Source organism: Aethalodelphis obliquidens, unplaced genomic scaffold, assembly GCF_003676395.1.
Source record: "Aethalodelphis obliquidens isolate GAN/ISIS:26980383/991018 unplaced genomic scaffold, ASM367639v1 scaffold55, whole genome shotgun sequence".
Lineage (NCBI taxonomy): Eukaryota > Metazoa > Chordata > Mammalia > Artiodactyla > Delphinidae > Aethalodelphis > Aethalodelphis obliquidens.
Genome location: NW_020837999.1, coordinates 5,895,025 through 5,966,590, shown reverse-complemented (window position 1 = coordinate 5,966,590; position 71,566 = coordinate 5,895,025). Strand labels below are relative to the sequence as shown.

At 46.3% G+C, this 71,566-nt stretch overlaps 1 protein-coding gene across 1 annotated transcript; it reads left to right on the top strand.

The window, feature by feature from the left end:
* The first annotated feature begins 11,786 nt into the window (after positions 1 to 11,786).
* TNN (tenascin N) lies at positions 11,787 to 64,182 on the top strand. Its single transcript, XM_027086254.1, has 18 exons — positions 11,787 to 12,216; positions 13,854 to 14,228; positions 15,351 to 15,614; positions 19,305 to 19,490; positions 20,809 to 20,898; positions 29,534 to 29,797; positions 33,149 to 33,412; positions 41,013 to 41,276; positions 44,654 to 44,917; positions 46,658 to 46,921; positions 48,139 to 48,402; positions 50,789 to 50,919; positions 52,298 to 52,430; positions 52,885 to 53,036; positions 58,147 to 58,243; positions 59,128 to 59,295; positions 61,310 to 61,473; positions 63,781 to 64,182. Exons 1-18 carry the CDS (start codon positions 11,811 to 11,813, stop codon positions 63,919 to 63,921), a joined length of 3,891 nt encoding a protein of 1,296 aa, XP_026942055.1. The 5' UTR covers positions 11,787 to 11,810; the 3' UTR covers positions 63,922 to 64,182.
* Positions 64,183 to 71,566: the final 7,384 nt, after the last annotated feature.

Below are 71,566 nucleotides of genomic sequence, written 5' to 3'. Positions count from 1 at the left end.
TTTTGAGTGAAGACCTTTCCTTGAAGCCCCGCCAGCAGCCTCTCCCCACAACTTGCTGATCCCAAATGCATTGTATGTTCCTGTCTGAATCAGTCAGTGGCAAAGACCATGGGATTACTGGTTGGTTTAGGTCAGTCAGAAGTCACCTCCTGGAGCCCAGACTCCCCTGAAGCCCAAGATCAGGAAGAGGTGAGTGGATATCTAAATAAAATTGGGGTTCTCTTGGGAAAGAGGAAGGGCAAGGCTCTTCAACAGGCAGACAAACCAATGCCTTCCACCGCGGATTAGGCCTGATATGTTTGGGGAATTTGCTTTGTCCTTAGGCATCTTGAGGCATAAATGATGGAATTTAAGGGAACATATTATGTACTTTGCAATACCATAGACAGTGAGGGGAAAAGAGGAAAACTAAGTCCTTATTCTCCAGGAGCTCATATTGAAGTTACGGAGCCTCTGCATAAACACATGGAAAAGCCAACCAGCACTACGGGTCTCGATATGAAGACTACTGAGAAGAAATCCTGTAACTCAGGTTCCAGCTGAAGTCACCCTTCTTAGAGAGTTAACTAAAATCAGCTCCAGCGTCCCCCTAACAACCTGTGGCAAATCCAAAGCACCCTCTGCCCCTGTTCCCATCACCAATCTCTGTGAATTCTGTCTTGGACAGGGCAAAGGGGCTTATGGCCTGTGGTCACATCTAGCTCTGGATTCTTGCTTCCTCTGAACTCTATTGCACTGTGTCTTACATCTTATGGCTGTTTCCTTCTCTTTGTGCAATGCTGACCTGATGAAGGACCCCACTCCTCTCCTTTGATTTTTTTCTTCCTTTCAGGCCAGTGGGGGGAAAAAAAGTCCTTTTCAGGTTCTTTTCCATTGTAGGTTATTACAAGATATTGGGTTTTGTTTTGTTTTTGTTTTTTGGTCATACCGCGTGGCACACAGGATCTTAGTTCCCCAACCAGGGATTGAACCGGCACCCCCTGCATTGGAGCAGCAGAGTCTTAAACAACGGACCACCAGGAAAGTCCCTATTACAAGATATTGAATAAAGTTCCCTGTGCTGTACAGTAGGTCCTTGTTATTTATTCTATATATAGTAGTATGTATCTGTTAATCCCAAATTCTTAATTTATCCCTCCCCCACCCCGAAACTAACGTTTATTGAACCATCATTGTGTCCCTGGGACTAGTCCAAATTCTTTACACGTATCAACTCATTTAATCCTCACCATAATCATATTATTCCTCTTTTAGAGAGATGTAAAAGGAGGCAGGAAGGCGTTAAGTCAAAAGTCATTTGCAAGTAGCAGACACAAGCTTCAGACACAAGCAATCTAGTTCTGGGCACACCCTCACACTTCTGGGGGCAACTCCTTGATCCCCCATCTCTCCTGTCCTCTTCCTTCTCCTTCTCTCCCTCCGACAACATTTGATTTCTATGGAGGTGAATGGAGAACACGTGGGCTCCTTCCATCACGTTGTAGATCTGCGCTCCAGAATCTGCCTCAGGCAGGGCAGGAGAGGGGTGGAGGGTAGGGCTGTGACTTATTGGAATAGCTCTGGTTTGTAGAAAGCGTAAAGGCCTGGCCATCTGATGGCAAAAGGGGAAGGGTGCTGTGAAAGGGTACCTCTATGCTTTCCTGGTGATGGGGGTCTTCTGTAGGTGGTGTGTGGGAGGCCTCTGGGAAGGGGTAGGGGCCAGAATGGGCTCTGGAATGGACTCCCTGGGTCTGCTATTGCTCTCAGGTGTCCTCAGAACCCCGCCACTCCCAGCTGTGAGCTGATGGAGGGAGGAGGTGGGGGAATCACAGGAGCTTCTGTCTCTGAGGGTCTCTGATCATTTCTTTCTGTGATGAAGGTCTCTTCCTATTTTAAAAATGGTAGACAATAAATCCCAGAGTGGCTGAAACAGAAAAAGAGAGAAAGAGACTTTATGAACGCACTTGCAAACCAAGCTCTTGGCCAGGAGACATGCAAACTCTTTCAATAACCTTATTCTGGACCTACTTAAATGGAAACAGCCTCCTGTATTTTTAGCTGCTGTGTAATTGAAGTAATAATGAAGAGGGAAATGTGTATTTTTTTTTTCCTTTCCTTGTTAGAGTAAGAAAGAGTTGCTCTTTATCTCTTAATAGAATTTTTGCCTGGAAGAGAAAGGAAGACCCCAGAGTCCTTGTTGGCTCCTCCCCTCGTCTGGATGGGATTTAAACCCAGAGAGGGAAGCCGAGGAGAGGAGAGAACGAGGGACAGACAAGCACCAAGGTCTGCAGCCCCAGGGGCCTGGCTCCCAGGTGGCAGAATTGTTGGAAGTGGTGCCCAGCAGCCTCTGAGGTAAGAGCACCAATCTCTGAATGTTTTACCTGTGCGAGGGAGGATGGTGGCCAGGTGGGATGAAATTCACGTGCCTCAGTTCCTGAGCCTGAATATCCAGGCAGTGTAACTGGTCTCCTATCACCTCCATGAGGAGTGAAAACCCAATTACGAAATATTTCCCAGGACCTGAGTAACATGTCCTTAGATAGTAGTATACTTGGTTCCGCGACTGGGCCAAGTACAATATTCTTCTTACTTGGCCAGATGCAGTCTGTGTTGTAGGGAAATTTCTACCTGGAGTAATAGATTTTTATGTTAAATGTTTCTTTTAAGTCTAGCGTGTTCTCATCTCTATTTTGTTGTTGCTGTTGTTCGCTTCTTTACAATGTCAAAGATCTCTCTTTTTGTAATTTATCTGTTATAGCTCACTTTTTTAATCCTAAAATGACACTTTTATTTCGGTTGTGATCAGGAAACTATTATAACTTTTTCTTTTTCTGGATTTTGTATATACCAATTAAGATGATGTTTGTGAATGTACTTGAAGAGCTTCAAAGTTTATTCAAATGTTAAGTTTCATCAGTTTTGATTCTTATTTGTAAGAGGACAACTTCTCAACATTCTCATGCTATTACCCTCACAATGCTGCAAAGAAAACATTTTGAAACATTTCAAGAAATGATATGGTGGGCTAATTTTTGGAGGTCTTTTTATTTATCTATTTATTTTTATGTTTGAGAGAGAGCTGGGGGAAGGAGAGAGAAAGAATGAGTCAGAACAATCACTTAAAAGCACAGAACTGAGTTGCTTATATAAGCATTAAAAAAAGAACAAGTCCTAATATAAAAACGGGAAACTGCCCACATCTGGACATAGGTTAACCACAGTGCCCAAAGTCCATTGGTTCTTGGAGAAGCCAAAGTATCAGGTGACACCTGATCAGCCAGGACTATAGATTGGTAGCTGGCAGAACACAGGATCTTCATGGAAAAAAATCAGTGATTTTTGGCCTTTGGGCACTTGTTGGAGACTCAGAGTTAAGGTGTTGGGAGAAGGGACTCAGGAAGGAATAAAGAGTACCAACATCAGTATCATTTCCCCAGGGAGGAGGGAAAAAAAACCACCTGACATTCTTTTATGCAATTCTGAATCCTGCTATGTCCCCAAGTATGTGGGCTGCAACTGACTCCTAGAAGAGGGAAAATAGGACAGCATGACTTCAAATCATCTTGTGGCTTCTGTTTCCATTCTAGCCCTGTTCTGTGGTTTGAAATGAAGGGTAGACTGAGGTCTGTTCCTGAGAAGTTGCCTGAGGAAATTGTGCCCAGACCCAGTGGAAACTCTTGTCCACGCAGTGCTCATTCCAGAGCCTTTGTTCCTATAGGGTCTGGATACAGACATGAGATCATGGTTTAGGTTCTGCAGCAGCATCTGGAGCTGCCAATCTGTGAGCTGATGATGCTAAGATGTCAGACCTGATCCCTGGCTGGGCAGGGGCTTTGCCGTATTTCACCGCAGTAGACTCACTGCTAATGCCAACCAGAGAGGCCCAGGGAGAGTGGGTGGAGCAGTGCAAGTCCTCGGAAATTAACAAGGAAAAGCCTCTCCTCTTTGATAGAAGGCTGGAACTTTGAAGTTATTTCAATATGTGGAAAACCACACACTAAACTAAAGAAAGGAATTGCAACTTTTTCATCAGGTGCCTCTCTTCATTATCAATCAGTTGAAGTAGAGTTTGTCATCAGATGCCCTAAGGACCACGGGGAATAAGGCTAATTGTATATAAGGTAATACTTAGTCATTTTGGATACTGGGTATTTGGTTTGATGGGATTTGAGGTCCCTGAATTCTTGCCCTTGTGTCCATTTTATCTCCTCCTTGTAGAAAATGGTAGCCACCATTCTCATCACCCATTTGAGCCTTTGCAAGGTGGATCAAGATTCAGTTGATGGAACAAAACAATCACACAAGCCTGTGGCCACCCGTGAAAATGTGATTGAGTGCTGAGGCTGAGTCAGCAAATGCCACCCTTTATCTTTTCAAGCCTATGGCATATGGCAGACTTGATGGAAAGAGTTCTTTTGGGAAAAGGGGTATTGCATGGCAGTGTGAGGTCTCTACAAAGATTTATTGGGCATTCATTGGGTGTATTCCACTGAACTAGAAGAGTGGCCAGGGTGGGGGTGGGGGGAGAAATGATGCCTGCAATATGACCATATTAAGCCTTATCACATGAAATCAATTTTTCATTCTCACCCACACCCAGCTGCCTCGTGTCCTATAGGGCAGGGGTCCCCAGCCCCCAGGCCGTGGACCGGTTGAGCCATCCCCCTCATTGCTCGCATTACTGCCTGAACCCTCCTCCCCCCGCCACCCTCCCTGTCCGTGGGAAAACTGTCTTCCACGAAACTGGTCCCTGGTGCCAAAAAGGTTGGAGACTGCTGCTATAGGGAATGCCTGTGTAGAGAGTTCAATGTTGCAGAGATTAGAAATAAAAGTGTTGTATATAATTGGTCTGTCTGGAGTTGGATCCAACAGAAACAGTATGGCCTTGTGCATCATATGTGCTTGCAAACTGAAGGAGAAAGAGACACAGAGGTGAAACCCGTTACCTAAGGTCTCCAGTCCAGGATGAGTTGAGCCAGGGCAAGTCCTCAGTTGCACGAGAACTTGCTCTCCTAGACTGAGTATTTGGGTCAAAAGACCCTAGATTCACTCAGTGTCCAGGCTGTAGATCACTGGTAGAATACGCCCAAGGGAGTTTGGGGAAGGAGTAAATTTTCCAGGGGACTTTTGTGACATCAGTGTATCCCTAGCTACCCACCTCCCTCACTTTTCCTTCATAGTTCAATGATGTCCACCCTGTCATTTGGGGATAGAATATCTTCTTTTTAAGTGATTCCACTAGAAACCCAAGATAATACAGTTTTTCTAAAACCCAAAGTAGTGCTCTTATTTGCTTGTGGTTAACTGTAAGGGCAAGATGAAGTCATAAGGGAACCCGAGAAAACCCCAAATTTAAGTAGAAAGATCTGTAACGGTGGCTAAGGAATTGGCTGCCACTCTCTTTGGTGTAAGTAGTATATTTTATTCCTGCCCTTCTTTGGAGAAAATGAGGTGACACGAAGATCATCAGCTCTCAGATTGGAGAGGACCATCTGGGATCAGAGTCCATCCTTCTCCTCTGGCCAAAGGCTTGGTTGGTAACTGACCCTACAGACAAAAGTCTTCGTCTGCTTTGTGTTTCCTAGGAAGGGAATTTTCCAGCCTCTCATGAGAAGTGACTAGAATTTAACCTCTCTATGGGACAAACACTAATTTATCTTTCCAGGGAATCATCCTTGGTACTGCGCAGAGAAAAGTACAGGCATAGGATTTAGTTACTGAGCAACTAATGTTTAACTGAGCGCTCAGTACGCCTTGGGTTTCCTTTATTTCCAGGAGAACCCCTCTCTTAAATATCCAGGAAGGAGGACATTTGGTCTCTTTTTCACATGTAGTAAGCTTCTCATTGGATTTTTTTCATTTGAGGCAGTACATATAGCAAAGAGATAAAGAACACAGATATGCGGAATGGGCTGACCTGGTGCTGGTCCCAGCTTTGCTGCTTATTAGCTGTGTGTCCTTAGGCAACTTAACCTCTCTGAGCACGTGTAACAAAGAATGACATCAATTGACTCTCAGGATTTTGAGGATTAAATGAGAATAATGTCTATAAACTGTCCAGCACAGTACCTGCCACCTAATAGAGACACACGCAGAAAACCCAGTGGCTATTATTATTTACACAAAATATTACTTTGGCCGGGACTGTGCTGTGAGGCTGTGAATATGGAGGGAATCAACACAGTCATGGCCACTGTCATCCCTGAGCTTATTGGGATGTCTGGGCTAGGAACTCACACACAGATTTGGGAGCTGTCAGTGTTTGGCTGGAAGTTAAAGCCACAGGGGTAGATGTGGCTGCCGAGAGAGAATGAATAGGGCATAGATGTAGAGGCCAGTGACATCAGTGTGCCTCCAGGGCTGAACCAGGAGGACCGTCCACCCTTTTCATGGTGCTTCCAGTTCATCGTCACCAGGAGACACCTCAAAGAGCCTTTCTCGAAATAGCAACAGCAGGCAGCATTTGTCCTGAGTCTTAATGTGCCCCGGCTCCCATTTCCCACATCACCTACCACCCGTCCTGCAGTCAGAATTAAAGACATGTTCAGTCAATGAGACTGATTCTTGTGGACGTCTGGTTTCCTGCGTGCACATTCCCAGCATGCAAACGCCCTTCGGTACATTCCTTTAGCAGTTACCTCTCTTTCGGTGGGAAACTATTCCTCAACAGAATAATCATCCCCATTCAGAAACTTATTATCCCGCATTTGTCTGAGTGACATTAGCTGCCCTCACCACCCCTCCCCATCCTTGTAGAGCTCGGTCTGTGGTCGCTGTGCACAGAAGAGGCGGGGAAGTCCTCCCTTCCTTATGCTGATTTTCCTGCCACGTGTCGAAGGGAGAGAGCCAGAAGGCTTCTCCTGCTGCTCATTAACCTTGACAGAAGCGCTAGGCTGAGGACTTCCCTGCTCTCATCTTCTTTCAAGCAATCACCCTGCCCAGGAAAATCTGAGCTCAATGTGTGGCATCCGAGAGGCTGTAATTAACGAGAATGTCTTGCTATAACTCAGAAGGACGGGTGACAGCGAACGTTCCTACAAGGGCTTCTGGGGTTACTCCTATTCCAGGCTTCAAACACAAACACTGTGAGACGGCTATGCGCAGCCCTGCTGCGGCTTGTGGCAAGAGTCCATGGCTTTTTTGCATTCGTTCAGAACTGCTGAAAACCATCTGCACTCCATTTATATCTTGGAGAATAGTGAGCTGCAGGCTGGGGTTGGGGGGTTGGATGCCAACAGTGGACAGAGAGGTCTGAAGCCTACCTTTTCAGCTCTATTTTTGCCTGGGAAGGAGAGTTTTGTTTTTTTTTTTAAGATGTTGGGGGTAGGAGTTTATTAATTAATTTATTTTTGCAGTGTTGGGTCTTCGTTTCTGTGCGAGGGCTTTCTCTAGTTGTGGCAAGCGGGGGCCACTCTTCATCGCGGTGCGCGGGCCTCATCGCGGCTCTCTTGTTGCAGAGCACAGGCTCCAGATGCGCAGGCTCAGTAGTTGTGGCGCACGGGCTCACTTGCTCTGCGGCATGTGGGATCTTCCCAGACCAGGGCTCGAACCCCTGTCCCCTGCATTAGCAGGCAGATTCTCAACCACTGCACCACCAGGGAAGCCCGGAAGGAGAGTTTTGACAGTGCAAACTCGCGTGCAGCCCATCCAGAGTAGGTGCTTTTCAGATCCATCGGTGTGGTTATTGGTGATGGCAGAGCGCTCAGGTGTTAACAGCTCAGTTAGTGGACACCATGTGTCTGGGTTCCAATCTGCGATCTTGCAGTCTCATTGCATAATCAGGGGCACATTGCTTGTTGCCTCTGAGCCTCAGTTTCCATCCTAGGGAGTAAGCAGAGAATGAGTGTGTGTGACTGATTTATCATTGGGCTGAACTTTTGAAGATAGCAATGGTGAAATATCATAATTTTTATCCTATACCTGCCTTCCAATCACTCTACTGGTGTTCTTCACCTCCCCCATCCTCTGACAAAAGTTTCAAGCAGATTCCAGGGCTTTTCTGGTCATTTTGGGGGTTGGAAGAGAGCGCTTTTGTGAAAGCCAGGTCCATTCCCCATATCAGAGCCTCAGTGTCCTATCCAGACCGTGTCTTTTCTTTTCACCCAGTTTAGGCTGATGCTGGAATCCACAGATGAGCGGGAGGGCAGGGGACCGTGGTTGGCCCGGTGCTTTCTTTCCTGCATCCCCCCAGTCCAACCGGCACATTGCTGACTGAGGCAGGGACGGATGTCAGAAGAGAAGGGAAAAGGTGTCTTTATTTAGCGGGAGCTGGTGCAGTTCCCTCCGGTTGTCAGAAGCCCTTGTTATGGCAGCTGCTCCCAATGCTGGCTCCACCTGCCCCCTCTTTTATTCAGACAGTCCGCATTCTACGTTCTGTCACCTCCTCTGGTAGTTTGCCCACTGGGGTGAGCTGTGGGGCTGCACCGTAACTCTGGCCCCAGCGGCATTGTTTCTGTGACACGGACTTGACCTATGGCAGGACTTAGGTATCCTTGTCTCCCCACACTCTGGGGTGCAAGCCCCTCCCTCTGTGGCCTCCCTCCATTGTCTGCTATGTAGCCTATTTCAGGCAAAATCCCATCTCTGAATTCCTCCAGGCACGGGGCAGGCACTGGTCTCTTACCCTCCACCTCCTCTGTACCTCAACCTCCCAGCCCCAGAAAAACCTTCGGTAGAGCAGCTTTCTTTAAACTGTGTGGACACTTATTACCCACTGTCCAAATCACCTGACAACAAGAAATGTCTCACTGACCATTCCATTACCTCTGCAAGGTGTTGCATCCAGGTTCTGGGATGTAGTAGGTGCTCAGAAAAGGTGAGCTATTACTATTATCAATAATACATGCTTCAGATAATAGAAAGAGCCAAGAAGGAGCGTGGGGCAAAGGGGTAACATGAAGAAGAACTTTCCTTTGGAGTCATTCTGTTGAGTTCGCAGTGGTGGTATGACCTTTGGGTACAACATACAGGACATTTTTCCAAAGGAAGGGATTGCATAGAAACGGTATACACTGAACTCATTTGCTCTTTGTATCAGAATGTCAGTCGTATCGATGCAGAACAAGCACAGGCTTGCAATCAAATGCACTTAAATTAGAATCCTGACTCTGCTGCTTACTAGTTGAGCAACTCCTGGTAAGTGAGTTTACTTTCAACACCTGGTTCTTCACCCAGGGTAAGGAGAGTAGCACCAATCTTACATGAGGATTAAGTATGAGGAGTAATGCACGTAGCCAGTGCCTAGCACGTAGCGGCAACCTGACAAATAACATTTAATATTATTGTAATGTTATTATTATTTTTTTAACATAACAATTCTGCCAGGGTCCTTCAGCCTCTATTTCCTCCACTTTCTGCTACTGAATAAATGATGACTATTAAGAATTAAAGATTTTACACAGTATTAGAATTTGGTTTCATGACTAGGAAGTTGTCTTCCTTTTCTGAAGTTATCTGCCCAGGTCAATTCTTTTGATGGTGCTTTGCTGACTTCAGCTATGTATTTGGAGAAGAGGCAGCATCACATGAGGGCACATGGGGGACTTCTAGGAGCTAGCAATATTCTAGTTCTTTTTAAAAAATTTTTAACTGAAGTGTAGTTGACTCACTACATTATATTAGTTTCAGGTATACAATGTAGTAATTTGATATTTTCATAAGTTATAAGCCATACAAAGTTATAAAATATTGACTATATTCCCTCTGCTGTACGTTATATCCTAGTAACTTATTTATTTTATACCTAGTAGTGTGTACCTCTTAATCCACTTCACCTCTTTTGTCCCCCCCAACCCCACACCCTCTGGTAACCACTAGTTTGTTCTCTGTATCTGTTTCTGTTTTGTTATATTTATTCATTTGTTTTGTTTTTTAGATTCCACATATAAGTGAAAACATACAGTATTTGTTTTTCTCTGTCTGACTTATTTCACTAAGTATGATACCTTTCAGGTCCACATTATTCTAGTTCTTAACTTGGGTGGTGGTTCCATGGCTGTTGCCTTTATAACAATCCATTAAAACTATACAATTTATGTTGTATGTTCTTTTCAATATTGATATCACCCTTCCCAATAAAAAAGAGATAACAGAGAAAAGGAAGTCATACTCAGTAGTTGATTAAAAACCAAACAAACCTCAGAACATTTATTGGGCCCTTACTATGTGCTTGGCATGGCGCTAAGTGCTTTCCACATACAACACAGTCAAGCAGGCACTGTCATTCCCACTTTAGGGCCGAGGAGACTAAAGCTTAGGATAAGGTAGTCTTCGCAAGGCTAGACACCTAGGACCTGTCCGATTCGCCCTTTCAGTACGTCGCAGTTGCCTTGCACAATGGGGCAGGAGAGCCCGGGCTTGCATGGGACACCAGGAAAGGACTAGGCTTCCTGACTTCTTCAATCTCTGGTCCAAATGCTTACGAGTCTCGAGTTGGTCACAGAAGTCCATTGTCAAGAGGCAGCTCTGCAGATTGGTTTCTGGATGACAGCCTGACTGAGAGATGTCCTGGTGACTGAGTGCCTGTAAGTCAGTGGCAGGCACAAACCCAGTCCCTGTGGTCTGCCCTGACTCGGCTTGTTAGTATGGGGCACTATACTGAGGGGGGTCGGGGGCACCAGGGGAGAGGGGTCCTCTCACACACTGATGGTGCAGGAGGCCCTCACCTCCTGCTGGCGGTAGAGGTGGCAGAACCTAACAGCCAGCTCCGGTCCGGGTGGTCTGACTTACCAACCACCTGAGCGCTGGAGGAGTGGAGGCTGACTGAACCCCTCAGCACATGGGCCTCTGTGCTCCTGCCTTGGGAGGTCCCCAAGAGGAATTGGCCTTGGGTCCTATCCTTATGAGGCTTACAGCCTCGCGTGGACACGAGCTGCATACAAGAGTGATTACAACACAAGAATAACCGCCAAGAGATGCACAGAGGGACCAATACATTTTTCTGAATGCTTAGCAGAAGGAGAGCAATTTCCAGCCGGGGTGAGGCAGGGGGTGTGAGAGAAGACCTCGTGCAGAAGGTATTTTTTATTAGAAATTCTCTTCTTTTGCTGGCTTGTGGGCAGAGGTGGTGAGCAGGACACTGGCCCGGGGACTGAGTACAGGCTCTGCCCTTTCCTACTGTGGTACCCAGGTCAACATGCTCTATCCCTCGAGCCTTTGCCTCCTCATCTGAGTGAGGCAGTATGATGTTATCGTGACCAGAACAGACTCTGGAGCCAGATTTCCTGGGTTCAAATTCTGCCACTCTCGGCCGTGTGCCTGCGGGCAAGTCATTTGAGGTAGCTGTGCCTCAGTTTCCCTATTTCTAAAATGGGGGTAACAGTATATTCCATGAAGGGTTGTTGTGACGATTGAATGAACTTATAAATGTAGAACATTAGAATAGTGCCTGGCACACAGCTTGTGCTCTATGTGGAGCTATGATTGTTGGTGTTGTTAGTGTGGGGGTGGTATTAGGGTCAATGTATAGATCAGGGATTAGGGCGAGCAAAGCCTGGTACACAGTATGCCCTGACTACAAGACGTTGTTCTTGTTATTACTGAAGTGCAGGTGAAATACAGAATTAGAAATGAAAAGGAGGGCCTCAAGGGAGTAGGAACAGTGTCAGCAAAGACAGGAGGCAAGAATGAGCAATGTGTGAAGAAGGAACAAAAAATAATCTAGTTCAGGTCCTCCATACAGGAGGCAATCTCTCTTCTGGTTTCTCAGCTTCCTGTGGACTCTTAGAATCCGTTAAAAAGGCCAATTTCCATCAGCTAATCTCCATGGCTTGCTTTTGCATGTTTTTCTGGATGCAGGCCTCCTGGAGCATCTGCTCCCCGTCACTCCAAGGATGGGTCTCCAGGGGATGTTCTGCTTCCCCCTGGGGCTCCTGTTTGGCTCTGTGCTCTTGGTGGCCTCAGCCCCGGCCACTCTCGAGTCTTCTGGCTGCAGCGAGAAGGAGCAACAGGTCACCGTCAGCCACACCTACAAGATTGATGTGCCCAAGTCCGCTCTGGTCCAGGTGGAGGCTGACCCCCAGCCCCTCCGTGATGATGGAGCCTCACTCCTGGCCCCAGGAGAGGCTGAGGAACAGAACATCATCTTCAGGCACAACATCCACCTGCAGACGCCCCAGAAGGACTGTGAGTTAGCAGGCAGCATCCAGGACCTCCTGGCTCGGGTGAAGAAGCTGGAGGAAGAGATGGCGGAAGTGAAGGAGCAGTGTAGTGCCCAGCGCTGCTGCCCGGGAGCTGCTGGTGAGCTCACCACCTGGTATCCATTCAACAAACACTGAATGAGCACCTTCATGTGTTCTGCCAGCCTCATGAGCACCCCGCCTCTCACTCCGGGTTTTCTCTAGGGGGTGCCACCATTGGCGCTTAGCTTCCAGGGGTTACCTTCAAGCCTGAGTAGGGAGGGACCAGCAACCCTTAAAGTGAGTCTGGACTCTTGGGTCAGTGCTTCCGGATGAGAACGCTTTTGGGTGCAGTTTTACCTGGGGATCCAGTCTCTATTGTAAGGGAAAGCAACGGGTTAGAGAGGAAAGCTCAATGGCCTTGGAGCTAGACAGGATTGGGTACAAATCCCAGTTCTGCCATTCTTTAGCTGTGTGACTTTGGGCAAATTCCTTAAGTTTCCTCAACTGTCCATTAAGGAGAATTCTATCAGCTAGTCTAGTTCTGAGAACTACGGATGATGTACAGAAGATTCCCGGCCATTAGGCAGAAAAGCGTGAACTCTTTTATCAGTAATAAAGCACTACAATTTTTTTTTTTTTTGCGGTACGCGGGCCTCTCACTGTTGTGGCCTCTCCCGTTGTGGAGCACAGGCTCCGGATGCGCAGGCTCAGCGGCCATGGCTCACGGGCCCAGCAGCTCTGCAGCATGTGGGATCCTCCCGGACCGGGGCACGAACCCGTGTCCCCTGAATCGGCAGGCGGACTCTCAACCACTGCGCCATCAGGGAAGCCCCTAGTACTACAATTTGATTTTACAAATAGTGAGTCCTTCCATCACCACATCTTTTTTGCAGCATAAACTACCAGGCTGATGCAGATGATACTAACCAGTGATACTTTGGCATATATTTTAATGCCTGAAGAAATCGCTACCGTTAAGAGTGCCTCTCATAAGCCAGACACAGAACTAGGCACGGAGGATGCTGTCATGAATAAAACAGCATGGAACTGCCCCTGAGGGACCTCGATGTCTAAAGTTTTTAGGAAGGAAAGAGGGTGTTCTGAGACAGGAGCTGGGGCTGGTGAAGAGACAGGGCTGACTGGCCCGCCCTCCAATTGCCTCTTGCTGTCTGGGGTTAGAGAGGGGAGCCTGGTTAATCCTTCTCCCGTCTGCCACCCCCATAATGAGATTGGGCTATTTGATAGCTTCTGCAGATCCACTTTTCCAGGCTTCACTTTGGGATCATTTCCCAAGGACCCAGCCTTGCTAGGTCCAGCCCCCTCCAACCAAGCTCTCACCCAGCCTGGAGCTCTCCTGCCTGGCCCCGGAGCCCTGTCCCTTAGTGTAAGCTGGCCCGCTGACATCCAGGTTGGAGCATTTAAGGCGGCTTCATAGAAAAGTACTAAACAATTAGCACCATTCACAGGGGAAGGAACCAAGAGAAGTCAAAGGAGCGCTCGGGATGAAAAGGGAAAGGCAAATGTGGTCCCTGTGGCTATTCAGACATAAAATATATCAACAGATTGCGCAGGTCCTCCTCTGGCCTAGGTTGGAAAAGGCAGACTCCCTGTGTTCCCCATAGGCCCTACCCCCCTCCACAGAAAGAGCTATGCAGGATCCTGAAATCACCAGCCTGCTCTTAGGGGCCCCAGGGAAGGAGATTCCCCGCTCACAAGCCCTCAAGTCCCAGCTGACTGTTTTCCTCTCTCGGGCAGGTCTGAGTCACCACTGCAGCGGCCACGGGACCTTCTCCCCGGACACCTGCAGCTGCCACTGCGAGCAGGGCTGGGAGGGCGCCGCCTGCGAGCGGCCCGCCTGCCCCGGCGCATGCAGCGGCCACGGGCGCTGCGTGGACAGCCGCTGCCTGTGCGAGCAGCCCTACGTGGGGGCCGACTGCGCCTACCCCGCCTGCGCGGAGAACTGCAGCGGGCACGGCGTGTGCGTGCGCGGCGTCTGTCAGTGCCACGAGGACTTCACGTCTGAGGACTGCAGCGAGCGGCGCTGCCCCGGCGACTGCAGCGGCCAAGGCTTCTGCGACGCGGGCGAGTGCTACTGCGAGGAGGGCTTCACAGGCCTCGACTGCGCCCAGGGTGAGAGCAGAGATACGCCTTGGCCCGCCTCTCTTCTTAACTTGCCCCGGCGGTCCCCACGGCACCGTTTAACCATTAATTACATTTTGTCCTAAGAAGGGCACCCCCCCACCTTTCGCCTACATCAGAATCCCCTGGAGGGCCTGTTAAAACACAGATTTCTGGGCCCCTCCCGCAGGTTCTGGTTCAGCAGGTCTGAGGGACGGCCTGAGAACTTGCATTTCTAACAAGTTCCATGCTGATACTGCTGGTTTGAGGACCATAGTCTTACCTGATGGTGTGTGCCTGTGTTAGGTGTTACTGAATGAAGTCTTATGGCCCCAGGTGTTACTGAATGAAGTCTTATGGCCCCTGCTCGGGCCCTAGCCCTGCTGAGGCTCTCTGCCTGGTTAGGGGAGGGTTCTGGCTCTAGCAGCCAGTAACAAAACTTGAGCTGAAATCCACAAAGCACAAGCTTTACTCAGTGGCCAAAGAATGGAGAAATGGTAACTAAGTTCACAGATCAACTTCTCCCACACCTGGCATGAGAGATTTAATCCTAATGAGTAAAGACAAAGGCAGTAGGAGTGAGGCTAATGGCGGGGAAGCGTATGCTTTAGTCTACCTGAGAAGGAGCAGTGCTTTTTCGAGGGGGTGGGGAGCCACTCTCTTTTCATCCTTTTTTGGTCCTTAAAGTCCCAGTCCTGGCTGCCGGTAGGTGTGTCATTTAATATGCTAATGTAGTAAAATGAGCATAGAGTGAAACTCAGGGTCTGTCAGAGGTCAGATTCACCATCTTGGTCCCAGCTGCTTCCGTCTTTTTTGTTTGTTTGTTGGTAGCTTCCTTTCTCATCCCTGGACCATTTAATTTAAAGATTTATGTTAACTCCTGCTAAACGTGGAGGCTGGAGGGTTTTGAACAAAGACTTGGAGCAGCTCTGGCAACATAGGGGGTCAATATTAACTCCTAACCAGATAATAACTTTTGGGGGTCCACACTGGTGCCTTACACAGGCTCTGTATCCTCCACACCCACTGTCATAGTGTTAAGTATAAAGTAGGTGCTCAATGAATACATATTGGCTCTGGATTCCCACCCTTCTTTCCTCACCGTCTGCATGCTTGTTCCTGTTCTGTGTGCAGTGGTCGCCCCCCAGGGTCTGCAGCTGCTCAAAAGCACAGAGGATTCCCTGCTGGTGAGCTGGGAGCCCTCCAGCCAGGTGGACCACTACCTCCTCAGCTACTACCCCCTGGGGAAGGAGCTCTCTGTCAAGCAGATCCAAGTGCCCAAGGAGCAGCACAGCTATGAGATCCTTGGCTTGCTGCCTGGAACCAAGTACATAGTCACCCTGCGCAACGTGAAGAAAGAGATTTCCAGCAGCCCACAGCATCTACTTGCCACCACAGGTGAGGAAGCAGCCAGATGCCCCAGGTTTCCCAGTAGAGGCTCTGTTTTAAGCATTTTCTTCCATTGTCCCCACAAGTACCCTTCTACTACCCCAGGCCATCGCCCTGATTTGGGGTTTGGAAAACATAGCTGCTGCAATCCTAGGTTCTGAAGAAAAGTCTCCATTCTTGTTCCTCTCTCTTTCCTCCATGATTATTGGGTCCTCCAAGCCAGTGATGGAGCCTGCTGGTTTGGGGCTCACAGCATCTTCTCTATCCCTGAGATTAGTGAGGTCTGATTGCCCTGCACCCACATACAAGCAGCCTTGGAGTACACCTGCGTCCGCCACTGTGAGCCACTGTGACCATTCAGCAAGATCAAGCTGGTATGGATGGGGGTCTGCTGAAGTCACCTGTATCAATTAGATTCATCTCAGCAGAAAAGAGAGGGTACAAACAGGGTAGCTGAAGGAAGTTTAATGAAGAGGTTATTTATAGAGGTATAGGTAGGGTTTGGAGAATGAAACACTCTAGGACTAGCATCAGTGGGGATCCACCCCAGTCTGAAGGGGCAGGGGATGGAAGTTGGTACTGAGACCCAGAAAGGACTTTAGGAGATGGCTGCCTGATGGTAGAAGGATGCAGGCAGTCTACTGTGTCCCCACCAGGAGGGAGTGAGGAGATCAGTTGCCCTCTTCTGGTGACTCTCAATGGCTGAACATGACCAGAAACCAGAGGTCCAGGGAACCAGGCTAATGCATTTCATAGAGGTCATAATCTGGGATACGGAGCAGGAAGGAGGATGGATCTGGAGGGATGGAGTCTCCAGGGCACCACTAAAGGCTATCAAAATGCTTGGAAGGACAAGCATCATTGCTTATTCTTTAGAAATTCTTATTTTCTCATGGAAGTACTTGAGGCAGCCTAGATCTTCAAGGGTTTGGAGAAACCTAGTTGTTTGAGTGATTCGGATTCATTCCTTTTCTCAGCATACTTTATTGAACATTTACTATGTGCCAGGCACTGTCCTAGATGCTAATAAAAATGAGCTGCCTCCATCTTGCCCTAAACTCTTGAGGAAAATCCAGGGACATCCAGGTGGATGGGCCTTTGACATACAGTGTCTTTGGAGAATCATCAGACTGCCTGTCCTTTTTGTGGTAAGGATAGAATAGCGTAGGGATAGCTCAGTGTTGGAAAGAGCCACGAAGGACTTGTCATGCTTGGGAGGGCAATTTGTGATTGCCTTTGTCAACGCCCTACAGCCAAAGACCCCTCAGGGCACCCCTGTAGTTGAACAAGTTGGGTTCATTGATGGTTGCAGCATCGGAGCACACACACCATGGGGGACCATGGGTGCCTCAGTAAGACAGTGTAAGAGGGGACTGGTGTAGAAGTTGGGCTTGTATTAGGTGATTTGGGGGAAGAGTTAAGGAAGCAGGGATTTGCTTTGGATTGCATGCTGTCAGGAACTGGGGGTAATCCTTTGATTGGTATCTTAGTGACTCTTATGTAGAAAGAGGGCAGACTAGATGGAGGCTAAAGCTGTCATTGGTAAAAAAGGAACAGTCACTCATACCAGTCAGGAGGGAGGATGTTTAGTCACTTTTGTGAGTTGGACAATGTTTCGTTCATGTTTTGCCTGGGTGCAGATGTGATCTTGGAATCGTCTCGTTTGGTCTTAATTTGGCATGGCCACAGAGCACCTTGTCTGCTGTTGATGTCCTGTGGAATGGTTTATGTTCAACAGGAGAGCACCAAGGCCCACCTGTGAGAGCCAGGCCAGCTCCCAGCTGTCGGGCTCCTTTTCTCTTTCCCCCTTTTTTTTTTTTTTTTTGCAGTACGCGGGCCTCTCACTGTTGTGGCCTCTCCCGTTGTGGAGCACAGGCTCCGGACGCGCAGGCTCAGCAGCCACGGCTCACGGGCCCAGCCGCTCCGCGGCATGTGGGATCTTCCCGGACCGGGGCAGTAACCCGTGTCCCCCACATCGGCAGGCGGACTCTCAACCACTGCGCCACCCCATTTTTGTCTGTGGCTGCATCTGCGTTTAGACAGGATGGTGCTCACAGCCTCTCAATGAAGAGCCGAGACACCTGTTGTGAAAGTCTTAGCAACCCCTCTAGACTTCTTGCTCTAGGGACTTGTAAAATCCTGTGACTGTGAAGTCGTCTTTCTAATCGGATTCTAGTGAAACCCATTCTGGTTTGCTCCTCCGGGGAGCCTCAGCCGGAGAGACACTTATCCCCATAATCATCTTGAACCTTTTCATTAAGATCCTGCTTTTTCACTTGTGAGCCATGTAGGGCCCCTTCTGTAATCCTTGAGTCACTTTCATTACTCGCCTCTTGACCTGTTCCCTCAAGGAATTCCCATCTTTGAGGGAAGAACCTGGAGGCGGGCAGGTAGAAGGCAGAGCTTGGGCAGGAGTGCTTCAGGGGAAACGCTCCTTGAGCTTCTTTATCCATAACAGAGGGAATCAGAAACATTCAGAGCCATGGGACCTTGAGAGCGTAGAGTTCACCCCTTGACTGGTGCACAAATTCTCTGTCCTACGTCCTTGACAAGGGGTCAGTCAGTCTGGTGGGAACACCTTCAGAACCAAGGCACTGGAGGTGAGGAAGGGGCGAGGCTGAAAGTCTGGGGGCTTGTCTTTCCTGTTACAAACTTCAGGCCAGGTGACATCGGCCTGGGATATGGACATTGGAACTCAAAGTGTTCCCAGAGACCCCAGACCCCTCTTCAACACCACCCAACGGTTCTTCCCACAGAGCCACATCAGCGATCCATTCCTTTGTAATAAGCATTATATTTTCATCTTTTTCTGAGTGGAGGGGTGAACATTTAGCCATGACTACTTTACTGTGGGAGTTCCCTGGTGGTCTAGTGGTTGGGATTGCAGAGGCCTGGGTTTGATCCCTGGGTTTGGCTCAGCGTGGCCAAAGTACAAATCAAATAAAATAAAACACTGCACTCTCTTAAAAAAAATACTTTGCTGTGAATAAATGTGCACAGTAACTCTCTTCCTTCACAGGATGTACCGGTGGGGCAGCTGAGGACACCAGGTACCTGGTGGAGGTACTAAAATTTGGTAGAAGGTGCAGGAAGGATACTCAGAAGGACCAACTTAAAATTCTTCTACTTCATAGCTTTGCCTGTGTTTAATCCTTGTAGGAGAATTTGAGAGAAGGGGAAGGAGCTGTGATTTGGGAGACTGAGGAAAGAGCTGGTTGTATTACCAGTGTTATACTCCAGAAAATTGGAAATACATTTCCCAAACTCTACCTGGAGGGGCCTTGAGCTTCTCATCCTGAGGTTGAGTCTCTGTGGGCAGGGCCTCTGCAGCTAAAGGGTGAGTGTTTAGTTCAGAGCTGTGTGAACCCTGGCCGAGTGGGTTGGCTGGTTGGCCTAGGAGGCGAGGTTCAGGGCTTGGCCACAGCGGCGTGGACAGGGCGGACTGCATGGCATCTGATGGGGTGGGATGGGGGAGAGGCTTCCCGAAGGACAGTCTATCCTCCATGCACAATGTGAAAACCAACCATTATTTGCTACTTTGGTAGTTCTAGGACACCTCCTAAGGACTGCGTCCTGGGGCTGAAGCCTGCTTTCAGTGTGTCAAGGAAGGGAGCTGACCTGGGAGCCAGTGTCTTGTTACAGACCTGCAGGCCCCTGATGTTCACTGCTTTCTCTTGCCCTCCCTGACCCCTGCCCTAGATCTTGCTGTGTTTGGCACTGCCTGGGTGACGGATGAGACTGAGAACTCCCTCCATGTGGAGTGGGAGAACCCCCCGACCAAGATGGACTACTACAAGCTGCAGTATGGCCCCCTGACAGGGCAAGAGGTGGCCGAGGTCACCGTGCCCAAGAGTAGTGACCCCAAGAGCCGGTATGACATCACAGGTAAGAGCCAACACTGGGGATGTGAGATGTTTGCTAGTGGATGCTGAAGCGGGGACAGTGCGTGCAGAGGGGACCAGCATCTGTAGCACTCAGGTGTGCACAGAGGGTCCTGGGGCCTTGGGAATCACCTGAACCCTGACCCAGGAACTCCCAGAGGTGAGCCCACTCTGGGGGCCCGAGGTCTCTGCTCCAGCATTCCAGCACTGCCTCTGGAAGCTTGGAGCACCTGGGTAACAGATTACACATCCGAAATCTTCTCCCAAGTCAGCTAACCCTCTGGAAGCCCCTGTCTGTGTCTTGGGGTGGCTTTGATGGGACACAGACATTCCTTTTGGAAGAACTGGTGTGTGTGTGTGTGTGTGTGTGTGTGTGTGTGAGAGAGAGAGAGAGAGAGACATTGGTTGACTGAGGTTGGTTCGTTCAGTGCCATATGTGGAAGGAGCTGAGCTAGGCGGGCCTGGTGTAGGGCGCTCCTATCCCAGGTGACAGAGCTAACTCTGGGAGAGCTGGAAATCAGACGGCTGCAAACAGAACGGGGCCACGTAGGGCTGGGTAATGTTTTGTGACACCTGAAGTTTGTACAATTTTCAGTGTCCTCTTTAAGAAAAGTAATACACAAGCACGAATACTCAATTCAGCGCATGGCCTTGGAAGGGGCCCTGAGGCTTTTTAGCTCCACGGTGAGTCCTCCTCTGGGGCCTTGTCCTGCCATCTACTCCCTGCATTCTGTCTTGAGAGGTCATCTTGCGGTTCTCAATGTTTTGTGCGGTGGCAAATCGCGTGTGTGCCTCATACATGCTGCTGTTTGCCTGCAGTTCACCACCAGAGTCTGAATATTTGTGTCATGAGAAACAGTCATTCAAGTTGCCGCTACAGAGAAACAACAAACAAAGATAAAGAAAAAAGAAAAAGAAAGGGCAAATTAAAGCAAAGAAAATAAAGAGGGAAAAATTAAGCTAATTATTACAATGGGGAGGAAAGAAACTTTTGAGGGAAAAGGATTGTTGGGAGCAGAAAAACATTTGGGCTGTAAATACAATTGGGAAATAAGGTCTCAGTGGTCCAAGAAAGGAGCTGGAACTCCATTAACTTCATCTCATCCGCTCTGGCCCGCGCTTCATGACGGATAAGCTCCGCAGTGATGCCTCGTATTCCACTGGTCCTGCAGCTCTTTAGCTGCCTTAGGTAGATTATAGTCTTGAGGAGAGAAGCTTAGCCCTCTCCACACCCTCACAGGAGAAATCCTGGGGAAGAGCAGTGCTGGGGCTTGAGGGTCTGGAGCCTGTACTCACACCCAGCACTGGCTGCTTGTTTCTAGGTCTGCAGCCCGGGACAGAATATAAGATCACAGTCGTCCCCATGAGGGGAGACCTCGAGGGCAAGCCGATTCTCCTGAATGGCAGGACAGGTAAGAACAACGGGGAGGCACTATGAATGCATCTCATGTTTGTATTCTGATATTTTCTTGGCTGACTCCTCTTTGGATAAAAACTCTGGGATCTGTGTGTAGAGACAGCCTGTCTCTTTGTGTACTGACATCTTTTGGGGGACAGGAGAGGGGAAGCAAACTTCTTCTATTTCAAATATGTTTTGCTGTTGAAAATCTCTTCCAGGATCCTGGAGTCAAGGGGAAAGGCCATTTCCAGCTCCTTTCTGCTTATTTTAATAGCTTCAATCACTGGGGTTTTTTTAAGGCATTTATTATCTTGGACCTAGGCACACAGCTCCACATTACTTAAGACAGGTGATTTATAAATTTTTTCTTGTCATTCCTGTGGTGTTTTCATGACAAACACACTCAGGGAGTTTGCTTTAAAATGTCAAAAGATATTAAAGACTTTCACATGGGAGTAGCAATAGATTTAGCATCTGCAGATTGAGAAAATGTACAATGACAAACATTGCTATAAATCAGTAACATGTGACAGTCAGTTTGTAATTTATTAATCAGAAAAGAATTTGAAATCCTTGTAGTTACATATGCAAGATATCCTATGTAAGTTTTAGTTTTTAGGCAGTGCTTGAGCCTGTATTGAATTGTGAGCCTCCTGCGGTCACCCTGTGCTCCTGCCAAGTCGAGTCGGGAGGTGGTGATCTAGAGCCTACAGCCACCCGCTAGAGGCTAATCCTTGGAGCCGGCAAAGAAGGGATCTTTGAATTTTGAGACTTCCTTGAAAAGTTTCGTAGCTCTTTTCAGTTCAGTCCTGGCAGTAGCTGGTTAGGGTGGTGAGAATAAGGGTGAGATGGTGCAAGAATTGAGTTCACTATTTCAGCTGCCATATAGGTTGCATATCCGGAGTGTGAAAGAGTTGTAGAGTCGGGCAATTATAAAAGATACTTTAATTTTCAACCATACAGTATAGACTGTGCAGCCTGCATGAATGGTGAACTAGTGAAACACGTTGGTGAATTCGAAAATGGCAAGTCCTTCCTTGCTTCTAGTGCCTTTCTCTTCAGCTGTGAATTAATTGAGAGCCTACCATGCACAAGGCATTATACCACTAAGCACTTCTCATAAATTATCTCATTTAGTTCTCATCATAATCCTGTGTGGTAGGTCCTATTATTATTTCCAAGTCACATATAAGACAACTGAGGCTTGGAGAAATTAAGCTCAAGGTCGCCCAGCCGGGAAATGATAGGGCTGGGATTTGAACCCAGGATGTCCACTTCGGTGGACCCCAAACTAAAATGCCACCTACTTTTACTTCTCTGTCCATTATTTCTGGTTAATTTTCATACTGTTTACTCCCTAACTAAAAAAAAAAAATTCTGTGAGTCCTCATTGTCTTTGGATAACATAGACTTCTTTTATCTTGGCCTCTGTGGGCCCCTCCAACCTGGGCCATTGTTCTCAAAACTTCCCAACAGGAAGCCTTCCTGCAGCTGGACTGTTCTGGGGGCTCCCTAACACAGAAGGCTTATCTCTACCTCGTGGGTTTGGTCGTGTTGTTACCCCTGCCTAGGAAATTCTCCACTGTTATCTCTAGCTATCAATTAATTCAGTTCAACAAACATTAATTGCAGAGTACCATTGGGTCCTAGAGACACAAGCCCTTTAGATACTTCCAAAGATGATGAGCTCTGGTCCCTGCCCTTCAGGGGCTCACAGCAGTAATATCGCTCATCCTTCTGGGTCATCTCCAGCGTTAGCTGCTCCACTGAGGCCTTCTCGGACAATTTTAAATGGCAGCCATCTTTGCCTTTGAATTTCTAGAGCATTTAATTACATATGGCCTTGAATTGCTAGTTAACCTTTCAAGCATATTATCCCAACTAGAAGTTGAGCATTCAAGAAATGTTTTTTTATTGTCAATACTATTCTAAAAGCAGGATGGGATATTTTATTGGATTGCAAATAAATTTGTGTTATATGTCTTACCAACATGAAAATAAAAGACACAATAATTTCTAAGGTCAGGAAGCACTCTCAAACCTGGCTAGACAATTAATGTAAGGGGGAAAAAAAAAGAATCTCTCTTTTCTCCAGGTGTTTTGCATTCCATGAGATGGAAAAACACTGGCATATAAGAATGGCATAAGCATGTGCAGGGAGGAAATGGCACCGTTCAGGTATTTTCCATTTAACGAGTCACTCAGTGGAACTAATACCGTGAAAGTGAAAGGGTCGATTGGAAATGCTCTCCCTGTTAACATACTCAAAGTGCGCTGAAAGGCACTTCTAGAAAGGCAAGCCTTTAGAAACAGATCAGTTTCTGGAGAAGCAAGCACCAGCCAGGCCAGTGTCTCCAGGGAGAAATGTCCCTGAACTCCTCCATCAGACTGTCACAGCCACTTCACATCAAATGACAAGAGAGGCAGGCCCCTAACTAAGAGGTGATGCTATCCCTTTTTTCTTCATTTCTCCATCTGTAAAATGAAAGGTTGGACTAAATGCGTTTCAAGTCCCTTCTCTTATTTTTTTTATGATTATGATTTTTTAATCATGTCTGTAAGTCATGCCTTTCCATGGTGAGTCTAAAACAAAGGACCGCTTGCTTTGCTATAATCTCCCACGGTCCCACGCACAGCAGAGCATAGAGCCTAGCGTATTCACTTGTTAACAATTTTCTCAGAACTTTTCCCCTTAGACTATGTTATGAAATGGAAGTTTTGGCAACTCTTATTATCCTTTTTGCTTTTTATTGCTTCCCAAACACAATGCTTCATTTTGAAATGGCCCAGCCCCCAAAACTTTCCTTCTCAAACGCCTTCATGTTTCAAGATGAGCTCCTGTCAACACTCAGAACTCCTGTCTCTCACAGCCTCCCCACACATACACCCAATAGCTGAAAAACGATGAGGATCTCTAGCATTTGTGTGTTCTAGGTACCGTGGGGCTTCATAAACATTATATTCGGTCCTTCTAAAAGCATTGTAAGCATTATTATTCCCGTTTCACAGGTGAGAAAATTGAAGCCTACAAAGTTTAGGAGATTCAGAGTGAACTAGTGAATGGCATTTGAATTTAGGTTCGCTTTCCAGAAGCAAAGCTAGAGGATAGCAGGAAGGTGGGTTGATCTCTTTGCGTACATTCTCTACAAATGGTGCCTTTTGAATAATTTTATTGCCACAATGAAAAGCAGTAGAGGAGACCTGAGAAAGCATAGCTACTATAGTCCAGAGGCACCTCTTCCGTGAACTCACCTTCAAACCAGTAGCATAGGCCCTGTCCCCCATCTCTGCCTCCAAACCCATAATATCCTCATGGATTTCAGACCTTGGTTGTTCCATTTTCCACTACGCCACCTGGGTGACTCACAAGTGGCCGTTGTGAATGGAGAAGGCTGTCCCTAATGCCTGTGGCCATGGGTTGGAGTGTGGACCCGTGCTGTTGGGTTTGCCAGCATAGACTGAGGACAGCCGTGCCCTACCCAATCCTGTGGTGAATCTTGTTATAAAGTGGAATAATCTTTCCTGATGTGTCTAGAGCTCTTAATTAGCCTTTTCTGTATCCTCAGTTTTGTAAATTAAATCTCTGACACGGGACTTACCTTTATTCCAATACATGCACTCAAAAGTGAATCCTACCTATCAAGCCTCTTAAATCTTGTTTTAAATCTCCCTAACCTCACTGGCCCTGAGAAAGGTCCCACCAGGGCCGCTGGTATCCAGCAGGTGGGAAGTTGCAGCCTGAGGAGGAAGTTGGGGCTGGGGTGGCAGGGCCTGTCTCCCAGTTGAGGCTGCTGCTGGGACTCCTGTAGGATTTGGCCAGCTGCTGCAGCTACCAGAAGGCTTTGTTCCACGGCAAAGACTATTTATGATCCTCACATTCCTTCTTGGCAGAGAGGGGGGTTTTGGTCCTGCTAAGCTGGCTTCTTCCAATGATGTGGCGTATTGAGCGGGGTCACGATATCACTGAGGCTTTCCTTCTACATCTGTATCTTGGCATCTGATTCCCATCCTGAAATTTATCCAAAAAAGAGCAGCTCTTTGAAGAGCCTCCTACTGACTTAAGTTGTTGTTGTTGTTAGGGAGTTGAGAGAAAAGGGGCAGGGAGTCCTGAGTTCCAGGCTGGCCCAGCCTCTCACTGGCTTTCTGGGTTTGGAGAAGTCCCATCTCCTCTCTGGGCTTGGTCTCTGTAACCCTGACATGGTGTGATTCTATTTTTCCTTCCTACCTTCTCACTCTTCATAGCCAAGATGTCTTTTCCTGGTTCTCCTCCATTCCTGGGGATTCTGGGACTGTTGGCGGGGGAAGGAGCTTCAGGGCTGTGTGTCAGAAATCAGGCCTTGTGTCAGAAATCTATACTCTCCTGAATTGGTTCCCATAATCACTGGTGGCAGCTTATCCCTGTTCAGCCAAGTGGGATGGACTGGCCTCAATCCATAGAAAGTGATGGAAAGACAACATTCAGTTTCTTCTTTGAGGGTCATTCTCTCATCTTTCTGATCTCTGCTTTCCTAGATGTTAGAGTATTATAGTGGCTGCCACAGAGCTAAATTGTGTAATCCCCAGAGGTAGCCCCTCATCTCACGTTCATTCCTATGTGCTTTTTATCTCTAAGAAAAGGTGTGTTACATAAGCTTACTTTTTGCAAATAACCTACAAAGCTCTAATGTGTCTAAAAAACCAACTGCCATTGATTGACCACATACTATGTGCCAGGAGCTTTTCATACATTACTCTATCTAACCTCATAATAATAACATAATATTTCCTCCATCCACCCAGCTGGATGTGATGGATCTTGAGAGGGCTGCACACACAGGCAACCCTGACCCTTCAAAGCCATGGACCTGTGCTGAGGGTCCTGGCAGCCGTGGTGGCACGCACTGATCTGGGGCAGGGAGTGGTGGTGGGAGGCACTTCTGGGGCTGTGGGTTGTACAGATGTGGGAGAGGATGAGGGCCAGGGACTTCAAGAGGCAGGACTCTCTGGGTGTTCCCCATCTTCACTTTTCCAGTCCAAATGTCCCCACTCCCGATTTGGTACCAATTTCCCCCTATTGACATATCACCATTGGAGGCTCTCTTCATTGCCTCCCTGTCATGTGCAGAATCATGCTATGCACAGAAAGGGGCAATGGGATGAGGTGGGAGTCCTCTCCCCTGCTGTGTACACTTTTTCCTGAGCATCCTCTTAGAGCCTACTCGAGCCCCCAGAGGCCCAGGACATGTCCCTGTTGGTGTCTGTGTTCTGACTGCACTGCCCTTTCATCCCAAGAGGCCCACTCTACCAAATGGGTATGAGGTATGCCCAGACCCTGTCTCCCAGAGGCAACAGTCTGGGACCATTTCCTCTTTCTAGTTGCCACTCCAAGTTCCAATCCACTAGTGCTTCTGGGTTTCAGGTTGCAAGAAATTTTCAGGTCATACTTTATCTATTTTATTTGTAGTTTAGTATTATCATTCTTAGTAGTAGTCGTAGTTCCATAAGAAGAGGCCGATGGTAGTGCCACTTAGCCTATGGTGGTATAAGGTGGAAATGTGTAGTCTTTGGTAGATAGACTGGGTTCAAATCTTGGCTCTACCAGTTAATATGTCCAAAAGTAAACCCTTGGTCCCATTCCTCTCCCTAGCTTCTACTGAAAACCCTGCCCTCCCTCAGACCTCCCCATCTCTGTAAATGGTCACTCCTTTCTGCAAATTGCTAAAGACCCAAACCAACAAGTCATTACAGCCCACATCAAATTCATGAGCAGATTCTGGCAGCTCTGTCTTTGAAATCTCCCCAACCCACTTTCATCTGTCACAGTTGTCCATGTTCCTGTCATCTCATACATAAACTGTTGTAGCAGCTTCCTAGGTGACCTCCACTATTGACCTGCAATAGTCTGTACTCTCTGCAGCAGCCAGAGGGGTCCTTTTATAAAACAAGTCAGATCATGTCATTCTCCTGTGAAAACCCCCCAGAAGCTTCTCATCTCATTCAGTGCAAAAGCCAAGTTGTTACAATGACTTTCAAAGGCATCTATTTGCCTCTTCACCTCATTGGCCTCACCTCCAGCCACTCGACCTCCTCACTTACTCTGTCCGGATGCACTGGCCTCCTGCTGTTCCCCAAATACGTGGAGCAGGGTCTTTGAACTTGCTGCTCCCTCTGCCGGGAATGAGGTTGCCCAGATTGCATGTGGCCCAATGCCTCATTTCATTTCAGTCTTTGCTCAGCTGTTACCTTCTCACTGACCTTCCTTCTAAAATCACAAATACCTTTTGTTCCTCACTTTCTAATTCCTTTACCTTGCCCTATTGGGCTTCCCAATACTATCCCCACTTGTTTATTGTCTGGCTCTTCCAGGAGAACGTAAGCTCCCTGGTAGAGAGTCTTTATTCTCTTCATTGCTTATATTAGTTTCCTAGGGCTGCTATAACCAAGTACCAAAAACTGGGTGGCTTAAAACAGAAATTGAGTGTCTCACAGTTATAGAGGCTAGAAGTCTGAAATCAAGGTGTCAGCAGGGCCATGCTCTCTCTGACAGCTCAAGGTGTTCCTTCTTTGTCTCTTCCAGCCTCTGGTGTTCGTTGGCAATCCTTGCATTCTTTGACTTGTAGATGAAGCGCTACAATCACAGGCTGTCTTCTTCCTGCGTGTCTTCGTCTTGTCTTTCCTTGTATGTGTCTGTCTCTGTGTCCAAATTTCCCCCTTTTATAAGCACAGTAGTCATATTGGATCAGGCCCACCCTAATGACCTCATTTTAACTTGATTATCTCTAGAAAGACCCTATTTCTAAATGAGGTCACATGTTGATGTACTTCGGTTTAGCACTTAGATATACCTCTGCAAAGGGCGGAGGACACAACTCATAACACTGCTGAGTCCCCAGCTCCAAGTAGGCACTCAGTGATTGTTTAAAGAATGAGTCAGGGACTACCATTTACTATTTGTGTGACCTTGGGCAAATTATCTAATCTCTCTGAGTCTTGCATATAATTAGTGATCTAAAAATGGTAACCGTTATTAATTTCCCCAATTAGTACATGGAGAATCTGATAAATGCCTTATGTTGTTGCTATGAAGTCTGCTAAAGTAACGTATGAAAAGCACCTGGCACTTAATATGTGGTCAGTAAATGGCAGTTGCTTTGTTAAATAAAATATGCACTGTCTCTGGTGATGGAATGTATTTCATTTCCTTGCACACAAATAAAACATGGCCACTGTGCTTAAGAAAGGTGCATTGTAGCTGATGTTAAAGAATGTAGCTATGTAAAGTTGTAACATCTCTGCTGGAAAACTCTTGGCCAAGAGAACTACAACAGATGGGGAAGAAGAAAAATGCTTAGGTTTCTGAGAGTAAGAGACTTTTTTGTGTGTCTTTAACCAAAAGGATCCCGATCTATTTGTAAGTAGGGTTCTCAGGGCAAGCATCTTTATTAGTGACCTTGATGGATGCACTCAGATGGTTTGCAAATGATAAGAAGCTGGAAAGGAAAGTGGCCATGTTGGATGAAAGACTAAATTATAAATGGAATCCATAAGGTAAAATATAACAAGGATAATTGGTGGATCCAGGACATGTATTATATGCAAAAAATGGGGGAGATGTAGCTTAATGTGAAGGTTCTCAACATCTGAGGTACATCAGAATAACCTGTAGAGTTTTGCATACTTGTTTTTAAAATAGAGATGTCAGGGCGTATTTCAGACGTGCTGAAGTAGACCCTCTGGTGGTGGTACTTAGTAGGTGTCCAATGTTGGCAAAGGTTGAGAGCCCCTGGGGTAACCGGGACAAGTATGAAAAACTTAGGGATTTTTCTGAGACTGTGGGATGAGGCTATGTTATTGGGGGGTAAAGTGTCTGGGATATGGAGGGCATTTTGTTCTGGGTTGGTGCTTCTAGAATATAAAGTCTGCATGAGCAGGGATTTCTGACTATTTTGTTAATTGGTGATTCCTGAGTGCCATTACATGGCCATGGCATGGGATAGATGCTCAGTGAATTGTTGAATGAATGAGCTAAGTTTTGGGAATTTTTCTCGAAAAGGGAAAGACAAGAGCATGTTTAGATGTAAGTGCCAGGTCTAGAAACTCTAAGTTGGAAGTTGGGAAGTTGATAATATAAATTTATAATATAATATAGTATGATATGATATAATATAATTGTTTTTATAAGTTGGAAGTTGGGAAGTTGATAATATAAGTTTATAATATAATATAATTAATATAATATAATACTTTTTAACTTATAAATGCATAAATTAGCGAGGTGAAGCTTTTGATTAAAGGAGAATTAGGAAGGAGAATGAGAATTATTCTTGAATACTTGCTGGATGGTCTCCAGGAAGAGGAATTAGGTGTATTCTATATGCCCACCAAGGGTAGACATAGTCAAAGGAGTAATACTTTAAGTGGCCACACTTGGAGGAGTTTTCTCTAATGTGCTCCTTGATTATAAAATGGAAGTCCATCAGTAAGACCTTTCTCAGCTTAGAGTTCAAGCAGAGGCCAGTTGTCTACCTGTCACAGACGATGGAGAGGGCCTCTTGCATTGCATAGACTATGGAACCAGGTCACCCAGATGCACTCAATCTTGAAACATTTGTGATCTTGACCAGCCAGATGCCTTCTCTACTTTTTCTTTCTCATATATTTTTATGAAGAGATTGATAGTCCAACCAATTTGGTCACTGATCGAGTGACAGAAGACACAGCGATGGTCTCCTGGAACCCAGTCCGGGCTGTCATTGATAAGTATGTGGTGCGCTACATCTCCACTGACGGGGAGACGAAGGACACAGCTGTGTACAGGGAGCAGAGCAGCACCGTCCTGACGGGCCTGAAGCCGGGAGAGGTGTACAAAGTCTACGTGTGGGCTGAGAGGGGCAACCAGGAGAGCAAGAAGGCCGACACCAAGGCCCTCACAGGTAACAGAAGGATGGGAGTCTTCACTCATTCTTACTGTCTCTAAAGAAACAGGTTTTCTCATGGCAAGGAGAAGATTGATTTTTGAATCAGGAGGCTGATGCCCACCTAGCATCAACTTTTTCGTTTGCAGGTGTGTGGGTGGGGGGTTGCAAAGGCAATTTCAAATTTCATAATTATGAATTTTTTCCTTTTTAACCTCAAGCAAAAGAGACCATCCTTTTTATTTGATACAGAAGGTCATACTTATTTGGGTTGGAATTCCATATGCAACTCCCTTGGAGTAGAGGAACACTTTCTAATTTTCATTTTTTGGACATTAAAACTCAAAACATTGGGCTGACAGTGAATTTGAATGCTCATCTCAGTTTGCAGTGACTGTACAGGCATGTTGCATGTAATCTGGAGCTCTCTTTCAGATCATGGAAATGGTTTGCCTCCTGAGTCAACATTTACCAAATGTACCAATTCTGACTTGAAGCTTTCAGAAAGTGTGAGGGCTCCCTTACTCCATCCAGTTGTTCTGCTCAGCTGGGGCCTGCAGGTGTCCTGAGGCTGCATGGGGGTGTATCCCAGATACTCCTTCTGCTTAAAACCTCCTCTGGCGCTGTCCCTGAGTTCAGAGAAGCCTAATCCTGGAGTCCACTTGAAGTTCCAAACACTTGACAGGAATCATAGAAAACAATTCACTTATTGATTGGCCTTTTTTGTGGACACTTAGTGTAGAGACTCTCAGAGAAGCTGATAATTGGTTAGGAATATGGTTTCAGAAGCTTGACTGTCCAAGTTTTAATCTCAGCTCTACCATTTACTAGCTGAGTGATTTGGGGCAAGTTGCTTTGCCTCTGTTCCTTAGATTCTTGTCTGTAAAATGGGGCATATGAATGTCTACATCACTGGGTTAGTGTGAGGGTTACATGAGTTACTTCATATAAGTGCCTGACATAGAGAGTGCTACATAAATGATAGTCATGCTTATTTCTTAAAATGTGTCTTAGTCTGTTCAGGCTGCTATAGCAAAATACCATAGACTGGGTGGTTTAAATAACAGAAATTTATTTCCAGCAGTTCTGGAGCCTGGAAAGTCCCATGATCTGGGTGCCAGTTGGTTCATTTATTGGTGAGAGCTCTCTTCTTGGCTTACAGATGGCCACCTTCTTCCTTACCTGGTGGAGAGAGGAAGTTCTGGTCTCCTCTTCTTCTTAGGAAGGCACTAATCCCATCATGGGGGCCCCCATCCCCATGACCTCTTCTAAACCTAATTACCTCCCAAAGGTTCCACCTCCAAATACCATCAAATTGGAGGTTAGGGCTTCAACATATAAACTTTTGTGGGGGGGACACAAACCTTCAGTGCACAGAAGTGTTAATCTGCATTTGGCCTTGAAGCACTTTGTGTTGCATAGCCTCCTGGGGCCAGATGGGCCTGGTCTCCTCCAGGGGAAGGAGAAGTTGACAGTAAGGATGGTGAGACCTAGTTTGTTTAAAGTCGAGGTCAGGAAACCTTCTGTAAAAGGCCAGATAGTAAATATTTTCAGCTTTGGGGACCATAAAGTCTCTGTTGCAACCGCTCAACTCTGCCATTGAAATGAGAAAACAGCCATAGACAGTATGGAAATGAACTAGCATGAGTGTGTTCCAATAAAACTTGATTTATAAAAATAGGCAGTGGGTCAGATTTGGCCCATGAGCTCTAGATTACCAGCTCCTGGTTTATATTACACACGGCCCTCCATTCACTAGGATTTTGAGTGCTATGAAAAGAAAGAGCATGTGGGTCAACCTTTTTAAGACAGTGGAAGTTGGAATGGAGAAGAGGCTTCCCCTTTCTCAGGTGGGCATGGTGCAAGTAAAGCACCCCAGATCACGGGGAGCCACTGGGGTGTGGTATTGCTGGGGGTGTCAGGCACAGAGCTAGGCTCTGGGGGTACAAAGGCAAAAGCACAGTTTGTGCTCCTATGGCATTCACAATCCGGTGGGTAGAGGAGACAAAGTGCAGTGAGTTATGTTCCAGAGCAAACAAATAACCCTGGAATATGGGAACCTGAAAAAAAGTGGGGGTTAGAGGGGTCATGGCAGCCTATAGGAATAGGTGACCCCTGAACGGAATCTAGAAGGATGTGTGGCTGTTAGCAGTGGGAGCAGCATATGCAGAGACCTAAAGGTGTGGGAATATGACAGGTTGGTTTTCTGTCATGTCTTAATATACACTTATGTTAATAATGTCATCTTTAGTGGTGTTTATGGTGGGTAGGTCTGTGAGGGCGTGCAGTAGGGAAAGATGAGGCTGGGGCGTTGAAGCCAGCATAGAATCCCAGGGTAAATTGTTTGTCCTTTCATGTCAGCTGTCTGTGTGTCTTTCATGTCAGGTGTCCTGTGCTCCTTCTAGCAAGGCCTCCCTTGGCTGTGTATCCCACTGAGCTGGCCTGGCCGAGCTGGCAAGTGATGGTGCACAGGTTTGAAATGCAGCTGCTACCACAGAAAGCTCAGTTTTTCAAGGAGGTGGTTTTTGAAACACGATCATAAGGGCATGCTAATCATTGCACCCAATTCCTTGTTTTTTTGACTTTTTAAGAGTTTATATTTTTGAGGAGAAAGTGATGTTTCATACCTCAAGTGACATTAGTAATAAAAAAGAGCTCATATTTCAGCACTTACTGTGCAATATCTCATGTACTATTCACCATAACCCAGAAGTAAGTACTGATAATTCCTTCTTTGTAGAGATGAGGAGACAAAGACTTAAGCTATACAGTTTGTCAAAAGTTAGCAACCAGGAAATAGTGTAGCCCACGTTTCAACCCAGTTTAACTGCCTAGAAACCCAGACAGAAAATCCCTACAAGTAGGATTATTTTTATCAGCCTAGACCTCAAATGCCTTCACTTTAAAAGTCTCCCATTTCTCTGGCCTCAGACATAATGTTTTATATGGAAAGAACTGACAGGTCCTACTTCTGGGATATTTTTCTTCCAAAAGAAAATATTAGAGAGGATGCACAGATTTATTGAAATATAATTGCTTTCAGGTACAAGGAGCCAGGAACTAAAAGAGTATATTCTGTAAACCCAGGGTAAAGGAGAAATTTGTATATGAAGATGAATTCTTTTTATCCAAAGGTAACTTGTGGAAAAAGTTTATAGAGTTGAGAATGAATATTGGCTTTGTCTGCATGCAAATAGCTCATTCTTGGAAATTTCAGACCACTTGCTTAATTAAACCCTTAAGTTATCCAAACCATTGGCATATAACAGACTCTGAAATTTGTTGACGTCATCATTTTGGTTGTTTGTCTGCTGGCCTTTCACGAATTACAGAGTTGGCAAATGACACACTCCTTCATCTCTCTTAAAGAAATTGATAGCCCGCAAAACCTGGTGACCGACGGGGTGACAGAGAACACGGCCACTGTCTCCTGGGACCCAGTGCAGGCCGTGATTGACAGGTACCTCGTGCGCTACACGTCTGCTGATGGAGACTCCGGGGAGGTTCCGGTGGGGAAGGAGAAGAGCAGCACCGTCCTGACTGGCCTGAGGCCGGGCGTGGAGTACACAATACACGTGTGGGCCCAGAAGGGGGACCAGGAGAGCAGGGAGGCTGACACCAAGGCCTCGACAGGTAATGGAACATGCATCATCACTGTGTCACTGCTAAGCTGATGTCCGTCTAGGTTGGTTTTCCTTCTCTGACCTTGGCTGAAAGGGAGGCTCAAGGATGAGCAGGCTGGTATCCTTGCATAGTAAATTGTGTACCCCTTTCTTAAATAGAATGGCTTCTCTTAGAATGCATAGCTTGTTCCGTTTGGTTAAAGACCAAAGCTTGGTCTTTAAACATTGACATTATTGCTCATTGTCATTTGTTCTCTGCCTGTGCACCTGCTTTGTTTTTAATGCCTAAAGGCTTCCCCTTCATAAAGAATAAATATGAAGAACGCACAAGTAACTATCATGCTGAGGGATGGTTGATCCAAAACCAAATTTTCTTCACTCCTCACTGGTTTAAAACCTTTCTATGAAAGACCTACAATAACAAAACCCAAACAATTAAGAAAATGGTAATAGGAACATACATATCAATAACTACCTTAAATGTAAATGGATTAAATGCAACAACCAAAAGACACAGTTGGGCTGAATGGATATAAAAACAAGATCCGTATATATGCTGTCTACAAGAGACCCACTTCAGACCTAGGGACACATACAGACTGAAAGTGAGGGGATGGAAAAAATATTCCATGTAAATGGAAATCAAGAGAAAGCTGGAGTAGCAATTCTCATATCAGACAAAATAGACTTTAAAATAAAGACTATTCCAAGAGACAAAGAAGGACACTACATAATGATCAAGGGATCAATCCAAGAAAATGATATAACAATTGTAAATATTTATGCACCCAACATAGGACACCTCAACACATAAGGCAAATGCTAACAGCCATAAAAGGGGAAATCGACAGTAACACAATCAGTAGGGGACTTTAACATCCCACTTTCACCAATAAACAGATCATCCAAAATGAAAATAAATAAGGAAACACAAGCTTTAAATGATACATTAAACAAGATGGATTTAATTGATATTTACAGGACATTCCATCCAAAAACAACAGAATACACTTTCTTCTCAAGTACTCATGGAACATTCTCCAGGATAGATCATATCTTGGGTCACAAATCAAGCCTTGGTAAATTTAAGAAAATTGAAATTGTATCAAGTATCTTTTCCAACCACAACACTATGAGACTAGATATCAATTACAGGAAAAAATCTGTAAAAAATACAAACACATGGAGGCTACACAATACACTACTTAATAACCAAGAGATCACTGAAGAAATCAAAGAGGAAATCAAAAAATACCTAGAAACAAATGACAATGAAAACACGACAACCCAAAACCTATAGGATGCAGCAAAAGCAATTCTAAGAGGGAAGTTTATAGCAATACAGTCCTACCTCAAGAAAAAAGAAACATCTCAAATAAGCAATCTAACCTTACACCTAAAGCAATTAGAAAAAGAAGAAGAAAAAACCCCAAAGTTAGTAGAAGGAAAGAAATCATAAAGATCAGATTGGAAAAAAAAGAAATGAAGGAAACAATAGCAAAGATCAATAAAACTAAAAGCTGGTTCTTTGAGAAGATAAACAAAATTGATAAATCATTAGCCAGACTTGTCAAGAAAAAAAGGGAGAAGACTCAAATCAATAAAATTAGAAATGAAAAAGGAGAAGTAACAACTGACACTGCAGAAATACAAAGGATCATGAAAGCTTACTACAAGCACCTAAGGCTTGCTAAAATGGACAACCTGGAAGAAATGGACAAATTCTTAGAAAAGCACAACCTTCCAGACTGAACCAGGAAGAAATAGAAAATATAAACAGACCAATCACAAGCACTGAAATTGAGACTGTGATTAAAAATCTTCCAACAAACAAAAGCCCAGGACCAGATGGCTTCACAGGTAAATTCTATCAAATATTTAGACAAGAGCTAACACTTATCCTTCTCAAACTGTTCCAAGATATAGCAGAGGGAGAAACACTCCCAAACTCATTCTATGAGGCCACCACCACCCTGATACCAAAACCAGAAAAAGATGTCACAAAGAAAGAAAACTACAGGCCAATGTCACTGATGAACATAGATGCAAAAATCCTCAATGGAATACTAGCAACAGAATCCAACAGCACATTAAAAGGATCATACACCATGATCAAGTGGGGTTTATCCCAGGAATGCAAGGTTTCTTCAATATACACAAATCAATCAACGTGATAAACCATATTAGCAAATTGAAGGAGAAAAACCATATGATCATCTCAATAGATGCGGAAAAAGCTTTTGACAAAATTCAACACCCATTTATGATAAAAACCTCCAGAAAGTAGGCATAGAGGGAACTTACCTCAACATAATAAAGGTCATATATGACAAACCCACAGCCAACATCATTTCAATGGTGAAAAACTGAAACCATTTCCTCTAAGATCATGAACAAGACAAGGTTGTGCACTCTCACCACTAGTATTCAACATAGTTTTGGAAGTTTTAGCCACAGCAATCATAGAAGTAAAAGAAATAAATGGAATCCAAATCAGAAAAGAAGAAGTAAAGCTGTCACTGTTTGAAGATGACATGATACTATATATAGAGAATCCTAAAGAGGCTACCAGAAAACTACTGGAGCTAATCAATGAGTTTGGTAAAGTAGCAGGATACAAAATTAATGCACAGAAATCTCTTGCAGTCCTATACACATTCATCATTTTTCAATGATGAAAAATCTGAAAGAGAAATTAAGGAAACACTCCCATTTACCATTGCAACAAGAATAATAAAATACCTAGGAATAAACCTACCTAAGGAGACAAAAGAGCTGTATGCAGAAAACTGTAAGACACTGATGAAAGAAATTAAAGATGGTACAGACAGGTGGAGAGATATACCATGTTCTTGGATTGGAAGAATAAACAATGTGAAAATGATTATACTACCCAAAGCAGTCTACAGATTCAGTGCAATCCCTATCAAACTACCAATGACATTTTTCACAGAACTAGAACAAAAAATTTCAAAATATGTATGGAAATACTAAAGACTCTGAATAGCCAAAGCAATCTTGAGAAAGAAAAACGGAGCTGGAGGAATCAGGCTCCCTGACTTCAGAGTATACTACAAAGCTATAGTAATCAAGACAGTATGCTACTGGCACAAAAACAGAAATATATATCAATGGAACAGGATAGAAAGCCCAGAGAAAAACCCATGCACATATGGTCACCTTATCTTTGATAAAGGAGGCAAGAATATACAATGGAGAAAAGACAGCCTCTTCAATAAGTGGTGCTGGGAAAACTGGACAGCTACATGGAAAAGAATGAAATTAGAACATTCCCCAACACCATACACACACAAAAAAAACTCAAAATGGATTAAAGACCTAATTGTAAGGGCAGACACTGTAAAACTCTAGAGGAAAACATAGGCAGAACACTCTATGACATAAATCACAGCAAGATCCTTTTTGACCCACCTCCTAGAGAAATGGAAATAAAAACAAAAACAAATGGGACCTAATGAAACTTAAAAGCTTTTGCACAGCAAAGGACACCATAAGACGAAAAGACAACCCTCAGAATGGAAGAAAATATTTGCAAACGAAGCAATGGACAAAGGATTAATATCCAAAATATACAAGCAGCTCATGCAGCTCAAATCAAAAAAGCAAACAACCCAATCCAAAAGTGGGCAGAAGACCTAAATAGACATTTCTCCAGAGAAGATATACAGACTGCCAATAAACAGATGAAAAGATGCTGAACATCACTAATCATTAAAGAAATGCAAATTAACACTACAATGAGGTATCATCTCACACTGGTCAGAATGGCCATCATCAAAAATATACAAACAATAAATGCTGGTGAGGGTGTGGAGAAAAGGGAACCTTCTTGCACAGTTTGTGGGAATGTAAATTGATACAGCCACTATGGAGAACAGTATAGAGATTCCTTAAAAAACTAAAAATAGAACTACCATATGACCCAGCAATCCCACTACTAGGCATATACCCTGAGAAAACCATGATTCAAAAAGAATCATGTACCATAGTGTTCATTGCAGCTCTATTTACAATAGCCAAGACATGGAAGCAACCTAAGTGTCCATTGACAGATGAATGGATAAAGAAGATGTGGCACATATATACAATGGAATATTACTCAGCCATAAAAAGAAATGAAATTGAGTTATTTGTAGTGAGGTGGATGGACCTAGAGACTGTCATACAGAATGAGGTAAGTCAGAAAGAGAAAAACAAATACCATATGCTAACACATATATATGGAATCTACAAAAAAAAAAAAAAAAAAAAGGTTCTGAAGAACCTTGGGCCAGGACAGGAATAAAGGTGCAGATGTAGAGAATGGACTTGAGGGCACGGGGAGAAGGAAGGGTAAACTGGGACAAAGTGAGAGAGTAGCATTGACATATATACACTACCAAATGTAAAATAGATAGCTAGTGGGAAGCAGCCGCATAGCACAGGGAGATCAGCTCGGTGCTTTGTGTCCACCTAGAGGGATGGGAAAGGGAGGGTGGGAGGGAGACGCAAGAGGGAGGGGATATGGGGATATATGTATATGTATGGCTGATTCACTTTGTTATACAGCAGAAACTAACACACCATTGTAAAGCAATTGTACTCCAATAAAGATGTTAAATAAATAAATAAAGCCTTTCTGTGGTGCTTATTTTTGTTTCTGCTCTTTGGATGAGCGTTTTATGCAGAAATTATAACGTTTTATTAGCTCAAACTAAGCAAATGTCTAGTCACTTTTAGCATCCAATATGTATCATTTTAGTAATTAAGATGTCTACATCCATGTACTTGTACATACTTTATGTAACTTTAAACCTGCTCCTCTCCATCAGCTTGGGCCATTTGTGGGCTAACTGCCTGCCGTTGAAGGGGGCGTGCTCGGCTTCTCTTGTATTTCCAGTCCATTCGTTAAGCACTGTCCTTCCAGGGTGCTAACTCGAGTTCCTGACCCATTTATGTTTGGTACGTGGGAGGTAAGGGGTGTCGGGAGGAGGAGAGGTGAGGGATCTTGCTTGACAGTAATAGTCACAGCTGGCTTGGGTCTGTCATGGGGCCTAACAAGGGTTAAAACTAACTTTTCCTTCATGGAACACTTCCTTGTGTTCTTCAGAGACACCTCATCTGTCCTCTTTCACTGTAGTGATTCTGTAGATACATGCATGTCTTCTACTGGTCTCCTACTCCCCTCTGCCCATACAGCTGGGGGTGCCCTCCAGTGCTCTTCTCTGGTGAGGCGTGAGGTGAGCCCACCTCACCCCTCTGGGTGATCCTCTTGGATAGCTTCTAAAACAGTCCCAGGTGGGCTTTCCTTTCTTCGGCCCACATCTGGTCCATGGGGAACACACATGCATCCTTTGTCCATGCAACCAGATGTATGGGTCTGTTGCAATGCTGCAACCTCTTGTTGCTCTGCAGCAGCACAACCAGCTGTTTTCTCACCTCTCAGATATTTTAGGCACATGTCAGACACCAGCCCACGGTGTCCCCCAAGCTTTGGGCAGGGTTTCTCAACCTTGGCACTGTTGATAATTCTCCGTTGCAGGGGTCTGTCTTGTGCATTGTAGGATGTTTAGCTGCATCCCTGACCTCTACCCATTTGATGCCATGAGCCTCCCCATTCCACACTGAACTGAGAGAACCAAAAATATCTTCAGACATTGCTGATCACCCCTGGTTGAGAACTTTTGCTCTGGAGTATATATAAGCAGCTCTGTAAGGGGTCCCATTGCAACTGCTTATTCGAGGCTTGGCTCTCACCCATGGGACTCATGGTATAACTCTCTCCAAAGAAATCCACTCTTTTAAGTCCCACCTGTTTGTGCTCTCCAGCCTCTTTCATAGTCTGGAGTTGGTTGGTCAATCAAAGGCCACAAAACTGTTGGTCCTGCCTTGGCTGTGGGCCTTCAGGTTGGAAAGTAAATACCAATTTTCTTGGGGGTCACAGCCTAAACCAAGATAAGAATAGTCCCACTTGAACATACTGTTGCATATATGTGATAGGACCTTAGGGTAATGGCTTTTGCAGTGAACTATAGGCATACCTCAGAGATGTCGTGAGTTCGCTTCCAGACGAACACAATAAAGTGAACATCACAGTACAAAAAGTCACATGAATTTTTTGTTTCCCAGTACATATAAAAGTTGCGTTTACATTGCACTGTATCTATTAAGTGTGCCATAGTGTTATGTCTAAAAAAGCTTAATTTAAAAATATTTTATTGCTAAGAAATGTTAATCATCATGTAAGCCTTCAGCAAATTGTAGTAACATCAAAGATCACTGGTCACAGATTACCATAACAAATAAAATAATAATGAAAAAGTTTGAAATATTATGGGAATTACCAAAATGTGACACAGAGACACAAAGTGAGCAAATGCTATTGGCACATGCAGAATGGTGCCAGTAGACTTGCTGGATACAGGGTTGCCACAAACTCTCAATTTGTAAAAAGTGCAATGTCTTTGATGCATAATAAAGAGAAGCACAGTAAAATGAGGTATGCCTGTATGTGGAACAAAGAAACGCTATTATTTTCTTGGTGAATACATATTCAAACACCTTCCCTGTGTGTAGTATGGAGGAACATAATCCTGTACATTCATAAAATATCAACAAACTGATATCTAAAATAGCTTATGGTCTTTGGGCATCCACTCTGTGCCAGGAGCTGTCATAAGGGGCATGTTATTAACTCACATAATACCCATCTCTACAGGGTACACACTAATATTATTTCGCCTGCCTTTTTTTTCCTATAAGCACTGTGATACTTTTAATATTTTCAAGGCCCCTTTCTTCTTATTTATTTGTTTATTTATTTATCTTTGGCTGCATTGGGCCTTCATTGCTGTGCACGGGCTTTCTCTAGTTGCAGCGAGTGGGGGCTACCCTTCGTTGCGGTGCGCAGGCTTCTCATTGCGGTGGCTTCTCTTGTAGCAGAGCACAGGCTCTAGGCACACAGGCTTCAGTAGTTGTGGCATGCGGGCTCAGTAGTTGTGGTGCCCAGGCTTACTTGCTCCGCGGCATGTGGGATCTTCCCGGACCAGGGCTCGAACCCGTGTTCCCTGCATTGGCAGGCGGATTCTTAACCACTGCACCACCAGGGAAGCCCTCAAGGCCCCTTTCTACATGACATTTTTTGTCTTGGTTTTCAGAACTACTCAGAGAGATATGTACAATAACTATTAACAGCTCAATGTTACGAATGTGGAGAAGTGAAGTGCCTTGCCCAAGTTCACAAAACAAGTTAGTAATGTTTGAAATGAGATGCATGCATGGAACATTAGTTCTCGAAGGAATCTTGGAGTCCATCCAACCTGAAGTCCAGATTTACAGATCAAGAAGCTGAAGCCCAGCCAGAGGCAGCAGAGTTGTCCAGGGCCACAGCTCTTCTGACTCTGGTCCTACTGTCCATTCTGCTGTCCTGTTCTGCCGCCTTGAAAACCCACAAGTCCAGATGTAGAAAGAGGTCTACACCCATGAAAAAACTGAAAACTGACACGTGAGATAGGAAGATTCTAAGAAGAGGAAGCTGCCCCAGCCCAAACAGCATGGCCACAAGATCTCACTCTAGTAATAGTGTTTATTGATCCTCATTTTCCTTTCAGACATTGACAGCCCCAAAAACCTGGTGACCGACCAGGTGACAGAGAACACGGCCACCGTCTCCTGGGACCCAGTGCAGGCCGTGATTGACAGGTACCTGGTGCGCTACACCTCTGCTGAAGGAGACTCCGGGGAGGTCCTGGTGGGGAAGGAGCAGAGCAGCGCCGTCCTGACGGGCCTGAGGCCGGGTGTGGAGTACACGGTGCACGTGTGGGCCCAGAAGGGGGACCGGAAGAGCAGGAAGGCCGACACCACGGCCCTGACAGGTAACGGGAGAGAAGAGAAAAGCAAAGTAGGGTGTTTACTGTGTGCTGATCTACTACTGTTGAATTATGGCACTGCTGCTTTTGTGGCCCATGACCTCAAGGACTGTAGACTATTTTAGGAGAGTTTGCTGTAAAAAAAACTCTGTTCACCTAAAGAAAGAACAAAGCACAGTTATGGGCTCAGTACTGAGCAGTTCCAGGAATGTCTTAAAACTGTTTTCCAAAGCCTGTGTTTTTAATCAGTTATGGGAAATCATAGGGAATTAGATAAAGCCAATATAAAATTCTTAAAAACACTGGGTTAAAGTACTTTTTTGTGGCAAGTTGTTTTATTTTTTACTTAATATATGGTGCTTAGTTTAAAGGAACAAGTGTTACCCTTGGCAGCTGGAGCTCTGTGTTCATTTCAACATGTAGCTAAATTATTATTATTATTTTTTTTGCGGTACACGGGCCTCTCACTGTTGTGGCCTCTCCCGTCGCGGAGCACAGGCTCCAGATGCGCAGGCTCAGCGGCCATGGCTCATGGGCCCAGGCGCTCCAAGGCATGTGGGATCTTCCCAGACCGGGGCACGAACCCGTGTGCCCTGCATCGGCAGGCAGACTCTCAACCACTGTGCCACCAGGGAAGCCCCATGTAGCTAAATTTTAATGAATATTTATAAGTGCCAGGCCTCGGCTACAGCAGTGAACAAAATAAATACGTTTCCTACTCTCTTGAAGTCCAGTGGGAAAGACAATCAACAAGCAAACACATTTATAAGTATAAATTATAATAAGTTCTATGAACAAGATAAACATGGTGTAGGTGTAGAGAATAACAGGGCAAGGATGGAATGGGGGAGCAATAGTTAAGATACACATTGACAGAAACACCCAAATAACCGTGGCTTAAATAAGAAAGAAGTTTACTTCTCTCTTGTGGAATGGTCAGAATGTAAGGGACCAAGGCTGATAGGGTAGTTCCATGGTACAGGAGACCTATGCTCCTTCCGTATTGTTGCTCAGCCATTCCTAGGGAGTTGCCTGCATCTACATGGTCATCACCTATCCTCACTCCAGCCAGTGGAAAGGGTAATGGAAAGGGAAGAGCATGACTGCACTGCACACATCACTTCTCACATTCCACCGGCCAGATCCAAGACACAGTGCCAGACCTCAGTACAAGGGGGGCTGGGAAATGAAGTCTTTAGCTGGAGGGCTGTGTGCCCAGCTTACAATTCTGTTCTACTATCCCACCCAAAACAGTGGGCACTAGCTACATGTGGCTCTTTAATTTTTTTTTTTTTTTTTTTTTTGCGGTATGCGGGCCTCTCACTGTTGTGGCCTCTCCCATTGCGGAGCACAGGCTCCAGACGCGCAGGCTCAGCGGTCATGGCCCACGGGCCCAGCCGCTCTGCAGCATGTGGGATCTTCCCGGACTGGGGCACGAACCCGTGTCCCCTGCATCGGCAGGTGGACTCTCAACTACTGCGCCACCAGGGAAGCTCTAAATTTTAATTAATTAACAAAAATTTAAAAATTATTCCCTCAGTGATACTAGCCACATTTCCAATAGTCAGTAGCCACATGTGACTAATTGCTACTGTATTGGGCAGTGCAGATTATGGACTATTCCCATCGTTGCAGAGAGATCTGTTGGGCAGTGTGCTTGCAGAGGAAGGAGAGAATGTGTATTGGGGAAAACTAGCCATTTTGGGAAGAATATGTGTGATGGTCCTGAGCTGGAACAGCATGAGATGGTTGAAGAACTGAAAGGAGGCTGGTGTTGCTGGAGCATTGAGGATGGGAGAGAGAGTGGCATGAGACGATGGGGGAAGGAAGAAGGGTCAGATCATACAAGACCACACGGTGCTTCAAAGAGGGAGCGTGCTACACTTATTAGAAGAAGAGTGGCATGATGCGATATTCATTGTTAAACAGTTATTCACGCCAGAGGAGAATAAATGGAAGAGATGATAAGGGTAGAAGGGGGAAGTTTAGTAAAGTCAGGGGAGAGGTGGTGATGACTTGGACAAGTGTGATGGCAGTAGGGATGAGAAAAGGAGATATCTGAGCACATATTTGGGAGGCATAAATGACAGTATTTGTTGATGGATGAGGTGTGGGACAGGAAGAAAGTGAGGGACCAAGTATGACCTGTGTTTCTGACTTGAGTAACATGGATGATTGGGGCATCATTTTCTGAGCGATAAATAGGTTTGAGGAGGAACGTTAAGACGTTTAGATATTTGAGCTTGAGATACTCATGAGATTCCTTGGTTAATTGAGTGACTTATTTATTGATTCAACAAATATTTATTGAGTGTCTAATACATGCTAGGCAATGTGGTGGATATGCTGTTGTAGATACAAGTCAAGGACTCAGAGTTGATACATACTGGGGAGCTGTGAGCATCTGGCTGGGATTGAAAGCTGTGGACATGGGTGAGATCACCTGTAGGGAGAGAGGAAGAGAGGAAACCTTGGGCACCCCGACATTTTCAGGCTGCTGATGAAGGAGACTGAAGAGGAGGAGTTAGGGGTTAGGAGAAACCCAGGGGAGTGTGTAGTCATGAAAGCCAAGAGCCGAGAGTGTTTCAAGGCAGAGGGAGTGGCTCAGCTCTGACAAATGCTGCTCAAAGGTCGAGCAACGCGAGGATGGCAAGTGTCCATAGGATTTGGCAACATGGAGTTGTTGGTGACCTAGACTAGCAGTTGTAGTGCTGTGCTGTAGAAAATGCCAAGCTTCACTGAGCTGAGGAGTGAATGGGAGGAGAGGAGTGAAACTGAGATATGCAGACGGTTCTCCTGAGAAGCTTGTCAGTTGAGCAGGGGGATGAGAGATCTAGAGCTTGTTTGTCTGAGAATAATGGTAGAGGAGGAGAGATTGATGCTGCAGGTAAGAGGGTAGGTGAAAGGGAACAAAGGCCTTGAGAAGGTGGGAGGGCTCAAAATTCAGAGGAAACTCGTCTAGGTTTTAACGCAAGAAAACAGTTGGATCTCGGAGTCTTTTCATTTCGCTGGGTCTCCCTTCTCCTCCTCTTTTATACAAGAGAAGAAGCTTGAAAGATGTAACTTCTCAGCTCTCAAATTCTGTGAAACAAAATAGCTAGATAGCATGGAGATAACAAAAGAGGTTGTTTCAGTCTCCATTTGGGTGGCTTATCTTGTTGCTCAGGAGATTTTTATTTTCGTGGGAACTAGAAGGACAGAAAATTTCCATGTTGATACATTTGGAGAAGATCTAATTCCTTCCTGTTTTAATATCCAGTGGCTCGTTTCCCTGGAAAATGTTTTCAATGGAATTGTATCGTTAATAAAGATAACGTGAATGATGAGGAGGAGGTGGGATGTCCCCGCTTGGCTCTAAAATTCAGCCTTTCCTTTTTAAAAAGAAATCGACAGCCCCCAAAACCTGGTGACCGACCAGGTGACAGAGAACACGGCCACCATCTCCTGGGACCCGGTGCAGGCCATCATCGACAGGTACTTGGTGCGCTACACCTCTGCTGACGGAGACTCCAGGGAGGTCCCGGTGGGGAAGGAACAGAGCAGCGCCGTCCTGACGGGCCTGAGGCCGGGTGTGGAGTACACGGTGCACGTGTGGGCCCAGAAGGGGGACCGGGAGAGCAGGAAGGCCGACACCAAGGCTCCAACAGGTAATGGAGCATTGTTCTTTGAAAATGTAAGCCCTGTCATACTGTCTATGGCAGGTCAAGTTTTGTTTTTCTGTTCTAAAACTGGCAGAATTGATGATTTATGGAAGAGCAGGATGGTAGACTCCTGTCAAACCACACACCAACCCTCACTCTGTTTTTACACATTATGTCATCATGAAGAGCTCATACTTGGCCTCGCACTTTGATCTTGTGAAGGTAAATGGTGATTGGTTTTATCCACCGACCATTCCTCCAATTGTATATTTCCTTTGTGATCAATCATTAAATATTTCTTCTTGAAAGGGAAGAAATAAAAAGAAACCACATGTTAGGATCTGTGAGCTAAGTACTTTAGGAAAATGGCTTTTGCTGTAATCTCTTTGGAACAGGGAGGTGTTATTGCTGTCTTAGTGGCTAAATCCTCTTTGAGTACTGTGTGCTCTGTTCTGAGGATCCTAAGCTGGCATTTTTATACAGTAACGGTTCATACTTTGTAAAGTTCTTTCATCTCTGTTTCCTCATTTTTTAAGAACAGACTTATTGAGTTATAATTCACATACTATGAAATCTACCCTTTTAAAGTGTGTAATTCAGTCGTTTTTAGTATGTGCAGAGTAGTGCAACCATCACCACTGTCTAATTCAGAATATTTTCATCACCCCAGAAGCTAACCCCATACCATTAGCAGTCTGTCCCATACCTACTTCCCCCAGCCTTAGGAAACTACTACTTTCTATCTCTAGAGATTTCCTTATTCTGGACATTTCATATAAATAGATTCATATAATATGTGGCCTTTTGTGACTGGCTTCATTCACTAAGCATAATATTTTAAGGTTCATCCATGTTGTAGCTTGTGTCAATATTTCACTTTATTGCTGAATAATATTCCATTATATGGATATAATACATTTTGTTTATCCATTTGTCAGTTTATGAGCATTTGGGTTGTTTCCACTTTTTGGCTATTATAAATAATGACGCTACAAGTTTTTGTGTACAAATTTTTGTATGGCCATATGTTTTCAATTCTTCTGGCTATATACTTTGGAGTGGAATCCTGGGCCATATGGTAATTCTATGTTTAACTTTTTGAGGAGCTGCCAACTTGTTTCCAGAGCGGTGGCACTATTTTACATTCCTACCAGCAAGGAATGAGAATTATATTTCTCATTTAGTTGGTACTCAGAGGACTTTGTTGAGATGGGTAGAGCAAGAATCAATATGCCCATTTTACAGTTGAGAAACCTCAGATACAGAGAAGTGAATGATTTCTACAGTTCACAAAGTTAGCTGATGATTCATGGAGTCAGATTCGTGGAATATACATGGAATATTATGGTACCTTAAAATCTGTTTGGCAAGGCCCACATTTTACAGATGAGGAGTGGAGACCCAGCCAGAGGCAGCAGAGTTGTCCAGGGCCACCGCTGGCTGATGGCAGAGCTGGGCCTAGTTCCCTGGCTCCAGCCCAAGGCTCCACCTGCTCCTCCACTCTGCCTCTCAGGCTGGGACTGGATTGTAGCTCCTGTGACTCTGACCTAGTGCTCATTCTGCTGTCCTGTGCTGCCTCCTTGTCCTGTGCTGCCATCCAAGAGTCCAGCTGTGGTGAGATCTACGTCCATGAAGCAACTGAAAATCCACAAAGGAGATGGGAAAACCATTAGAACGGAGGCTACCTCACCCAAGAAACATCGTCTCCCTCTTTGGTGCTTATTAATAGTGCACTTTTCCTTTCAGACATTGACAGCCCCCAAAACCTGGTGACAGACCAGGTGACAGAGAACACGGCCACCATCTCCTGGGACCCGGTGCAGGCCATCATCGACAGGTACCTGGTGCGCTACACCTCTGCTGAAGGAGACTCCGGGGAGGTTCCTGTGGGGAAGGAGCAGAGCAGCGCCGTCCTGACGGGCCTGAGGCCGGGTGTGGAGTACACGGTGCACGTGTGGGCCCAGAAGGGGGACTGGGAGAGCAGGAAGGCCAACACCACGACCCCGACAGGTAATGGAGCATCTTTCTTCGGGAACATGAGCCCTGTCCTGTTAAGCCTACGGCTGGTCATGTTTTGTTTTCCTGAACTCACACTGGCCGAGTTGATGATTTATTGAAGAGCATGATGGTGTTCCTTCATCATAGACTACAAGCCATCTCTTATTTCCCTTTAACTTTACAAGTCAGGTCCACCTGGCAGTCTCCAAGCTACAAGTCTGCCATGACTGCATGGTATGGCCAGCCACTGTTCCTCTGAATGTGTGAATCTTTTGTTCAGTATTGAGGGTCTCCTATTGAGTTTGTGATTGGAAACAGGAAATGAATTGAAATGTCATTAATATTAATCATAATATGTTCAAAATTCAACTTCAAAAAAGTAGACTTTATATCCACCAGAGTGAGTAGTTGTATGTGGTTTACTTTACTGTAAATGAATCATATGATAATTCTAGTTTGGAGGATAAGAGTAATCTCTATGTTATGCTCTTTTTCTTAATCGAAGTATAGTTGATTTACAATATTGCGTTTTTTTCAGGTATAATTTCTAGGTTATATTCTCATTTTATTGTGAAAGAGATGTATGATCACATTTCTGTACCATGATTTAGCCAGCAAACCATCATTACAAGCGAATCTATATATGCGAAAGGATATTAAAACTCGATTTTAATTTTGCTGATTTGCTTAACAACACATATTGAGCATTTTCCATGGGCCCTTTTCCTTACTAGGCAGTGGGAACCCCGAGGGAGTAGAATACAGCCCTCTTCCTCTGGGAGCTTACCTTTGCACCTGGCTAGTAGAATCTTCTTGTATGAAATGGGAGGTCTTCGTTGACATGATGCTAGAAACAAAATTATCAATATTAGCTGCTTGTGAGCAGAGACCATGTCTTCTTGAACTGGACCCTGCACCCTGCCTGGTCCCATGCCTTACATCTAGTGGGTGTTTTGACATATGCTTATTAAACGAAAAAAGAAATTTGTTTTGCTAAACTCTTGGTAGAGGTAAGAGTATAGATGCTTAGACTTTGGTCTACTGTGCCTTCTCTTTGAGGAGTCAAAGTCTTCCTGGGGAGAGAAGACATATGTCCATGATGCAGTTAGAGCATGCAAGATGGAAAAACCACAAAACATGAAAGGGTGTCACCCCAAGAAAAATGGCTGTGAGCTTCTGCACTCTGGGGCCTATAAATAGTGCATATTGATCAGCATTTTTCCTTCCAGACATTGACAGCCCCAAAAACCTGGTGACAGACCAGGTGACAGAGAACACGGCCACCATCTCCTGGGACCCGGCGCACGCCGTGATTGACAGGTACCTGGTGCGCTACACCTCTGCTGAAGGAGACTCCGGGGAGGTCCCGGTGGGGAAGGAGCAGAGCAGCGCCGTCCTGACGGGCCTGAGGCCGGGCGTGGAGTACACGGTGCACGTGTGGGCCCAGAAGGGGGACCGGGAGAGCAGGAAGGCTGACACCACGGCCCCGACAGGTACTGTCAGGGACGACGGGGGGGGGGGGCATCAAACTCTTCACTCCTATCAGGAAACAGTCTTCCTCCACATCGGCTGGGGAGGGGAGCAGGGAACACAGTTTTTCACCTGTGGGCATTCTTCAAAGTGCTTCCCTTTTCACCTTTTTAAGGTAATGTATGTTGACAGGACAGTTCAGATGAAGATGAAAGAGTGTAGAGGAAGTGGTGTGAAAGTAAGACTGTGTAACTCTTCAAGATGGCTGTGCAAAAGGCAGCCTCCCTTCCTACCCCGCCTCACCCAGCCCAGCTCCCAGACTCTCTGCCCTGGCTATGAGAACCTGGCTGGGCCTCAGTTTAGGGAGGAGGGAGGCAAGGAGCCTCTTCTGCTTCCGTCTCCAGACTGAGGGCAGTGGTGGAGCATCTTCATCCCCTTGCTACAGTTGGCGACCAATGGGGCCTGGACTGCTTGTCTTTTCTGTGCGTGATGAGGCCCCTGGTGTCGCCGAGCATCACCACGATCAGGCCTCAGAGGGACCTGACGGGATCACTGAGCCCACCCTGACATCCGTGGGCCTCTTTAGACAGTCTGGGCAAGGCCGTCCCCTGTGTGGCCGAGTACGCCATGCGTGGCCACTGGCATTAGAAGTGCCTTGATTCCTTTATTATTTTTGTTAGTTGCAACGAACAGAAGTTTTTAATCAAAAAAGTAATACATGCTGATAGTAAAATTTTTCAAACTAAACAAAGATATGCAGAAAGAAAAACTCTTGTCCACATCCCAGTGCTGACATCCAGTGCCGCTCTCCCTAGGCAACCAGCACCTTCCTCCTTCCTTCTCCCCTCCCCTTCCCTCCCTTCCTCCTTCCCCTCTCTCTCTGTCTTCCTGTCTCTTCTTCTTTCCTTTATTCCTTCCTTCCACTCTTCCTTCTTCGTCTTCTCTTTGCTTCACTTTCCCCATTTTTAAAGACAAAAATATTTCCTCTTTCTACTTTGCAGAAATGTGGAAATAACTAAGACGACTTCTGAAGTTCATAACCCAGGGATGGGTGGGCAGTCAAAGAGGTGGCAGAAACCAACTTGAGATATTTAAATAGTTAAGGTTTTGCTTTGATTTTGAAAGCAGGAAATTCAGTTTTTCCGTGTGATGGATGGAAGAAAATCCATACCAGATATTATGTTTTAGAAAGTCACACTAAGCTGATGTTACAGAAGCTCAAAATTTGTCAAAATATCCTAATTCAAAGCGATAGCTGCCTGATTTCTATTAAACTACTGCAATCCAGTTCTCAGCTGAAATGCTACTGGGTAGAAAATAGCTTGGAGACAACTTTTTTGGAAACTTCTAAATTAAAATCACCTCCTATGATAATGATTTTTCAAAATGGAAATTTCCATTCATATCTTGTTTGGTTAAAAGAATCTGACCAATTATTGTGGTGTTGACTAGAATGTTTGCTGAGATTTAGTTTTCCTGGTCTACAGTGCACACACGCACCCACACTTTCCCTCTGGTGTTTGAGTGGGAAAGTGCATAGGAGCCAGAAGAAATCTCTGGTTTTCCTACATCTCTACTACCCTTTCTTCCTTTCTCTCCTCCTTTATACAAGCACCTTCCCCGCTTCCCCATTCTGTACAGGGTATGCATCTTAGACTGCATACTTAGTTACATAAGGCATAGAACTTTATTTATTTATTTAATTTTTTATTTTTGGCTATGCCACCATGGGGCTTGTGGGGATCTTAGTTCCCTGACCAGGGATCAAACCTGGGACCCCCTTCTGTGGAAGCATGGAGTTCTAACCACTGAACTGCCAGGGAATTCCCCAAACTTTATATTTCTATACCAACTTAATTTCCATCATAAGCTCCCATTCTGCTGGTTAGTTGGAAATCTCAGGAAACTTAGTGTCACGCTCCTTCCCCAGGGCTGTATGTAAGGTCTTGGGTGGTTTTCCAAGGCCAGGGAGTCCCATCCAGTATTTCGGTCATCCTTCTGGGTACTGTTTGCTGAGTGCCTCTGTGTGCAGGGACCTTCCAGATCTGCCTTCCCTCATCCTTCCTTGCCACTTTGGGAGCTCTTCGATCTCAGGGAATCTGTCTGCTGATTGAGATTGCTCATACCCACTGCTCTCTGGAGATCTGCTGGGGAGGTGGGAACCCAGGTTCACTCCCTCTGGGACTCACCCAACTCCCTGTTCCTTAATCCTCTTGTCCTCAGTGAGTTTATACTTTTAGAAACACGGATCCTAAAGGCCTTGTGGCAAGGAAGAATGGAGCCTGCTACCTGCTTGATGGGAGGGAGAAAAATGGGAGAATATATAGGGAGAAAACATAAGCCAACACCTCAAAAATTACCTTTTCTCATTACCTTAGTAATAATAATTACTTGGTGTTTTATGTACAGACATTGACCCTCCCCAAAACCTTCATCCGTCTGCTGTAACACAGTCTGGTGGGGTATTGACCTGGACACCCCCCTCTGCTCAGATCGATGGCTATATTCTGACCTACCAATTCCCAGATGGCACTGTCAAGGTACTGGATGCTCCTTGTCTTTTCTCTTCTGACCCTGCCCAGCCTCCCTATGAAGCAACTCACTTGGGCCAGCCAGCTTGATAGGTGGCCCCATGGCAACCTGCTTATGAACGCGTTGATCCTTACTGATCACCACCTATGTGCAAGGGACAATGCTAAACTTGGTCATCTGTGAACAATTTATGTGTGGTCTCATTTTTTAAAAAATAAATTTATTTATTTGTTTATTTATGGCTGCGTTGGGTCTTTGTTGCTGCGCTCAGGCTTTCTCTAGTTGTGGCGAGCGGGGGCTACTCTTTGTTGCAGTGCACGGGCTTCTCATTGCGGTGTCTTCTCTTGTTGTGGAGCACGGGTTCTAGGTGCGCGGTCTTCAGTAGTTGAGGCTCGCGGGCTCTAGAGCGCAGGCTCAGTAGTTGTGGCTCATGGGCTTAGTTGCTCCCGCGGCATGTGGGATCTTCGTGGACCAGAGCTCAAACCCGCATTGGCAGGCGGATTCTTAACCACTGCGCCACCAGGGAAGTCCCGTGTGGTCTCATTTTATAGGACTAACCTTTGTGCCGTCACATATCTGCTGGCCACACAATCTGCTCCATGGTATTTGGTTTAATGTCTGTCTTCCCCAATAAATGTTAGCACCATGAGGACAGGGAATTTTTGTCTGTTTTGACTATCCTTGTATCTAAAGTGCTTGGAACGTAGCACTTGGTTGGTGTTCGATAAATATTTATTGAATGAATTGATTAACCCTTACTTCAAGAATTATACCTCCCGTCTGGAATCTGAAGGCCAGCACATTTTCGTAACTTGTCCAAGTGGGAAGTTATTATTCTCTCTCCTTCACAAGGAAAAAAGAAGGGAGGAAGGAGAAAAGGAAGGGCCCGTTGATTTATTCATTATCTCAGTTAATGCTTATGACAGTCCTGCCGGGAAAGTTCACCCTATGTTTATAGAGCAAGTAAGACAGTTTCAGAAGAAAGGTTATTGAAAAACCAACTATCTCCCTGCCTCACCGATAACCATAGCCTGCTTCACCTTCCCCATTAACTTCTCAGCCTGTTGCTTCCAGTGGTGGCTGAGGTTGATGCCCCAGCATGTATTTGGGGGGGCAGAGGTCGCCAGAACACCTAGTGGGTGCTCTCCCAGTGGCAGTGCCAGGTGCTGGTTTCCAGCTAGAGCTCCCAGAAGTGCTGAATCTCCATGGCACAGCCCTTCAGAGAAGCAGCTAGAACCTACTTGGATTCTGGGTTGCCAATGAGCCCTCAAAGAGACAAAACTCTACCCTCCCAGGTAGCTTCTGTCATTAGCACCAGGGAATGCTCTTGACACCTAGGGTGCTGGGGGTGATAAATGAACGTCTACTGTCTCCTTTGTTTGGTAGGAGGTGCAGCTTGGAAGAGGGGACCAGAGGTTTGAGTTGCAAGGCCTTGAGCAGGGTGTCACCCTCCCTGTCTCCTTGGTTGCCTTTAAGGGTGATCGCCGGAGCAGGAGCGCATCCACCACCCTTTCCACAGGTAACGTGAGCTCGTGCACTCTGCATAAGAATGCAGTGGAGGACAAGCATTGGAGAGGCCAGAAGAGGTGTCCAAGGAAGAGCAAGTGGCTACCGGATTCTGGATTTCTCTAGACAGGGGGAAATGGAAGTGAGGTCATGAGTTCAAAAGAAATCCATCCCATGGTAGAGAGATGAAGGAGGGGAGTGAAATAGTGTTATTTGGTGAGAGGGGAGTTGGGTCGGAGGAGGAGGAAATGATGTGAACTTGACCTTATTTCTAATACATTTGGAGGGTTTCATGAGAGCAGAATGAGTGAGAAAAAAAAGATGTGAGTGAAGAGTTGGAAGAAGCAAAGTAGTAGGAGGTTCCAAAATAATTTCTAAATATAATAATGTTAAAATAGGGGACAAGCCCCGCTCCCCTCCTCCCTCGCCCTTCTCCTAACAACACTGTCCCTCTGCTTGGCTCCCAGTTGGTGCCCGTTTTCCACACCCTTCGGACTGCAGTCAAGTTCAGCAGAATAGCAACGTCGCCAGTGGTCTCTACACCGTCTACCTGCACGGGGATGCCAATCGGCCCCTGCAGGTATACTGTGACATGGACACGGATGGAGGCGGCTGGATCGTGAGTCACACGGAGCCCTGGGCAGTGTCTTGTTTCTCAGGCCAGGAAGCTCTGTTTCTTCTTCATACGTGGGAGGGAGGAGCTTTGGTGTCTTGCTGCCGTTTTTAAAGAGATCCCACCCGACTGGAAGAATAGAGCCCGAAGTACTTCACTCCTGGGATAGAGCAGGCTTTGTAAACTAAGGCTGATGATTGGGAAGGCTTGTGGGTTTATCACTGTCTACTAATGCCCTTTACATGTGTGTTAACCTACATTTTACTCTGTGCAAAGCACTCGCATAAACATGACCCTCACACATAAGCTATAGAGTAAGTGAAAGAGATTATTGTTCATATTTTATAGGTAAATTGAAGCCCAAGAGGAGAAGTGCCTTGGCTAAGTCACACGAGTTAATAACAAAGTTGGGACCAGATTTTAGGACTCCAGTCTCCTGGGTCATTGGTCTTCCCAATGGGTCATCTCAGGCCATCCAAGATGGAAACACATGGCCTCTTTGTGGGCTCAGTCCTCTGAATTGGAGCCTTTGTCCAAGTTCTGTATCCTGGCTCCACAGTACAGAAGCAAGGCCTTTGAAACTTTGACATGAAAGGCTAAAACCTGAGAGAAGGAGACTTGGCAATGTTCTGACCGTCCCTCTTCCGTGTGGAGGTTTTGCTCTCTGTGGGCCAGTAAACCACATGGTACCTTCTTTGACTGCATCTGCATGATCCAATTATATGATGAGCTGCTTTTGAGAGTTTCAATCTGATCTTTCCATCTCCCCCACCCCCTTCTTCCTGTACCCGAACAGAGAGAGGCCCTCACTGCTCCAAACCAGCCTGCAGTCCTACCCACTGTGCTTCCACCACTCACTGTGGGGAGGAGAAAGCACGAGCTCAGAGAGCTCCAACTGTGTTCATTTACACATTCGCTCGGGGGCCTGCAAGACCAAAGACACATGAACAGCCACCGATAAAATGATAGCATCTAATAAGCAGCAAAGAAGAAAACTTATGATCCACACAGCTGCATCTGATGGCTGAAAGGCAGTAATGGGATTGGATGGGGGAAATTCCTGATTGATTTATAAAAAAGAATGGAACAGAATGTAACATGGGAGGCCTTCCACCTGACCAGACTCACAGGGCTGTACCTGCTGCTTCTCATCAGCACCATTGTAGCTCTAAGCATTCTGTCCCTTCAGGCTTGAAGCCGGTTCCCTGCGTTTGTGCCCATAGATGTCCATTGGCAGGATGTTTGTTCTGTCCAATGTGACCTTTCTGAAAGCCAGCCTCACACAGGGCAGGAGATGTGTGTCTAGGGCAACCTTTCGAAAGAGACCTGCTAGTCTGTCTGCCTGGGAGTACCCAGGATTTTTCCACAAATATTTATTGAGTGCCTACTATGTGTCAAGTACTGTTTTACATACTCAAGAACCAGCAGTGAACCCAACAGACAGAAGTCCCTGACCTCAAGGATCTTGCCTTCTACATCTTGCCCATGCAAGTGACCTTTACTGGAACACAGATGTCAGTTCCAGAAATAACAGAATCACTCTGGGTTCTAAACAATGCCAGTCCCCCACCCCCTCCCAAGTCTTGTTTTCTCACCCAGACTCCTGAAGATAATACATGAACTGAAATTCTATAGGGTTCTCCTCAAAGCTACCACACTCCAGAAAATATACGGAGTCCTGAAAACTTCTCTACCAAATCTTTTACTGACGGTTTCCATGTTTTGGGGGGTTCAGGAGTCTGCTGTCATTGAAAGATGATCATCTTATGAATACATTGCTCTTCTAAATTGAGCTTCTCAAATCCCTTTAAGGGGATTCTTCTCCATCCCAGGCAGCAGAAACCCAATTTGATTAACAGGCCAGGACTCTGCCGTGAGTTAACTGAGGCTATGGGTGGGAGGCTGGAATGAAGACCCTCAGGGAACACTTAAGTGTCTCAAATATTTCCATCTTTGTTTTCCATCTTGCAAGTCCTAAGGACTACACGAGAGGCTCTTTCCACAGGCATTTAAATGAGATTTTCATTTTTTCCTCTTGGTTTAGGCATTCAGGACTGTGAGTAAGTTCTAGGGTGCAGTGAAGCTCTGTTGTGTAGAACCAGGCAGAAAGGGATTTTTTTCTCCTTTGAGACTTACTTGCTAAGGGGCTTTTGTTACCCCAGGTAGTTCATTATAAGGTATTTTCACCTCATAGAAGGGAATAGACTAGATTCTGATTGAGTCAGTTAAGGCTGACTGATCAAGATGTCCAAATGATCCCCGTGGGTCAGTTCATTTGGAATCTGATATCATAAAATGCAAGCTAACATTTATTGAGATCTAATAATCACTTATTATATCTGTATGTATGTGCCAGACTCTGGCCTCTATACTTTATGATTTATCATGATTGATGACCTTGCTGAAGCCTTGATTTAAGAGAATGGCAAATGGGCTATTAACATCTTGATCTAATAGTTTAGAGAAGCGAGACTTGTCAAGGTTAACTAACTTGCCCAAGGACACCGCTAGTAAGTATAGAGCTGGGTCTAAACAGTGATGCCAAGAGCAGCAGAACCATTGTTTTGGAGTTTCCCTAGCCAAGCTGAGGCATTAGTAAAACAAACAAAGAAAAAAACAAATTAAAAAATGCTTGGGCACTGTGTTCATTGATTAGAGATAGAGACCAAATGCCAGGAGGACAGGATCAAATTTGAGCCTGACCTTATAGTATAACTAATTATATCAGCGGGAACGGAATTTGATGCAAGGTGTGTGGAACCAAACATTGGTGCCCACATCTGCCCTAGGATGCCACTGTCGGTGATACAGGAGTCGTCCCAGGTGCTAGGAAATTAACAGTTAGCCTCAGGATCTTACGACATGCTTTTTGAACAACAGGGTCAGTAGAGCTGTTTTTTTCAGACTTTCTCATGGAAATATGAGGAAGCAGTGTTTTATCTTTGCATCAGCCACTAAATAGTTAGTTGTGTAACTCTGGCTGTTTGCTTTTCTGAACTTTCACATCTGTAAAATGGCATTGTATATTCTTGCCCTGGAGTCAGCCCTTAACAAATGCTCAACAAGTGATTGTTACACAAGTGAATAAATGAAAAAAGAAACGAGGGAAGCCAGTAAAGGAAGGGGACGTCTCTAAAAGACGGACACGTGAAAAGATGGGAAAGGGAACAGCAGTGTTAGTGCAGTGGGTCGTTGTTCGCCATGACGATCCCTAAGTTCTGCTCAGAGGCTCTGTATCCTTTTCACGTGTCCTGTCTCACGAGTCCTCCCAGCACCTCTGAGGTAGACACCTCCTTCCCGCTTCTAACCTGTTGGACAACAAGCTGACTGAGGCTCAGGAATAGAAATGATGGACTCGCCTACCCCCTGCCAGGACTCCCACCCATTGCTGTCTTCTTTCAGTGCCTCCTGGGCCAGCAGACAGGGAGCTGGCGGTGAGCTCCCACTCGGAGCTCTCGGCGTTGTTGTGGGCAAGCTGCTCTCTCCTCTTCCCCACCTCTTCCCAGAGAAAAGTGTCAAGAATGCTCAAGTATCAGGAGGTTTACCTCATCAGATTCAAGATAAAGTGCTCGACTTCAAGGCACGTGGTGTGAAGCATGGTGGAAAGGCGGGGGGATTGGATTTTGTGTTGGGCGTCTGCTTTTGAATGAACACGAAGGAAAGGAGGCGGAGAGGAAGATGCCACTCCAGCCTTGGGGAGTTCCAGACTCATTTGTGAAGTCAGCTAGGATGGTGTCTAGCGTGGCCCTCAAGGCCAGGAGGAATGAGCATACGTAGGTGTGTTTAGCTTTTAGGTGCTTTTTAAGTTTACTTCATAGAAAAGAATCCAATATACTCTGACTGGAACTGCCTTCCTTCCTCAGACAGAGGAAGTTTTGAAAAGAAAGCAGCCTGTACTCTCGTGAAACAGTCCCACCTCCGTTTCCACGTTGTCCCTTCTCACTCACTCTTCAGCCCCGTCCGGTTTGCCTTCTGCTCTTGTCGCTCACTAGCACAGCCTTTGCTCAAGTCACTGGCGATTCTGTGTCACCAGATTCTGTGGACAGTTTGGACCTCATGCTCCCTGACTTCTCACCAGCACTTGATACTATTGGGCGCACCTTTCTCCAGCGGCCTTTCTGACTCCGCATTTTCCCAGTTGTCCTTCACGTCGCTAGTTGCTCCCCTTTCGCCTTAATGAACTTCTCCTGCTGTGTGTGGCTCTTATATCTCGGGGACTGCAAGGCTTCCTTCTAGGCCACTTTCTCTTTTCAGTTCCTGTTTTCTTCCCAGGTGGTCTCATCCTTCCAGTGGCTTCATCTTCCTCTCTACCTCCTGGTGGCTTTCCATGTTAGTTAGGATAGAATGGGCTATGCTGCAGTAGCAAACCAACCCCAAATTTCAATGATTTAACCCATAAAAGGTTTTTGCTCGCATGTGCAAAGTCACTTCTCAGTGGTGACTCAGGAATTCAGGCTGATCGCAGCTTGTGGCCCCGCCCTGTCATCATGTGGCCTTCACCGTGGCACTGTGGCCCAGGGCAATGGAAGAGAGAGTGTGGAGACCCCCAGCCCATAAGCTATGCTCCTGTTTACAGTCCTGTGGTTGGAACAAGTCATATGGTTCCAGCTTAGCTGCAAGAAAGGCTGAAAAAGAAAGTCTCCCTGTGTTCAGGGGGTGAGGAGAGTGAAAGGGGACTTGCTGAGCACCCAGCACTGTCTCAGATACACAGGTACACCTTCTAAGTCCAGCCTGGCTCTCTCCTGAGAACTCTAGCCCTTACATTCAGTGGTTCCTGTGGCATCTTTGTTCACCAGGATACCTCAGAAGTCACTCACACTTACCAGGTCCCCAGATGAGCTCTGCGGCACTCGCGGAAACTGTCCTCTCTCACAGCCCCTTTCCCAGCGATCGGCTGAGTGAATTGCCCTCAGCTCTGCAAGCCCAAACCATGAGAGGCAGTCTTGACATCCTCCTTTCTCTCAGCTCCACTTCCAGTCCATCGCCACGTCTGTCAGTTCTCCCTTCCGTCCCCTCTGCCCATCCTCAGGGCAGCCCCACTCCACTGTGCTGCCCTCTGTCACTCAGCCACGTCTGTTCAGGTATGTCAGAGGGAAACATCCATCTCCCTCTTCAGGTCTTCCAGAGGCGGAACACTGGGCAGCTGGATTTCTTCAAGCGCTGGCGGACCTACGTGGAAGGCTTTGGGGACCCCATGAGGGAGTTCTGGCTTGGTATGACCTTTGAGCATGCATAAAGGCTGAGGTGCAAACGGGAGACTTCCCTCTGAAAAGCTGGTCAGGCAGCTTGTGGAAGCTCACCACGTTCAGGAAGAGCTCTGAGCGACAGGGACTCTCTGAGGAACCTGCCGACCAGGGCGTTGGTGTGGCCGTGTCGCTGGGAAGGTTCTCATGTGCTCTGGGCGTGTGAGAGAGTGGGACTGTCACAGGTGGGTGGGCTTTATGCTGCATCTAAGGCCCGCACAACCTGCCTGCAGCCTGAACTTTTCAGAAACCACAAGAGGAGGATCGGGACTCTGGGCTCTCACTGGGAGGTCATACGAGTCCCTGACATTCTGCTAGTAATGCCAGTCGTTATGGCATTGTTTTTTCCCTTTTACGTCTGCTCTATTCTGGAGCAGACGTTCATAGAGAATGAAATAGCCAAAAGCATCAATTGGGAAATGAAGAGTTAAAAAATCATAATCTGGATACTCAGCGTCTGATAGAGAAGATGATGTTTGTGGTTTGCTTGGTACAAAAGTCCCTTCGGTGACCTTAGAGTCAGTAGGTGATCTCCTCTCCCGCTTGAGACCAAGGATGATAAATAGAACAGCTTCTGCTTGAGAGAGAAGGAGTCAGTGGGGGCAGATTCATCCCACAATTAACCCCTCCGCTCCCTCCCAGAGGATGTGGTTTCCACACTCAGAAGCATGACTGTGCCAAAGACATAATGGGATGAGACAATAAGCCCCCCAGAAGAGATGGTGTAGGGAAGGCCCCCATTAGCAGAGGAGGTGAAGGCTAAGGCAGCTTTGCGGGGTGAAAGTCTCCAATGCCACTGGTGGGTGCTCACACACCGGTTGATTGGTTACCGGAATTCCATTCCTGATTCTTAGGACTCGACAAGCTACACAACCTCACCACAGGCACGCCCACCCGCTATGAGGTGAGAGTGGACTTGCAGACTGCCAACGAATCTGCCTATGCCATATATGACTCCTTCCGAGTAGCCTCCAGCAAGGAGCGGTACAGGCTGACAGTTGGGAAATACAGAGGCACGGCAGGTAAGACAAAACGTGTCCTTCCCGCTGGGGTCTCCTGCTCTGCGTGTCTGAGGGTTGGTCGGCCACCTGCCATGGGTCCCGGGGGGATAGACTATTGTTCTGTGAAGGTGAATTGTCCTCACTGACAAGTGAGGCCCCACTCCCTGCAGGGGATTAAACAGAATTATTGAAGCAGTCTTTGACTGTCATAAAATTGGAACTTCTGTACATTACACACTGATCCCCCCCAGTAAAATCCTTCCTCTTATACTCTCCCAATTCGGGCTGTTGTACATTAGCTGATGAACCCACATTCTGAGAGATTTCATGGTGTCTGCCCACCACGCATTCGGCTTCAGCAGTGTGACTGCCATTCTTGCATAGCAGTGTGTGTATGTGTATTATTTAAATATATACATATATATATATATATTTTTTTCTGAATGAATGAATGAGGTTGCAGGACAAAAGTTCTCAATCTTTAGCTGGCATCAGAAGGGCTTGCTGTCATCTGAAGGGCTTGTTAAGCACAGACTGCAGGGTATGACCGTGGAGTTTCTGGTTTTGTGTGTCTGGGGTGGACCTGGGACCGTGCATTTCTAACAAGTTCCAGGTGCTGCAGCTGCTGCCCATTCAGGGTCCACTTTGAGAACCATTGCTGTAGATGGTCAGAGACAGCCCGTCCTTGTTAGGCATAATCAAAGCCTGCTGTTGAAATAAGGAAGCTTCCTGCGGATCGGTGTCTCAGAAGGAACTCTGGGCTTGGAATCTCAGGTCGGAGATTTGAGTCCTGGCTCTGCTGCTTGTGGACTGTGGGACTGTGACAAATTCCTAGAGTCTAACCTCTGTGAGTTTGTTTCCTTATGGGATTAAGAGCTGCCTGACCCACCCCTCAGGCTTGTTGTGGGCATCAAATGAGAATGTATATGTGAAGGTGATGGGTAACTCAGAGATCAGATTAAATGGAAGTATTGTTATTGTAGGAGCAGAACTTGATTAAGCTTGGGATTGATATGAGCCCTTATTGCATTTTATGAGCTGAATTAAAAAGTAAACTTATAAAAGGATGACAAATGTGATGGGGAAATAGTAGAATACAAGTAAAATAATTAAGGCAGATTTCTAGATAGGATTAACGAAGCACTTAATTGTACCTATGTGCCCAGAAGGGCTCTAGAAGTTCAGGTGTGTGTGTGGGAGGATTAATAAGGAGAATCTTCCTCAGGAGTGGGGTTGAGCTGGGCTTTGAGGAATGGTGAGGCTTTGGAATGATGAAGGGCAGAGAGAAACAGGCGAGCAGAGGCATGGAAGATGGATGCGTCCACTTCACACTTGGAGGGCGCCTGTGCGGATAGTGGGCTGTGAGATTGTGCAAAGGGTACAGCCAAGTTACAGGCCTGAAAAGCCAGGAGGAGGAATTCACTCTGTGTGGGAGGAAGTAGGCCTGAGATGATGAAAATGGACGCTTAAGCTTCGGAAGAGCTAGGAAAGCTGTTGTGTTAACACAGGCCTGGAGAGAGATGAGAACAGCCCAGGGTGGCAGCCGTGGGTGCAGGGGTGTATAGGAGTGATCTGCAGAAGGAAGGGCTTGATAATGGGGTACACAGGATTGTCAGATGTGGCTCGGGGGGACCCAGTCTGGGTGACTGGGGGGATGCTCAAGCAGAGACAGGAGCACAGAGAGGGGGTTAGTTGTGTGAGGGTGGTCGGTACTATGGGGAGCGTCAAGGAGTTTGGTTTTGGGTGTTTGGATATTCTACTGTAAAACCTCTAAGTGAAAATGCTTTTAAAGCTATTGGAGAAACAGGCCTGAAGTTTGGGTGACAAGCTCGGAAAGAGAATCTATTCATCCGTATCGTGTTCTCATCTTGGAGATTTTGAGAAAAGAGTGGCTCCTTGTGGCCTAACTGACTGGATCCCTGGCGTTTTCATGCTTGGAGGTTTTCCTGCCCCCAGTCCTCTTTCAGGCCAGAGTTTGATCACGCCCTCAGGGGTGAAACTTGGGCTCTCCCCTCTCATGTCTTCTCTCCTGCAGGGGACGCTCTTACTTACCACAATGGATGGAAGTTTACAACCTTTGACAGAGACAATGATATCGCCCTCAGCAACTGTGCCCTGACGCATCATGGCGGCTGGTGGTACAAGAACTGCCACTTGGCCAACCCTAATGGCAGATACGGGGAGACCAAGCATAGTGAGGTAGGTGACAGGTGAACATCTTTTTTGTCCCAGGCTTTTCCCATGTTGTGTTCCTAGAGTGACACCCTCCAGACTGGTTTGTCTGACCCTCTCCTTCTGATGCCCAGCAGTCAGGGCAGTAAGGCTTCTTCTCCAGGTTCCATGGCCTTCAGGTCACGGCCCTCCCTGCCCATCTGCTGCAGCCCCTCCCCACTCTACATTCCCACCAATGCTGCACCCTTACTCAGTGCAGGGAGGTACTCAGGCTGCCCACCGCTTAATAGAGATGATATGGGTCCCACACCGTCTCACTTTACGAGTTCACACATGGACACTGTCTTGGTCAGCTCAAGCTGCTGTAACAAAATAATATAGCTGGCATGGCTTAGACAGCAGACATTTATTTCTTATGGCTCTGGAGGCTGGGAAGTCCAAGATCCAGTTCCCAGCAGATTCAGTTCCTGATGAGAGCTCTTTCTGGCTTGTGGATGGCCACCTTTTCACAGCATCCTCACATAGTGTGGAGAGAGAGAGAGAGAGCTCTGGCCTGTCCTTCTCTTCTTATAAGGGCACTGATCCCACCATGGTTGACCTACCCTCATGACGTCATCTAACCCTAATTACCTCCCAAAGGCGCCGTCTCCAAATACCGTCATGTTGTGGGGTCGGGGCTTCCACATATGCAATTTGGCGGGGGAGGGGCACAAACATTTCATCCGTAACAGACACTTCAGAATTCTTTCTAGTCGTTCATCCAGTTAAACCAGAGCTATTTTTCTCAGTCCTTTGATCACGGGGAAAACAAAGTTTTCTGTCTTATGTCAGACCCACGCTTGGATCCACTTCATCCAGAGCCACCCAAAGTCTGCCCAGAGCGTTGTGCTAAACTGGTTTCTCCAGTTCAGGAGTGTGCACACAGGGCCAGGAGTTGGTGAGGGCTCCTCCCCCGCTCCCTTGCTCTGCAACTTTCCAATCAGTGATTTCTTGAATCCTCTTGCCCCCTGAACATCGTCGTGATTCCTCGCCAGCTTCCAGGCATCTCCTGCCTGCTCCCTCACAGCTTCTTAAAAATTGCATCTTTGTTCCTACCCATCATGAATCCATCCCCTCCAAGAACTCTCCCCTTCCTGGGTTTCTCATTTCCCATCCTAGATCTTGATCCTAGTCTTCAGGAAGCCACCTCTCCCCAGAACTCATACATAGTGTACCAATATGACTGTAAATATTAGTACATCTGAAGTCCAGGTACATTTTGATTCCTTTGGTCTTAACCAGGCAGCAGGGACTCCCAAGCCTTATGTGATTTTTTCAAAGGGAAGAAGAAATTTGTCCCCAGGGGAGCCATGGAGGGTGTGCCCATGAATCATGGTGGCAGCATGTGGGTTGACTCAGGGAAGCCTGTGACCAGAGATCAGATATTTGAAATGAGCAGCCAGCATGCCCTAAACCATCCCCATATTTGCTAATAAAAGACATTCATCTGGTTAATGTGCTTTTCACAGTCTGCAAGGCATTTAGCTTCTTGTTTATTATTTACCTCACAAATTAAAATACATAAAATTGGTCACTTGGGCTCTTTATTGGCCAGGTTGCAAGGTTATTAAGTGAATTAAATATTATTGTGCTCACCCATCAAAAGTCGTAAAATGAGATTTAGTTTTCAGCAGACTATTTATTACCCCAGAGCTAATATCTAAACAGTCTAAATTGAAAATGATTTTCCACAATTGGCCAATTAATATGTTTACTGTTGCCTTTAATTTTTTGTAAAGGAAAAGTGAGGCAAAGATAATTCGATCATTGCTGGCCAGGTTGACCCCGCGTTACCTTTGCTGCTGCTCTGGCCTCACTCGCCTCCTGGGCTCACAACCCCCATCCTCCAACTACAGGGGACTTCCAAATTGTCAGCCTGTCTAACCTCAGCTGCCCAGCAGAGGGAGCACGCTTCTAGATTCCTGTCTCACTGCCTTTATAAATACCCTAGTCTCTCCCCTAAGCAGAGAGGGAGTAGTTTCCCTGGCAAAGAAACATTCTTTGGTACCATAATCCACCCCACCCTCTCCCAGGTGCCTCTTCTTGATGTTGGCTTATTTATTTATTTTTTGCGGTATGCGGACTTCTCACTGTTGTGGCCTGCTCCCGTTGCGGAGCACACGCTCCGGACGCGCAGGCTCAGCGGTCATGGCTCACGGGGATCCACCCGGACTGGGGCACGAACCCGCGTCCCTTGCATCGGCAGGTGGACTCCCAACCACTGCGCCACCAGGGAAGCCCTATTTATTTGTTTTATTTATTTATTTATTTTATTTACTTATTTATTTAATGTAGGGGGTGAACTGGGAGCCATGGAAAGGACATGAATTCTCCATTCCTTTTGTGGAGTTGAAGATCCGCCCTCATGGCTACAGTGGGGAGCATGTCCTGGGCAGAAAGAAGCAAACACTGGGAGAAAATTCGAGAACATTCTGACGGCCCATTCATGCACTTATTGCACAAGAGGAGACCAGCCCGGGGTTGGGGCCTGCGTAAGCATGGGGTGGGGTGGGTACTAATGACTGGCTAATGGAAGTCTGAGGGGTGCTCATAGCCCTTGGCTTCTGAGATGGCTCGATAACCTGCAGGACAAAGCATGTCACCAAGCTTCCAACCATACAGCTCACTTCCTTGTCACCTGCATTTTGCCCACCTGTATTGTGGGCCTGAAAATCAACACAAAAATAGCTGCACAATGTGTATGGGCGAGGCAGCATTGGAACTGCAAGGTTTTCTGCTCTATCTTCAGTAACAAACATACGGGATTAGGGCAAAAAAAAAATGGGGGCGGGGGATAAGGAATCACCTAGTACTTCTTCAATTGGAAATCTCTGGAAATTGGTATATATATATTCAGGGCTCTGCTAATACAAATCTTCTGTCTAAAAAGAAACACCAAAGGGGGGTTTGACGACAAGGGGCTGAGGTAGCCTGAAACTTACCTTCCATTACCACTGGAAAATTGGTAAAATCTTTTTTGAGGAAAAAGACATAAATCTTCCCCTTTTAAAAATAATTGCTGAAGTTATGAGGAAGAATAAAGGGAACCAAAAGGGACCAAGAGGGATTTGAATTTTGCTGTGTTCTGACCAGTATCCTGCGTGCTGGAAACCCCAGCTTCCATGTCACTGTTACTTTTAAGTGCCCCCTTTCCAGCCACCTGCATTATCACTCTTGTAGATCTGCGTATGTTGTGAATAAATTCTCACTTATTTCAATTTTAAATAATTTGACTCTCTTGGTAATTGGTTCCTCCCAAAGACCCTTTTCTGTGACTCCCTTTCGTACTGTCAAGTCCTCAGCCTCCCTCCTCTCTCCCTCCTGCCCCTGCCCTCCCCCTCCCCCACCCCGCCCTGTCGGACCCCTGGGTTTCCTGAAAGTGCTCAGCACCAGAGGCTTATTGTTTGAGTGGACACTTGGCAAGGTCAGATCCTTTTGGCTTATTTTCCTATCACTTTGGAAGGTTTTTCTGTGGCAAAGTCAGTGACCATTGAAGAAACTTAATTTCCTATTCGAGAAAAAAAAAATAAACCACTTGATTAAAAAACATTTGCTTTGTGTTGTTTTCCCCACATAAGTACACTTGAATTCTAAATTTAACCTAAGTGCAAGCAAAGGTACCATCTGTGCATTATAATGGAGTTTGGTTGGTCATGGCCTCTGCCTGGTGTGATGGCCAATAATGGTATTTGGAACCAGGAAGTGGGTGAGTGGGGAGGAAGACAAGTGCCCTAAAAGCTGCGGTCCTCCTCGAGGGTGCTGGAGTCGTTTATTGCCTCGGGTTCTCCAGGTTTTAACCTCTGTCCGAATGCCAAGCCATACTTCCGAAACAGCGTTTGTCAACCTTTAAAATTTTCAGCATCCCCTCGGCTCCCTATACACACGCACTGAGCAATGCCCTGGTAACTTCTCGGTCTGATAAAGTGTGGTCTGGATGAAGTACAGTGTCAGCGTTGGGGCTAGTGGTTTAAAAACGTGCTTGCACCTCTCTCATCTATTCAAGGAGAATTTAAGTGTCTGCTTGCTTATCAGGCAGTGTTCTGGGCACTGGGGAGCCAGCGGTGAGCTCACAGAGGTAAGCAAGCCAGACATGGTCCTTGCACTACTGGATTATGTGTGCTGTCATTCATCCACTCATTAACTCATTCATTCAACAAATACTGATGAAGCCCTATTCTGTGCTGGGTTCTACTCTGTGCCCTGCTGCTATAGAAGTGAACCAAACACAAGATTCCTGCCCTTGTGCTTAGATTCTACTTGTGGAGACTGACAATAAAAAACAGATACACGTACAATTCCCAGAAGGGATGAGTGCCATGGAAGAAAATTATAGTAGGATTAAGAGACGGAGGGGGAATTGGTGGCAGAAGCGGGGGACTCCACGGGCCTCTCTGAGGAGTAGATATTTGCAGAGACTGGCCAGATGTCTTTAGTTTGATCCAACTTCCTCAGGGCTGGAGGCTGAGCTAATTTCCTTGTCCGTTTCAAAGCTCCCTTTGCACAGCTTCTCAGTTCCGAGGCCTCTGGTCTCCTGTTTGCACACGAAGTTCTCACCTTGGTGGCTCCGTAGCCCTGTGCTCATCCCAGTGGGTGCAGACTTTTTAGAAAAGAAAAGCCTTCTTTGCAAAGTGGATCAAACCCTGGAATGATTCAGAGCGGGGGTGGGGTCGGGTGCATCGTGGGTGGTGCTTCCCAAATTTAACTGCACTTGTCACATGTGCCTGGTGGGGCAGGATTGCTGGGCCGCAGCTCTTCTGACTCAGCAGCTCTGGGCCAGGGCTGCTGTTGGATGGGTGACCGCTCTCTGAGTAGCTCTGGTGGCGCAGGGGGCACCCTCTGATGGCCTGTTTGCTCAGGAGGCGTCTGTGATGGTGGCAGCAGCACAGCCCCATCTGTGTTCACCAACCCTGGTGTTTTCCCACCGCTGGCCAAGAAGAGGGCTTGTGGGAAACTGGAGCTGTTTCTTGCATTCTTTTGCCTGTAGGGTCCTTGCTGCCCTGAAGGGACAGGACAGAGAAAACCTCAGTTGACCCTTCAAGGATTCCACTGGGGCAAAGAAGAAAGTGCGGGAGGTGGGAAGTTCATTTTCAAAGGATGTTTGTCTGACTGAGGAGAACCTTCCAGACCTAAATCTCTGTGCCTAACCTCATTTTAACATGACCAGCTCTGGCAACTCCTGCTCTGGGAGCTGAATATAGGCCCCAGAATAGATTTCTGGATAGACCTGCTTTTTCAAGGGTCAGACACATTTCTTAGAGCCAGGTTATGAGCCATCAGGGCTTTGAAGCTTAAGGGACAATTCCTACCAGTCAGGACAAACCAAAGAAAACAAAAGCTGTCATAGAAGGGACAGATGACACAGCCAGGCACTAGGGTAAAAGCGAGGACACAAGTATCACAAGCAGCGGATAAAGTCTCCGAGCCATGGCCTGTTGCATGCAAGATACTAGCAAAGCCTCGATGAGCAGAACACAGCCCCTGCTCGCAGTGCGGTGGGGATGGCCACGGGGACAGACCACGACGGTGGGCGCTGCGACGGGGAGAATGCTGTGAACAGGGCGGGGTGCCCTAGAAAGCATTGTGGGCGTGGCGTCAGCATTGCGTCCGGAAGGGGGACTCTGAGTTTGCCAGGGGAGAAACGAGAGGCCTGGGGGAGGCAGGGCACCTTGGGAGGAGGACACTTGATGGCAAGGATGAAAAAGTGTGGCGTGTGGTGTGTTTGAGGGAGGAAGCCGGTTTCTAGGTGGGGTGAGGAGGGGCTGGTGGGGAGCCTTGCTGGAGAGATGGGCAGGGACTGGTCTCGGCCATGTAAGCACTGTGGTCTCAGGTTGCACTGTTTAGCACAATCAGCTGGAGCTGTTACCAGCCTGATCCTACTTCACCTCCAGAGACACTGCTTCAGTGGGTCTCAGCTGAGTCCTGTGCCTCTGAGTTTTTTTTTTTTTTTTTTTTTTTTTTGCGGTACGCGGGCCTCTCAGCCGCAGCCTCTCCCGTTGCGGAGCACAGGCTCTGGACGCACAGGCCCAGTGGCCATGGCTCACGGGCCCAGCCGCTCCGCGGCATGTGGGATCTTCCCGGACCGGGGCACGAACCCGTGTCCCCTGCATCGGTAGGCGGACTCTCGACAACTGCGCCACCAGGGAAGCCCTGCCTCTGAGTTTTTTAAGGCTCCAGGGGCTTCTAACATGCAACTGGGGCTGAGAACCATGGCTGAGATGAAAAAGGGGGGCAGTGGAGAATACTCAGGGGTGTTTAAACCTTGGAGTGACACTTGTAGTGAGGCTTGTATTTTGGACATATCAGTCTGGTGACAGCATAGAGAATAGGGGGAGGCGTGGAGGGCTGTTTTAGGGAAAGAGTGGAGATTCACAGACAAGTTAAGGGTTATTGCAATAGGCAATAGGTACTGACTTCCTTGGCCTGTGGCAGAAATTGTGGGAAAGGGAAGAAGAGCATAGATTAAATAATATTTCAGAGGAAGGATTAACAGGATTTGAGGGGGGTGGGTGGTAAAGGGAGGGGAGGGATCCTTTCGCGCAGAGTTTAGGGCTGGTTGTTCTTGACAGTAGCTTCCTCTGGGAAGAGGGTCCCAACTTTTATGTTTGTCACATGATGTCAAGAGTTCTACTTTTGGGAGTTCCCTGGTGATCCCATGTTTAGGCCTCTGCACTTTCACTGCTGAGGGCTTGGGTTCAATCCCTGGTCGATCCCGCCCACACAAGCCCTGCGGCCAAAAAAAAAAAAAAAGGAATTCTACCTCTTTTTTTTTTTTTTTGCTGTATGCGGGCCTCTCACTGTTGTGGCCTCTCCCGTTGCGGAGCACAAGCTCTGGATGTGCAGGCTCAGCGGCCATGGTTCACAGGCCCAGCCACTCCACGACATGTGGGATCTTCCCGGACCGGGGCACGAACCCGTGTCCCCTGCATTGGCAGGTGGACTCTCAACCACTGCGCCACCAGGGAAGCCCAGGAATTCTACTTTTTAACTTAGAATTCTCAGGGATTCAAGGATCCTTAAAGCTAGGAAATGCTGAAGGGAGAAAGAAAAATAAATGACTCAAGGAACTGTGATCAAAGGGATGACATGAAAGAAAAGGACCAGGTATGGTGTGTGACGAGAGACAGGCTGTGGACAGAGTGGAGTGTCAATGCGGGTACAGCATGGCAGTGGAAAAACAATTATAAATAATGAAATGCTCTCGGCGAAACGTAGTCATTTACTGGAGGAAGTCTTCCGCTAAAAGAATTTCCAAGTCGTTCCCTTAAGCCTTTCCCCAGGACGGTGGAGAGGATCGGGGAAAGTGTTTTCTGTCAATGAAAAGCGCGGATCAATCAATAACGTTTGAGGGCAGCCTCCCCGCGCAGCGGGGCGCGCTGTACGCGGCCGGGCCAGCAGATGGCAGTGTGGTCCTACCGGGAGCCTCTAGCCTCAGCGCCACTTTCCTCTCCTCCAGAAAGGGAAGTTCTGGGGGTCTTCACGTTCCTTCCTTCCTGGGTAGAATGACCTGGAGAGTCAGCCTCTGGGGTACGACTCAGCGTCCAGCCAGTGCTTGGTGGTTGCGCAGGCAGTGCTGCTGCACAAAACAGGTAACTGGGAAACACTTTGAAGAGACTGCCTCGTGAGACGGGTACTCTGTCCCCCGACCTGGCCCACTGGGCTGGTGGTCCGGCAAGGGGATGGGGGGGCACCCCTGGAAGGGGTTTTAGGCAGTTCCTAAAGTGCAAGTGAATCCACTTCCAAAGTCCTTCTGTTGGTTGGATGTTGCTACGGGGGAAATGGGTTGAGTTCCGCCGCCAATGGTAATAAAGAAGTTAGGTTCTCAGGCTGGCCCAGAAAAGCCTGTTCATTCTATAATGCAGATAAATTGCAGTGCACTTATAATGACAGAAATAGAAAACAAAGGTATTGTAGTATTGCAATGTAAGTAAAAGAGCGGTGGAGTGAAACCAGTTCTTTATTTTGGCAGGTGAAGAAAATTAGGTTTGATTAGAGAAGGATAGGAAGCAGATAAAGCTGTCTCTGTGTTCTGGGCTGGTCTCAGCCTATCAATACCCAATGTTTTGGTTGGACTGGCCCTTGAGTTATTATAATTGTAAGATACCCTTCAGCAATAGCCGTCAGGAACCTTTGACAAATAAAGGTTTATTACTTGCAAGACCTGGAAATTACACGGCACACAGGAGGCCACATTGTGAGGTTGTGTGTGGGAGGGAGAGAGAGAAAATGAGCTCTAGAGAGAGCACGCCTAGGGTTCTCCTTTTATTGGAGTCTGCAGTGGGGGCCTAGGATTTGGAGGGCTCGCTCTTCACTGGTGAATTTAAAACATAGGAGTGGGAATTTCAAGTGCAGGAAAAGAAGAAAAAAAATCAAGAGGCCCAAATGGTTAGCTATTGAAATCAACCGGAATCTCTAAAACAAAGGAGCCGCAGTGTGGGAGGTGGTCTGGGTCCTTGTCCAGCTGTGGGGCTGGCAGTGTGTTTATCCTGCATAGTGGTCTTTGAAGTGGGTGCCTCTTTGAAATGGATGCCTCTGCAATCAAAGCTTAAATCAGGCACTTGGATTACAAAAAAGAAAAAACAGAACTGTCAGGGCTCATGCTACACGGTGGAACATCTGAAGGAGACAGTTAGGTGTCTGAAGGCTTGTGGGCAGAGCCCGTTACGGGATTCTATAAGTTTCTGACCCAAAGGAGGTGCTTCTGCAAGTTAACAGTCTCTGAGGAGGCCAGACCAGCAGAATGGCCTGGATCATGATGCCCTGTGTGCACAAGGGGCACTAGGACAGGAGTCTGAAGACTTTGGTCTTCAGGTTTCCAGGTTTGCGTGAGTTGCTGACCTTTCTGCGCCTCACTTTCTTCCTTTATAAAATGGGGATGACGTTAGTCCCTGATTTACTCACTGCGTCAGTTGCTGCAAGAGTCAAATGAGGTATTGAAAGTGCCCATAACTATGAGGTTGAAGCACTCTGGAATGGTAAGATAGAGGCCTTGCACCTTTAGTCTCCATAACTTCACTCAGAGCTTTTGGATTTTATTTTTTCCTTGATAGAGGTGTATCCCTAGCTACCTCTAAGGTACATTTGCTATGAATAGCCACCAATAGGATTATTATGGCTCACAGAAGAAAGAGAAGGCGCAGAGTGAGAAAGAGAGGTTTGTAAAGGTAAAGGAAAATCTCTACATTTCGAAAGGGGTTTCCTTGGGGATGATATGAATTGAGGTGTTAGCAGTAAAAGATGAACAGATGAAGCATGGGGGTACACAGACCCTCCACGGCAGCATTTCCCAGACGGTGTTCCTTGGAACCCTTGCTCCTCCAGAGGTGCTAAAAGAAGAGGTTACGTGGTCAAATAAGCTTGGGAAAGCTGAGTTCAGTGGAGTTACACCATTTCCTTATTCCAGTACCCATTAGAACCTTTAGTGTGATACCTGCATTGCACATTCCAAGGAGGAGTGGGAAAGTCATGGTATGCAGTGCTTTACAAACTTATTTGACGATAGAATGCTTTTGGTTTCTGAATATCTAGATAATATCAATATTTGCCAAAGTATGGTTCAGAGACCACTGTCATTTACCTAGAGTTCTTGTTAGAAGAGCAGCTTGTCTGGTCTCGTCCAAGATGTAATAAATCCAGCAGAAGGGCAGAGAGGGACTGGGTCTCTGCACTTGTAAGAAACACCCAGTGATTCTCTTTCTTTTTTCCCCCTAATCAATGCATTTATTTAGCATATAGTATGCACCAGGCTCCGCGCTAGGAACTGGAGATACAGTGCTGAATAAGACAGTTAGAATTCTGGCCTCATAATGGCTAATTCTAATGCGGGTGAGAATGGGCTAGAGTACTGGGAACACAGGAACATGGTTGCTATACAGTCTGATCTTGTTGTGATGGGAAAACTTGTGTACTTAGGGAAGCGTTCCCAGGCAGCGATGTAAAATCTGGAATACTTCACCAGAAATATGTTTTAACAGCAACTAAGACTTAGGGTTATGAAAATCCCTTGTCTAGCAAATGAGCGTGGCATTGTTGACCCTGACAGGTTTGTGACTATCACATAAAACCCAGTGAGTCTTCAGCACAT

Excerpts from the sequence above, each read along its gene's own strand:
- TNN (XM_027086254.1), top strand. The coding sequence starts at position 11,811 with ATGGGTCTCCAGGGGATGTTCTGCTTCCCCCTGGGGCTCCTGTTTGGC. Across the intron at positions 46,922-48,138 it reads CAACACCACGACCCCGACAG|ACATTGACAGCCCCAAAAAC; the intron begins GTAATGGAGCAT and ends TTTTCCTTCCAG. Across the intron at positions 58,244-59,127 it reads CATGAGGGAGTTCTGGCTTG|GACTCGACAAGCTACACAAC; the intron begins GTATGACCTTTG and ends CCTGATTCTTAG.